Source organism: Globicephala melas, chromosome 8 (assembly GCF_963455315.2).
Source record: "Globicephala melas chromosome 8, mGloMel1.2, whole genome shotgun sequence".
Classification (NCBI taxonomy): domain Eukaryota; kingdom Metazoa; phylum Chordata; class Mammalia; order Artiodactyla; family Delphinidae; genus Globicephala; species Globicephala melas.
The window spans coordinates 37,597,885-37,653,123 of record NC_083321.1 but is presented as its reverse complement, the minus strand read 5'-3'; the positions used below and the strand labels follow the sequence as shown (position 1 = coordinate 37,653,123).

At 45.0% G+C, this 55,239-nt stretch overlaps 3 protein-coding genes across 5 annotated transcripts; 1 reads left to right on the top strand and 2 right to left on the bottom strand.

Moving 5' to 3' along the window:
- The first annotated feature begins 11,695 nt into the window (after nucleotides 1-11,695).
- Nucleotides 11,696-33,305, top strand: LOC115850810 (serum amyloid A-2 protein). Its single transcript, XM_060303444.1, has 5 exons — nucleotides 11,696-11,774; nucleotides 29,591-29,671; nucleotides 30,617-30,708; nucleotides 32,614-32,752; nucleotides 33,143-33,305. The coding sequence occupies exons 3-5, from the start codon at nucleotides 30,621-30,623 to the stop codon at nucleotides 33,303-33,305; spliced, it is 390 nt and encodes a 129-aa protein (XP_060159427.1). The 5' UTR covers nucleotides 11,696-11,774; nucleotides 29,591-29,671; nucleotides 30,617-30,620.
- On the bottom strand, nucleotides 15,964-18,666 carry LOC132597675 (serum amyloid A-2 protein-like). 3 transcript variants are annotated; one of them, XM_060303445.1, is made up of 3 exons: nucleotides 18,579-18,666; nucleotides 16,599-16,737; nucleotides 15,964-16,208 (listed from the first exon to the last, which is right to left on the bottom strand). In XM_060303445.1, the coding sequence occupies exons 1-3, from the start codon at nucleotides 18,664-18,666 to the stop codon at nucleotides 16,046-16,048; spliced, it is 390 nt and encodes a 129-aa protein (XP_060159428.1). In that variant the 3' UTR covers nucleotides 15,964-16,045. The 3 variants fall into 3 exon arrangements, with proteins under 3 accessions (XP_060159428.1, XP_060159429.1, XP_060159430.1); XM_060303446.1 differs by having other exon boundaries at nucleotides 15,964-16,199; XM_060303447.1 differs by having other exon boundaries at nucleotides 16,046-16,097.
- An 18,434-nt stretch (nucleotides 33,306-51,739) lies between the features above and the next one.
- LOC132597753 (serum amyloid A-2 protein-like) lies at nucleotides 51,740-54,850 on the bottom strand. The gene is made up of 4 exons (XM_060304427.1): nucleotides 54,774-54,850; nucleotides 54,355-54,446; nucleotides 52,375-52,513; nucleotides 51,740-51,984 (listed from the first exon to the last, which is right to left on the bottom strand). The coding sequence occupies exons 1-4, from the start codon at nucleotides 54,776-54,778 to the stop codon at nucleotides 51,822-51,824; spliced, it is 399 nt and encodes a 132-aa protein (XP_060160410.1). The 5' UTR covers nucleotides 54,779-54,850; the 3' UTR covers nucleotides 51,740-51,821.
- Between the last annotated feature and the right edge of the window lie 389 nt (nucleotides 54,851-55,239).

The window sequence follows — 55,239 nt, the reverse complement described above, 5'->3', positions numbered from 1 at the left end:
AGAATAAAGAAAAAAGAATGAAAAGAAATGAAGGCAGCCTAAGAGACCTCTGGGACAACATTGAACACAACAACATTTGCATTATAGGGGTCCCAGAAGGAGAAGAGAGAGAGAAAGGACCTGAGAAAATATTTGAAGAGATTATAGTCAAAAACTTCCCTAACATGGGAAAGGAAATAGCCACCTAAGTCCAGGAAGCGCAGTGAGTCCCATACAGGATAAACCCAAGGAGAAACACGCCGAGACACACAGTAATCAAATTGGCAAAATTAAAGACAAAGAAAAATTCTTGAAAGCAGCAAGGGAAAAACGACAAATAACATACAAGGGAACTCCCATAAGGTTAACAGCTGATTTCTCAGCAGAAATTCTACAAGCCAGAAGGGAGTGGCATGATATACTTAAAGTGATGAAAGGGAAGAACCTACAACCAAGATTACTCTACCCAGCAAGGATCTCATTCAGATTGGATGGAGAAATCAAAAGCTTTACAGACAAGCAAAAGCTGAGAGAATTCAGCACCACCAAACCAGCTCTACAACAAATGCTAAAGGAACTTCTCTAAGTGGGAAAGACAAGAGAAGAAAAGGATCTACAGAAACAAACCCAAAACAATTAATAAAATGGTCATAGGAACATACATATCCATAATTACCTTAAACGTGAATGGATTAAATGCTCCCACCAAAAGACACAGGCTTGCTGAATGGATACAAAAACAAGACCCATATATATGCTGTCTACAAGAGACCCACTTCAGACCTAGGGACACATACAGACTGAAAGTGAGGGGATGGAAAAAGATATTCCATGCAAATGGAAATCAAAACAAAGCTGGAGTAGCAATACTCATATCAGATAAAATAGACTTTAAATTAAAGAATGTGACAAGAGACAAGGAAGGACACTACATAATGATCAAGGGATCAATCAAAGAAGAAGATATAACAATTATAAATATATATGCACCCAACATAGGAGCACGTCAATACATAAGGCAACTGCTGACAGCTGTAAAAGAGGAAATCAACAGTAACACAATATAGTTGGGGACTTTAACACCTCACTTACACCAATGGACAGATCATCCAAAATGAAAATAAATAAGGAAACAGAAGCTTTAAATGACACAATAGACCAGATAGATTTAATTGATATTTATAGGACATTCCATCCCCAAACAGCAGATTACACTTTCTTCTCAAGTCCGCACGGAACACTCTCCAGGACTGATCACATCTTGAGTCACAAATCAAGCCTCAGTAAATTTAAGAAAATTGAAAAAACAAATACCACATGATCTCACTTATATGCTGAATCTAAAAAAAATCAAAAGCTGAACTCATGGATACAGAGAACAGATTAATGGTTGCCAGAGGCAGGGAGTGGGAGATGAGTAAAAGGAGTGAAGGGCGTCGAAAGGTACGGACTTCCAGTTATAAAATAATTAAGTCCTGGGGATGTAATGTACAGCATGGCGACTGTAGTTAATAATACTGTATTGTGTATTTGAAAGTTGCTAAGAGAATAAATCTTAAAAGTTCTCACCACAAGAAAAAAATTGTAACTATGTGTGGTGATGGATGTTATCTATACTTCTTGTGGTGATCATTTCACAATACAGTTGTCCCACAGTATCTGCAGAGGATCCATTCCAAGACCCCTGTGGATACCAAAATGCTCAGACGCTGAAGTCCCTTATATAAAATGGCATAGTATTCGCACACAACCTAAGCACTTCCTCCCGTGTACTTTAAATCATCTCTAGTTTACTTATAATATCTAATACAATGTAAATGCTATGTAAATAGCTGCCAGAGAACAACAAATTCAAGTTCTGCTTTTTGGAACTTTCTGGAAATTTTGGTTTTCAAATATTTTAGATCCAAGTTTGGTTAAGTCCTCCGATATGAAACTCATGGATATGGAGGGCCGACTCTATATACAAATATCGAATCATTATGTTGTACACATGAAACTAATATAATGTTCTATGTCAATTATATCCCAGCATTAATTAATTGAACATGTTACCTTACAGGGTACAGAAAGAATTCGGCACCATGGACCCTTTCTTTCTCCACTTATTGAGACTACACATCATACAACAACTTCAATTTGATGGGTGAGTATTGAAGAGTACACTGCTACCCCATATCAAATCATGGCACAGAAAGGGCATCACTTGACTAGTCTCAGCTGTGTCAGACAATACACACACCAACTAAAAAATCAACAAATTATTTGGAAATTACTAGAATGATTTAGGAAACAATGTGTGTATAACCAATTCACTTTGCTGTACACCTGAAACTAACACCACATTGTAAATCAACTATACTTCAATAAAAATTTAAAAAAAAAAACAATGTGTGCTATGACCATATCTTTTGTTGAGAAGTTTTAGAATTTATGAATTTTGTTCATTTGAAGGATCAGTGGCAGAATAATTAAACTTAATATATGACTTTACCATCTAAAACTTTTAAAGTATCCCCCCTCTGGAAGCCCCCCGCAAGCAACCCAGGAAACAGGATATTACTAATACCGCAGAAGCCCCTTGTGTCCCACTCTCTGCTGCATGCTTCTCCCTGCCCTTTCTCCAAAGGTAAACTCCTTCCCAAACTTTGTGTTATCATTCCCTTGCTTTTTTTAAAATTGTTTTTTTTAATCACATATGCATATCCATAAACAATATATTTTTAAGGTTTTTCCAGTTTTTGAACTTTCTGTAAATAGATTTCTATTGTATGGATTCACTAGTCATTTGCTTATTTTGGTCAACAATATGTTCTTTAGACATAGGCATGTTGATGACTGTTGCAGTAGTTCTTCCATTTTCAATGCTGAAGACTATTGCCAAGCATGAATGTAACACAGCGTATTTCAACATCTGGGTTTTTTCTGTTTCGCTATTACAGTGTTGCTTCTGGTAATCTTGTGCAAATACTCCAGTACAAGAGTTCAAATGGTAGAGACCTAGAAGTGAAATAGAATATGATTATGTTGAACCTTAGTTGGTAATACCAAATTATCTTTCCAAAATGGTTATATATATATATTTACAATACATATTTCTATATTTTATATATTTATATTCCCACAAGTAGTGGATACATGGCCCCCTTGCTCCACATCCTAGGCCATATTTGTTTTTTATGTCAAGTTGGTGAGTGATAAATAGTATCACATTGTAGTTTAAATTTGTGTTTTCCTGATTGTCGATGAGATTCCCCATTTTTACATATTGATGAGCCATTTGTACTCTTTCTTCTGTGAAATTTATATTTATTTCCTTTTCCTTTTTTATTGATTAGTAGGAGCTCTTTATATACTTCATATAAAGCCTTTTTGATTATGTATGTTACAAATATCTTCCCCCAGCTTGTGGCTTTTATTTTCATGTTTTCAGTCATTTTCATGGGAGTAATGTATTTGGTTTTATATTTAACAAACTTACGATTCAACAAAATTATAATGTACAGCTATGCACTAATTCTTTTAAAATGCTTTCTTTCCCTTTATTTATCAATGTTTAGAGTAATAAGTTTAATCCCAGCAACTGCAAAGTTGTCTAATAAATTTGCTTTTTTAAAAAGTTTCTTTATGGTATCTTTTGATGAACACTAATGCTTACCTTTGTTGTAGCTTTTTTTCAATTAAGAACCATGTTTTAAAGTGGAAAATTATCTTATTCATTCTCTGACAACCAACTTCTATAACTTATTAATGTATTTGCTCAAGGTACAGAATATATATAACCTATGACGTAGCTATCTTTGCAAGCACTGTGGGAAGTAAACTTTAATTTTTCTCTCAAGAGAGTTTTCTTAAAAAGCCAGTACTTTTTATTTTTTATTTATTTATTTATTTTTAGGCCATGCTGTGCGTCATGCAGGATGCTAGTTCCCCAACCAGGGATCAGACCCGTGCCCCCTGCATTGGGAGCTGAGAATCTTAACCACTGGACTGCCAGGGAAGTCCAAAGCCAGTGCTTTTTAAAGGAGTTTGGTTTGCTTCTTATTTTCACCTGGGAAATCTTTGAAACTTTCAACTTAGTTTCAAAGGTATAGCTAGTAGTCTCTACCCTTTGGAAGTGGATTACCTTCTGGTGTGCTGGAATCAGCTCATACTAGCTCAGGAGAGCTAGCTGTTACATTTTCAGGGATTTTGCAAGCCAACTGTTAAGTCTTCGTCCTTTGAAATTAGCCGTGGTGGCAGTATTTACACCATGGAAATTGACAAACACTTAAGTCAGGGTTTTTTTGTTTTGTTTGTTTGTTTTGCGGTACGCGGGCCTCTCACTGTTGTGGCCTCTCCTGTTGCGGAGCACAGGCTCCGGACGCGCAGGCTCAGCGGCCATGGCTCACGGGCCTAGCCGCTCCGCGGCATGTGGGATCTTCCCGGACCGGGGCACGAACCCGTGTCCCCTGAATGGGCAGGCGGACTCTCAACCACTGCGCCACTAGGGAAGCCCAAGTCAGTGTTTTTGTTTTTTCTTCCAGAGAGCCATCTCTTGATTCCCAGCACATGCCTGGGACTACTTCTAATTCCAAGTTCCACAGGTCCTTTCCTTTGTTCTTCTAGGCACTGACAAACCAATCCTTGAGGCAAGGGTAGCTTCTGCAGATACACAGCTTCAGCACCAGAAAGGCTGGATTCCCCATTCCCTATCCTTCAGTTCACTCAGGGAGATTAAAAGAGATATTACATTCAAACAACTTAAGAAATATGAAATTCTTGTGTACACTCTTCATTATATGACTGCATTTTCTCCCCAAGAAAACAAACATGGGGGGCAAATGCATACATCAGAAAAGGAAACATTTTTTACACAGCTGCTCTGAGCTTCCTGAGACCAGGACCTACACTTGCCTATATGTTTATCTGGTAGAGGGCAGCAGCTCCCTAATACTGAGGCGAGGCAACCTGCTAGGAGGTGGGTGGTTTCTGCTCTGGGGGGCTTCTCACTCTTCCCATGCTCCAAGAGTGCGGGAAAACACCCTCCACTGGACTGCAAGTGTCATAAAGAAATGACCGACTTCCTAGAATCACACACAAGTCTAACACAACTCACTATCAAACCTAGAAACAGCCATTTAAGAGAACAGATCTACCGTGTTTCTCCTCTCAGTCAACCACTGGTGGCTCACACGTAAGACTGCACCTGCATTCTTCTGGCAGAAGCCACAAGACAGCATTCAACAACAACAATGACTGGACTTCCCTGGTGGTCCGGTGGTTAAGACTCCATTTTTCCAATGCGGGGGACGTGGGTTTGATCCCTGGTGGGGGAATTGGGATCCTACATGTCACATGGCGCGGCAAGAAAACCCAACAACAATAACTGCAACACAACCAAACCCAATAATTATCCTACCTTTAAACGACTATAGCATTTCTCAGCATAAAAGCTCTTCAGCAGCATTATTCTGAGCTGGTTAGAACCAGTTCACAGAGACAGAGATTCCCTATATAGACCCAAATGAGATGAATCTGAGTTCCCCTTTCCTTGTTCAAATTTGGGCTTAATACAGAGTCACTGTTCTCAGATATTCATATAATCAACTTACTGGTGACACACCGTTTGTTAATTTAGATGAACCAACACCCTCAAGCGTTATTTGTTTAAGTAAGCATCCTTTTGATGCAAAGAGACATAGACATCTTTAGGAAAACAAATAAGTATTAGATAAGTAGAAGTGGTTGTCAAAGATCTCTCCTCCCAGTATCCTCCACTAAAGCCAGATGGTTTTTCAAGACAGTCTGCTAAAATCTCAGGGGACAGTTAATTCTAAGTTACACAGATAGTTGTAGAAAACCGATAAAGAATGAAGTTGGACAGCCATTTTAAAGAAGCTAGAGTAACTTGGTTCTAAAACAAGAGTGGACAGTACAAGAAAACAATAGTCCCATTTCAATTCCAAAGGTGCAAAAAATTCAAAACACAGCATAGTGTTGCCAAACCAAATATGAGTATTAAAGGTGCCTCGTAATTGAGTGCGGTTTATTCTTGGAATGCCAACATTACAGAATCAATGTAATTCACCACAATGATAGCTTAAAGGAGAAAATAATATTATCTCAACTGATTTTTAAAAAGCATTTGATAAAGCTGAAGGCATATTTATGGCTGCTTTTTTAAAATCCTTTAGAAAACTACGTATCAAAGTGAAATTTCTTCAGTTTATAAGGTTATTTGCCAAAAAGCTACAGCACATATTTTATTTAATGGAAAAACCTTTAATTCATTGCCGTTCAGGATCTGGAATGAGAAAAGGAATGCTACTATCACCACTGTTGTGTAACACAGCTCTGGAAGCCCTGGCCAATGCCACAGAAAATTTCGAAAGTAAGAGATACAAGGATTGGAAAGGCAGAGATGAAACCGTCATATTTGCAGTTAGTATAATCTTCAACCTCAAAAAGCACACAAAATCAACAAACTATAGAATTACTAAGGAAATTTAATAAGGTTGCCCAACACTTGATCCAAAAGCCTAATCATTTCTCCATAGCAGAAATAACAAAATGGAAAATATGATTAATAATAATAAACAATTCATGGTAACAACATAACTATAAAATTCCTAAGGACTGGTTTCACCAGTAATACACAGCACCACAATGGAGATTTCAAACCTCTAACAAACACCTTAAAAGATGATTCAAACAAATGGAGAGAAGTTGCTGGCTCACTGATGGGATGACTTAATATTGTAGACATGTTGATTCTACCACAAATTAATCCACAAATTTAATGCAATTCTAATGAAAATTCCAGTTGAATTTTCCCAGAACTGAAGAAAATTACTCCAAAATTCATATCAAGAAGTAAAGGTTCATGCATACAAAAGTCAATCCTAAAAAAGGAGAATATTAAGAAGAGGCACTTACCATATGAGGTGTTAAGATGTACAGAAGAGCACAGTAAAAAACAGTAGTATTTGCTCAACAAAAGATATATTGACCAATGGAATAGGATAGAGAGTACAGAGCTAGGGTCACACATATAGGACATTAGTATACGATCAAGGAGACATCACAAATCATTGAAGACAGGATGGGTTACTTAATAGTTTTGGAAAGAGAAAAATAAAACTGGATCCTTACCTAATACGTATACAAATGTTCACTCCAGAAGTATTAAATACATAAACATGAAGGTAAAACTATAAAGTTAATAGAAAAGAATATCAAATAATATATTTGTGATGTAGAGATGAGGAAAAAATTCTTAAACAAAACTTCAAAAGCGGGCTTCCCTGGTGGCGCAGTGGTTGAGAGTCCGCCTGCCGATGCAGGGGACACAGGTTCGTGCCCCGGTCTGGGAAGATCCCACATGCCGCGGAGCGGCTGGGCCCGTGAGCCATGGCTGCTGAGCCTGCGCGTCCGGAGCCTGTGCTCCGCAACGGGAGAGGCCACAACAGTGAGAGGCCCGCGTACCACAAAAAAAAAAAAAAAGAAAAGAAAAAGAAAAAAATAAAACTTCAAAAGCACAAAACACAAGACATAAAATGGTATTTCATTACATGAAAATTAAGAATTTATTTTCAGATAGAGAATGGGAAAAGACAACGTCTAAATTACGGCAAGGGATTAATATTTCAAATATACAAGGAACTTCTGTGAATCATTAAGAAAAAGACGGCAACCCCAATAGAAAAATGGGTGAAAGGTACACAAAAAATAGTTTACAGACAACACACTAGAAGTAATAAGCTCACAGAGGGATGCACAAATCATTAGTAACCAGAAAAATGCAAATGAAACAAGCAGACGTTACATGCATTAGACCAGAAAAAAGATGACATCCGCAATGTGCCATGTATATCAAAAGAGTGATATTGCTGGCGTGCACATCCTTGTTTTCACTGTGAAGTGTCACTCTGCTGTCCAGGAGGGCAGCCCGCCCATATGCCCTCCAACAGTTTTGAGGGTTTCTATAGCTCAGTGCCGTTGCCTTGGCATGATCCAGCTATCCACTTTTCCAGTCTAAAAGCTTCCATCAAAAAAGAATTTTGCTTCAAATACACAGATTAGTGTCTAAATAATAAATAAAGTATTACAGGGTTGCTCTCACAGGACACAGTGACAATCTCTGATGTCTCTTTTGTTGTTGTTGTTGTTTTAAAAAACTCCTCTGTTAGAAATAACTTTTCTGGATACAGTTTTTGTGATCCTATCTGCTGTTCTTGCAGCTCCAGGAGAGAGGGAACATTTTCTATTTCTTATCTTGAGGAGACTTCTTTTGCCAGAGACGAGTAGGGCCTATAGTTTTCAAGGTCAAGTGCTGGAAACACATGGTTTAACACTGAAAGAGATGCAGTCCTGAGAGAAAAAGAAATCATATGGAAAAGAAAAGGTCAGAATAGGATTATTAACAGATGGAATATGGCACATAAAGATTAGGGACATCTGGGCTTCCCTGGTGGCGCAGTGGTTGAGAGTCCGCCTGCCGATGCAGGGGACGCGGGTTCCTGCCCTGCTGAGGAAGGATCCCACATGCCGCGGAGCGGCTGGGCCCCTGAGCCATGGCTGCTGAGCATGCGCGTCGGGAGCCTGTGCTCGGCAACGGGAGAGGCCGCAGCAGAAACAAGATTAGGGACATCTTTTTTCCTCTTATCTTCCATTATAAATTTTTTATGTGACTCTGACAGGTTTATCGATTCTTATTTTATAATCGTTGTTCATTTCGGTGCGTTCTTTATGTGTATGTATGTGTTTGCACATTTAGTGGTGTTGTGGGGAGGTGTCTGTGTAAAGAGAGAGAGGCATATACAAGTCAACTATATTATAAATGGACATTTGCTGTTTTTCCTTATCTCATCCTTGGAATCCCGATCAGGACAGGAACTGGGTTGTTGGTTTTCTTCATCATCATACTCAGTACCTAGGAAAATGCCTAGACACAGGCACACTTAATGAATCTTATTGGACAAACATGTCCACTGAAGAAAATCGAAAAATTTAAAATAAGTATAAAAATGAAAATAAAAGCAATACGAATTTCATCAGCCTAGACGGGGCGGGCGCGGTGGTGGGGGTGGGGGACCGGTGTGCAGGAAGAACCTCTGTAGAAACGTCATGTTTCCAATCTGTTGTCTCAGTGCATGTAGACATATAAACCCATAAACAAAAACAGGGTGATATAACACTATCGTTTTATGTTCTGCTTTTTCACTCCACAGCTTATCATAATCATTTTTGCATGTTACTACCCTTACCTACCACAGTCAGTGGCAAAGCCGAAATTCAAATCCAGCCTGTGAAGCCTGGGCGTTTGGATTCTTAGCCGTAGGTTATAGAGTTGACACCTGAACTTGGCAGCCGTTATTAGCATATAAACAAGTAACTGGACAATATATTTTAATTCAATTTCATTAAATACTGATTAGCTTAATAATACCTCTCCAGTGGAATGTTACCCGCATGAGAGCACTGATCTTGTCTATCTCAGATTCCCAGCGCCCAGAACAGTTCCTGCCACATTCTGGGGGGATCATTAAACAGGTGTTGAATAGTGAATAAAAGGACGAATGAGTTCTGTAGGCATCTTTACTGGAAGGATAAATTGAGGTTTTTAGAGACTCTTTGTTAGACTATTTTGGACAGTCCCAAGTCCACCCTGCAGAGAATAAAGGATGATCTCAGTGCACTGGCTCCCTCCCAGGTCAGATCGTCCAGGAACTAGGCACGCTGGCCAGCCTGAGTTATTGCCCATTTGTCCAACTCTTTCAGGAAACGTATCAGTGGGTCATTGACGGGCGATTTTGCAACTATGGTTTAAACAGAGTGGTTTGACAGGACTCCCCAGGTAATAACTGTGTGTATAAACAAAGCACACTATCCTCAGAGAGGACCTGGGTCTTCTTTCCCATAATTACAGATTTCAAAAAGCAAACCTGGGAAACTAGAGAATGGTGAAAGGGCTCCCTATGCACCCGAGAGTGAAAAACAGGCTGTTGAGTGATGCTTCTTTTCTATCACCCACAGCTGAGGACACAGCGGCTCCAAGTACCCCACATCCTAGAGAGGGCATCCAGGAAGCAGGGCCAGACCTCAGTAAACTCCCAAGGCTGACAAAGAGGCAGCAGTGCCGGCCTCTGCAATCAACACCTCTCCAACCCATTCCACCTCTGGTCCACTTAGGAAACGCCAGAGGAAAGGGAGGGAGAGACGGCAGTGTCGTCAGTCTTGTGGGGAGTGCAGTATTTGTGGAGATAGGTGATTTCCTCAAATTGGTTCAGGGTGCCAAGAAGAATAGAAGAATGCCTGTTCAGTTCTCAGCTGGGTGCATGCTCACTGCAAACACTCCCAGCTCATTCTGGTGCCCCTATCAAAGCAGAAGGGAGTACGGTGAGGGAGTTCTTGAGAGAGTTGACATGTGTAGGAGCCGGTGACTGTTCTGGGGATTTCTAAAAGGTTGGAGCATCCATGCCAGCAGAGCTTAAAGAGGCAGTGGTGGAGTGTGACTAGGAAGGAGATGGGGTGAGCTCTTTCCCATCTGCCATCTCTGCAGGAAGAGAAGAGGCCCTCAGTCATTCTGGGGTTAGAATAAAGGCAGTGCTGCGCCAGGTGAGGTGACACCTCAGCTAAGGAGGGAGCTTGGAACATGGACCATCATCAGGACCAGTTGTGGATAACCTGCTCCTCTCTGGGGAGGTCCTCCATAGCTGAGGGGCTGGTATGAAGCTGAACCTCACCTCAGGAGCACCCCCATCACACCTGATGATTAATAATAGCTCAAAGCTTATTATTATTTCTTCTCAGTAAATATAGTGAGAGAGAGAGAACTTGCATAGGTTTACATTTATATCTCATATTTCATCATTTCTAGGACACACATTTCTTGATTATACATTTCTGAAATTAGGATGTGTCTTACATTCACTAATGACCAGGCAGCACTCATGAAATTGTTGTCATTGCTTTAGGATTAATTTTGTGTATGCTTTCCTTTTTGTTTATTCACGAGAGTGATGTAAGATTAAAATCTATGTCCAAGTTTAAAAGAACTCTCTCAGTACGTGTAAAGTAAAAATTCAGAGTGATAAGAAAACATTATGTCTGAATCTAAATGGTAGCATCTTTTTTCTTGGTGGTGTATAAATAGTAACACATCTTTCAGTCTAGGGGTCTTAGACTCAGAGAAATACAGTGTGTCCTTTTTCCCCTCCTCTAGTCTCACAGAGTGTTCTCTGCTAACTTGCCCCTCTGATAATCAGCACAGTACTTTGGAAATTCAAAATATTCCTTTATTTCTCCCAAGGCTTCTCATCAGCTACCACAACGACTAACAGTTTATTTGCACATGGCGTTCCTCATTTTCATTTCTATGAGGGAGTGGGCACAGTATCGTTGGAGAAAACTGAATATTTTCTATGATGAAGTAAAATTATATCCTTTCGGCTGGTGTGAGTATGATATTTGTACAGATTTAGCAGTCACCTCAAAGTGACTCATTACCACATTCTGCAGATCCAAACCACATCCATACTTTCTACAACTCCCAAACCCTCCCCCCAGTTCTGTCCACTTCTGAACAATACTCTTCTCAGACCTTATTCATTCATTTCAACAAATATGTATAAAGCAGCTACTATTTGTGAGGCCCTATGACAGGCACTGTGGATACAATGACAACACACAATAAAAGAGACAGGCCTTTGCCCTTGGGTTCCCTACCTACTGGCTCTAAAGACAGACAAGAAAACGGGCGAACGCACTGGAGTGTGACGAGTCCTGGGGACACTCACCTACAGCAAGAGCAGGTACAACCAGATTCCCGCAGGTCCCTGTCGTCCATCTCAAATGTGCTGCATCCCCTGACCCCACTCTCTTCACCCTCGTTCCTTTCTCAGAGCCAGAGAAGTTTCTGCTCCCCTTGGGGTTAACCATCCTTTGTGGGTTCGATCCCTCTGCCTCTTGCTTCCCCTTGACTCTGCTCTTATTCCTTCTTCTTTACCTTTCTTATCTCCCTCTTCCTTAGCTCCTTCCTGTTCCTTATAACTAGTCTGACCTTCTTTGAAAGAAAACCTTTCTTGTATTAGTAAAATAAAAGATTAGGTCAATTATTCATTTTCAATAAGCACTTGTTGAGATGCCATTATATGCCAGGTACTGGATATTAGGGGTGAACAAGGGAGAAATGGTCACTTCTCTCACTGATTTTATAATACAAGGGAGGAAGATGGACCAAAAGAAAACCCAAACAAAAATTAGAAGAATAAACCAAAAATTGAGTAAAAGAATCCCACATGTTAAAAATTGGTAAACTGTAAAGAATAACCAGAGTGAGCCAGCCAGGATGACCAGGAAGGCCTCTCTCAAGAAAGAGTGAATTCGGGAGAGCCCCACAGGTGAGACATTCCCATCCTTGTGAAAAGCGAGCAGAGGAGTATGTGGGCAGAGAAAATGTCACCTGCAAACGTCCTGTGCCAAAGAAAATCTTGGTTTGTTGGTGATACTGGAGAGTGGGGAGCTTGGGAAGGGGTGGCATGAGATGCTGCTGCAGGGTGGCCAGGGACAGATCACACTGGGCTTTGTAAGCCATGATAAGCACCTGGATTATATTTTAAGGGACATGGGAATCCATTGAAGGATTTTAAGCAGGGGAGAGACATGATCTGAGTATAGTTTGTATGCTAGACTGAGAGGTAGGGTAACTACATGCTCTCTTTTGCCCAGGACAGTTCCAGCTTATTCCTGTCATCCAGGTATAATTATCAATAATGTCCCTTTCACAATGGAAAGTGACTTGGCTTAGATGATAAACTATACAGTCACACTTAAGCAGAGGCGGAAGCCATGAAGATGGGGAGACTACTGAGACAGCTGTTGCAGGAACCCAGGTGAGAACAGGTGTGGCCAGGAGCGTGGAGGTACACGTGAGACCAAGCTGATGGGCTAGAGATGAATTTTGGAAGTAGAATCACAGGGCTTGCTAGTGGATTGGATGTGGAGGTAAAGGCAAGGGAAGCATCGAGCACATTCCCCAATATCTGGGGTGAGCCACAGAGGGAAGAGTCGTGTCATTTGCTGAATTGGAGTGGCCTGCGGGTGAAGAGTTCTGGACGGAGATGAGCGTTTCCTTTGGACAAGCAGAGTGTGAGATCTCTGGAAGCCATCCAATCAGAGGTTTCAGGAGGCCAATCAGATAAACAAGCATGGAGCTTGGAAACCAGGTTCTGAGGGGGAGATATAAGTTTCAGAGGCGTCAGCATGTAGATACTATTAGCTGCGCTTGTTGGGGAGAATACAGAGAAATAAAAAGTGCGAGCCCAGAACCAAGTCTGAGGGACACTTAGAGTTTGGGGAGATGAAAAGACCCAGCTAAGGAGATAAAGGAAAACTGAAGGGAAGCAAAAGGAGAGTGTGGTACTATGAAGCCAAGAGAGAACCTTCCAGGAAGGAGGGAGAGGACAACTGTGCTGAGCATGGCTCAGAGGCCTCCTGATAGGAGGAGAGAAACATGTCAGTTGTTTTGGCAACATGGAGGTCAGTGGTGACCAGAGCTGTTTTGCTGAGTGGTGGGGACAGAGGACAGGCTGGTGTGGGTTCAAGTGTGAGTCAGAAGCGAGGAATCAGAAAGTGCAGATGGGCAGGTTTTCAACAAGTCTGACTATAAAGAGGAAGAGGAAAACGTGCAAGAGTGAAGAGTGATGTGGATTGAACTCAGGGTTTTCAATGTGGTGCTTTATTGGGAAAGCTGTTACTGACTGTCTGGACTCTGCAAGGTTTTGCCCATGTGAGGAACAAGCACATTTTCCTCCCTGGTGTGAGTGTCACTGCGTGTCCTGTGCAAGAGAAGAGCACCACAGGAGCTGGGCAGAAGGAAAGCACAAACCAGGAAGTGTTTGTGTCCTACAACGTCCCTCCTGCGCCCTGAAAGGACAGAGATTAACACTGTGCCCAGCTGGCACAGGAGAAATGTTTACCAGTTCCAGTATCACAAGCGGGCAAAAGAAGGGTGGACGTGGAGCTCAGAGTAAATAAACTGATAACCGGCACACACTTCTACTCTGAAAGTGGGATTCACTCCTAAGGGGAGACGATTCATGATGAAATGATCCCTGTAGGGGAAAGACAAGTTTAACTTCCTTGTCAAGGAGGAAGAAAAAGTGTGTCTGTAAGGTAGTTAGTCACAGGAGAACTTTCTCATACAGTTCCCATCAGAAGGCACTGTCAGAGGTGTACGTAGAGGCTGTGTCTCAGAAAAGTGAGTCTGACAAAATAAAGCAGGAGCAGGGTAACCGGGATTAGGGAGAGTGTGGTGGCAGATTGACTGGCAAGAACAGGCTCAAAGCACTGCTGAGTTTAGGGCTCTAGTGGTAAAGTCTCAACAGACCCCAGGTTGTAAGGAGACTCCTATTATGAGAATGTTCACTATTAGATTTCTATCCCAGGAACTGAAGGTATAGAATTTGCAAAATGAGGGGAAAGAAAGGAAAAGTAGGAGAAATGATGACTTGAAAGTTTAGATAAAGCAAGTTCTCCAAATTATTGTAAATAGGAAAAATTTAATAATCAGCCTTTTTATTACTTGAAATAAAAGTTGGATACAGAAGTCTATTCACCATTCTTTTTTCTTTTTTTTTTGGGGCTGCTTTGGGTCTTCGTTGTTGCACGCGGGCTTTCTCTAGTTGCAGCGAGCGGGGGCTACTCTTCGTTGCGGTGCGTGGGCTTCTCATTGCGGTGGCTTCTCTTGCTGCGGAGCACGGGCTCTAGGCGCGCGGGCTTCTGTAGTTGTGGCGTGTGGGATCAGTAGTTGTGGCTCGCGGGCTCTAGAGCGCAGGCTCGGTAGTTGTGGTGCACAGGCTTAGTTGCTTTGCGGCATGTGGGATCTTCCCGGACTAGGGCTCGAACCCGTGTCCCCTGCATTGGCAGGTGGATTCTTAACCACTGTGCCACCACAGAAGCCCCTGTTCCCCACTCTTTAAAGTGTTAGATCATTTTACTTCTTGGAATCTGTAATCTGAAAAAACCAAACACCAAAACCAAATTTTTATCCAAGGAAGAAGGTTATTGGTTTCTCTAGGAATTTGTGATTTATAGAGTCACTCATAATTCCTGTGCTCTAACAGGCCCAAACCCCTTTTATTAGACACTGTTTTCCTCAGTAAGAAGTAACATGCTGGGACTTCCGTGGCAGTCCAGTGGTTAAGACTTGGAGCTCTCACTGCCGTGGGCCTGGGTTCAATCCCTGGGGGGAGAACTAAGATCCCGCAAGCCATGCGGCATGACTGGAAAAAGAGTAACATGCTGCTGGCTTTCCTCTGTTGGGAAGGGTCCAGGGAGGGAAAATGACTTCTTCTCAAGGACCTGATACATATCCAATGCAATACAAAACCTCCTGATACTTAATCTTGATGGCGTCCCTATGCCTCCGTTTCTGGACATGTTTATTCCTGGACACTTGCATCAGGCAAGGAATATAGAGTGAAGGGAGACAGCGTTGGAGGCACTTCTGGATGGCACAGACAGAAATTGGTTCATAGATGGATTTGTAGGTGTTGCTGAGAGATGAACAGAAGATCAAGGTGCAGCTGCTGGAGCAGGATTCCACGATCCAGTCGTCCCGAGGCTGTGTCCCCTGCCCGCACACAGACACCACTGAGGACGCACTAAGGGCACTAGACCCCAGGGCAGAGAAGCTGACAGGACCCAACTGCCAGGGAGTGAAGAGGCCTGAATACAGAAGGGCCTAGAAAGAGCACCACTGTAACCAGAGGGGCCTGGAGGGGAGCGGGTCTGATTAGGGGAAGGGGTGGAGCAGGGTGTCTGCCCTGTATGATGCTGAGATTGTGGCCCCGACTCCCAAGACACAGGCACAGACTCGGTCTTCATGTGGGTGTCCAGCCATCACCCCTTGGGAACAAACAGGCTGTCCTTATATCAAAGAATAATACACGGTTTTCAACATTCAATCTCTTAAGCATTTATTAGATCTGCTGGCTTCCGTGGACAGAGAACTCACAAGCTCAGCGTCCCTGCCCTTGGGGGCTCACAGCCCCGTCGTCTCCTGAGCAGAGTGAGAGGCAGCTCAGTACTTGTCGGGCAGGCCAGGAGGTCGGAAGTAATTGGGGTCTTTGCCGCTCCGGCCCCATCTATTGGCAAACTGGTCGGCCTCCGAGTCCTCCCGTCCGTGGCCACTGTCTCCAGGCTTAAAAAGGTCTGTGATTCTCTGACTATTCTCCCTGGCATCGCTGGAATGGAGGAGGGCAGGTAGGGGATTACTCCAGGGCTGACGAGCAACAGCCCACCCTCCCCATCTCTCCTCTTTCCAAGGAATCGAGGACTCTGACAGGAGCTAGGAAAGAGGGAATGAAGCCTGAGGCTGCCCGGGCTCAGCCCACCTCAGCCCTGCGGGTCCCCTTATGCTGGGTGAACAGCACCCATGGGGGAGGCTTGGGAATCGTCTGTCCCACCAGCCTTGCTCTGCTCTTCAGCCACTCAGACCCCACACAGGACACAGAGGGTGAGGGTGGATAAGAGGAGGAGAGGCCACAGCCCTACAGGAAGTTCTCCAGGGCTTGGCCCCTCCTGGCTGTCCGAGGCTCTCACACCCATCCCTGCATCCTCAGGGCCCCTGGTACCTGATCACTTCAGCAGCCCAGACGCCCCCAGGTCCCCTTTGGGCAGCGTCATAGTTGCCCCGGGCGTGAAAGTACTTGTCTGCATCTTTGTACCTGGCTTCTCTCATGTCAGAGTACGCTCGCCACATGTCTTTAGCCCCTGGGAGGAAAGCACATAGAGAAAGGATTATCAGGTGGACAGAAAACTGTGACACACCTTAGGGAAGAATCAAGGAATGAAAAATCTTCCACTGACTCAGTTTCATCCTGTGGCTATAGCACCATGAGTGCCATAGAGTGAGCAGAGCATTCTTTGTGTCTAGTTTCCTGCTCCTGGTAACTCGAATGAGAGTCGTTATGGGGGGAGGGGCACAGCTGCGTTGGACCTGGTTGTCGGGCCCCTACGATGCTGTCTCTGGACTGCATCTCACTTAGGGCTCTATGTGATACGTTTAAGGAGAGAAGGGAGCTATCTTTATAGGGCAGGATTCCTCAGCTTCATACTATTGACATTTTAAGCCAGATAATTCTTTGCTGTTCAGGGCTGTCCTGGGTATTGTAACACGTTTAACAGCATCCCTCACTTTTACCCACTAACGGGCAACCTATTCCCCAAGTGGGACAACCAAAAGTGTTTCCAAACATTGCCAGATATCTCCAGGACACAAAATTGCCCTTGGCCCCGAACCACTGTTATAAAAGGAAGCCGCATAGGATGAGATCCAGGGGATTTGGGTGAGTGAGGAGGTGACGTGGAGGACAGATTCTGAGAAAGGGGCAGACATGCAGCACCTCTGCCCTGACGCCTAAGAAATGTATCCCTGCTGCGCGAATGCGCTCAATGTGACTTGATTCCCCTGCCTGTTAGGCACGTGAATGGCATCCTGAGGACTTTCTAGTGGACGGTATTGATGACGTGGGCTGCCTGAGGAAGCAAGCCCTCGAGCAGTGGGTCTTGCCTCAGCCTGGTTACACCTTCCAATCAGCTGGGGAGGTACTGAAAGTCCCCTGAGACCTACCTCACAGCCCAGGCCAGTTACCTCACACTCTCTGGGGTGGGTCTCAGGCATCAATAGTTTTCACTGCTCCCCAGGTGAATCCAACATGCAGCTGAGATTGATAAGCCCCCAGCTTGAGGGAGTGGCACTGGGACAAGTCTGCCCAGCAGGAGCTGTGGCCTCGTGCACAGCTGGGTTCAAACTTCTGTCCTGCCACCTGCTGACTGGCACTTAGTCCCTGGGCAGCAGACTCGGCTGCTCTCAGCCTCGGTTTTCTCCCCTTCAGATGGGGGGAGATGCCTCCCTCACGGAGGTATTCTGCAGGTAAGTAGGTGACCACCTGTCCCAGCCTAACCAGAACTGCACCTGTTTTCCTGGAACTGCCCCAGTTAGCGTTGAAAGTGTCCTGGAAAAGTCCTCAGACCTGGGCAAAGCAGGAGAGTTGGTCACCCTGAAGTGCATATAAGGGCCGAGTTCCTACCGGAAGCTTGAGATATGTTATTAGGTTCCCCACCCCGGTCGCACACGGGTTTTTTTGTCAGTTAAAAGGCTATAAAAGGGTAGGAAACAGACTGAACCAGGGACAGTGTCACTGAGTATAGGAAGCAGGAGCAAGAGCTAAGCTGAAGGTCCCTGAATTATCCAATTAGGAAATGGAAGGTAAGAAGGAAGAGAAGAAGAAGAGAGGAAGGAAGGAAGGAAGAGGGAAAGGGAGGGAGGAAGGGAGAAATTGGTCTGAGGGAAATGCTGTACCATTTCAAGACTTATTTTATGTCTTCCATTCAAACTTCCATTTCAGCTGGGAATGATGACTGTTCTTTCTCTAGTGACTGATCGACATAAATCCTGTGGTTTTCAATCTGTCTGGAAAAAAGCTCCCCAAACACCTGGCACATTCTACCACATAGGGCAGCACCGCCTAAGACAGTAGCTCCAACCCTTAAGAGCGCTCATGGTGAATCCCAGAGGCCCATGGGTGTCATCCCCCCTCCACCAGCCTTACCTTCATAAGCCTCGCCAAGGAAGGAAAACCATCGGCTGTGGACTCCCAGCACCAAGGAGCAGAGAATGAGGCCTGTGAAAAGCTTCATTGTGCTGAAATGAAAGGAGAGGGTCAGGGAGACACGGACAAGCCTTGTACACCCACTTGGGGATTTGTATGTCGAGGAGAGCCCGGCTGTTCTTTCCACTTGTTCTCATTAGACTCTCAGTGGTCCACCTAGGCAATATTGCAGTAGGACCTCACTCGGAGCCACTAGCCCTCAGCTCTGAACCCACCAACCCTGAACCCAAGCCTGTCTAAGAGGTCACCAAGGTGTCTATGGTGGAAGAAGAGAGCAGCTGGGACGTAGCTGTGTCTTGCTAAAGCAGCCTATAATTAATCAAAAAGCATTTCCCATGCGCCACGCTGCCAGCACTGACCTCATTCAGCACAAATACAAAAGAGAAGAATTAAAGTAAGTGTTTTCAAAGAAATCACTCCTTGGAGAACTTTCTCACCTGAACCCGGTGGAGCAGACCTGCTGGGGACACGTGGCTGCATTTATACTGAGCCATCCCTGCTGGGGTCATGGGGTGAGAAGGAAAGCTGGACTGGTGCCTGGGGGAGAGTCCCTGCAGGTCATTTCTCCTACAAAACTGCAAAGGGTAACTTACTGGAGACCAGTGGCTGTCCTCATCCACAGGTCATATTCCGCATTGTGCAACCCTGAGAAAACAGCAAGGCCTGTTCTGCCTGGTGGCCACTGTCAGGGGTGGAGGGGCTGAGGCCTGGGCCACCTGGGCTGTGGAGAAGAGGGTGTGGAGCTCCAGGAAGGAGGCCCCCAGGCTGCTGGCTGGTGTGTGGTTAGAGGATACTCCTCCAGCCTGGACCTTGCTTTCCTGGTCGTTTCCTCAGGAAGGTCCCTTCTGGACCAGACAGCCGATGTGTCAGAAATAAAATCCTTTGAACTCACATGTAAAGCCCTTGAGCTTCAAAATTGACAGGCCACCCCACCGAATGTCGTGGGTGCCCCGAGCACTTTCCACCACGCTGTGTACCTGTGCTGAGCTCTCCGCTCCAGGGCAGAGAAAGCCCTCTCAGCCTCTCAGGCATGCCTTTCATATGGGTCAGCACCTATCATGACGACAAAAAAGGGAGGTATTATAAAATAATGAGAGGCTTTTTGACTTGATAAAGGTTAAATACCAATAATCTATAGCAGCAGTTCTCACAGTGTGTTCTAGGGAAACCTGAGGGTCTCTTAAGACCCTTTCAGGGGAGTCTGTGGGATCAAACTATTTTCACAGTAGCACTAAGAAATTCTTTTCCTTTTTCATTCTCATTTTTTTCATGAGTGTACTGGGTATGAAATGTTCATTGATATGGTTTGAGATTTCTACATTGCAACTGACCTTTAAGAAACTACCACTTGTCAAGTTTTGGTATCATATCAAAGAATTGCCTGAATTATCATAAAATGCTATTAAAATGCTCTCCTGTTTTCTACCTATATGTTATATCTGTGTGATGTTGAATTTTTTTGTATACTTCAACCCAAATAATGTATTGTGACAGATTGAGTGCAGGATCAGACGTGAGAATCCAGCTATCTTCTATTAAGCTAGATATTTAAAACTTTTCAAAAATGTAAAGCTACTATTTTTGTTATTAATCTTTTTGTTTTGGAAAAAGATTATTTTCATTAAAATATATTATTTATGTTAACATAATGGATTTATTATTGTGTTTTTATTTATTCATTTATTTATTTGACCATTTTTTAGATACTCTGCAAAGGGTTTTTCATAAATTAACTCAGTCCTCATAAAACTTCATAACAGCACAATATATTATTGTGTTTTTAAATGCTCAAACATTTTTTCTTTCCAGTGTGTTAAATCCTGATAGAGTCAGGATAAATTAAATTTCTTTGAGGTCCTCAATAATGTTTCAGAGTATAATGGGACCCTGAGACACAAAAGCTTGAGAATCATTGCTCTATAGCAAATCTTATGTATAAAGAAGACACTTTAGGTGCATTCTCAAGAAGGCCAAGAAGGAGACATGGGTGTTCTCTTCTGATCACCTCAGTTTCACATTCTCCTGGAGGACCAGCCCGTTGCTAAGACAAGAAACATGAGGAGGATAAGAACTGGAAGAGAAGAAATGAAACTATCATTATTTCTAAGTGATGCAAGCTTTTACGAAGAGAGCCCATCAGAATCAAATGGCACACTAATGAAGCCATTAAGAGAATTCAGTGAGATTGCCATGTTTCACATAAAAATTCAATTGTGTTTCTCTACACCAATTCTTTTTGTGTTGTTTTTTTGGCTGCGTTGGGTCTTCGTTGCTCCCCGCGGGCTTTCTCTAGTTGCAGTGAACGGGGGATGCTCTTCAACACGGTGCACAGGCTTCTCACTGCGGTGGCTTCTCTTGTTGCGGAGCACAGGCTCTAGGTGTGCAGGCTTCAGTAGCTGTGGCTTGCGGGCTCAGTAGTTGTAGCTCGAGGGCTCTAGAGCACAGGCTCAGTAGTTGTGGCACACGGGCTTAGTTGCTCCACAGCATGTGGGATCTTCCCGGACCAGGGCTCAAACCCGTGTCTCCTGCATTGGCAGGCGGATTACTGACCACTGCGCCACCAGGGAAGTCCCAACACCAATCCTTAACAGTTAAAAAAATACAATACAAAATAGTACCAAAAACATTAACTATCTAGGGAAAACTTTAAAAATACACAAATATTTACAGAGAAAATTTAAGTTTGTTAAAGGATAAAAAGTGGGGGATGTATGTCATGTTCATGGAGAGGATGTTTTGACTTAGTAAAGATATCAGTTCTCCTTGGAGTAATTTATAAATTCAGTGCAATGCTAATCAAAATTCCCCGTGGAATTCCTTTAGGGACACAACAGATTTATTTTCTATAGATGAATAAAAGTCCATGAATAAGTAAATTAAAAAAAATAAGCACCAAGAGGAGACATGCGCTGGTCTCTAACATGCGTGATCTTGGGATTTACCCCAAGGGGGGAGACAACTGTGACTGCTGTCTGTGTCTTTGGGCCAGAGGGCATCCCCAGGGACCAAGAGAACTGAGAGATGTTTGCAGCACCAGTTATGTCCAGAATAGGCACCAGAGAAGTAGAGCCACACAGCTTTGAAGATCGTCCTTAACCCAGATGTGCATGAAACAATTTCACATCAAGCAATGGGTACCCATGGAGAAGTGTGTGTACCATCCTCCGTCTCACCATCCTACAGGCAGTGTTAAAATGGTGTTGGACTGCACCCGGGAACGGTTCATGAGAGATGTGGCAGAGATGGTGAGGACCCAGTGGGCGCCCGATCTCATCCTCCCTGCACAGGCACAAGTAGTGCAGCCAGTGCTCTGTGGCATCAAGGTGACTGGATTGTTCCTTGAGGTGTGGTGCAGACCGGGGAAAGAAGAGTGTGAACAGTGGATGGAACACACTGGGGATGTAGGAATGGAAGCTTCCGTGGGATGGATGCAGGCAGGTGGCGGAGGACAGAGAGAGTGCACTTTTTGGGTTGTGATTGTGGAGTGGCAGGCTGGGGACAAAAATGTGTAAAAGCCGAGAAGAGGAGGCACTTGCACTCTGACTGACAAGAACTCTAGAACATAGTTGAACCTGCCGTTGAGGAGTTCACTAGGTCCTTGACCATTCTGCAGAGGAGGAAGAGTGGACCGCTGGGTGTGGATTGAGACCGGAGACATTTAGGTAGAAGAGTAGAGATTACAGGGATTTACAACAAGATAAAGCAAGCCAGGCAAGGATCCCACATCCACTGACAAGAGCTTCATACAGCCTGGCTCATCTGACAGCAGCGAGATGCCCGAGCCACTCCAAGGATGCCTCAGAAGTTGTGTTAAACATGTTTTTCCATTCTGTATCTGTGTTTTTGATGCTTTCACATCCTGGGGCCTCCCTGCCCCTGGAGGGACTGCTTCTCCCAGAGGCAGCCAATTCTTACAGATTAGTAAACTAACCTGTGATAGTAAAGTAACCTGTGAGTGAGCCTTTCAAATACAAACCAGCCAATCCAGAGCTCACACTTCCACCACCTCCTTCATTGCACCCTCACGCTCTGGGCCACTATCCACCTGCCCTGACCACAGCAGAGCCAGGCACCAGACAACTAGGAACCAGCCCCTATGCCGAGCGAGAGCTGAAAGTATTCACATGAGCCAGTCCTTAACCCGCTCACTGTGCCTCACTGGTCCTCCCACAGAAACCACAATAAAGGCGTTTGTCACGTTTTCTGCCCCTCTCTCTGTCCCCTGGCCCACCCTGGGTACTTCCTCGTGTGGCCACCCCTTGGTGTGATGTGCCCCCTTCTTTGGGGATCTGTGAGTAACAAACTTCTTTTTCATGGCAGTTGTCTCCCGATCTGTTGGCCTTACCATCACAGTTGTCTCCCCCCTTGGGCTAAATCCCAAGATCACGCATCTTAGAGACCAGCGTATGTCTCCCCTAGGCCCTTATTTTTTTTAACTTACTTATTGATGGACATTTATTCATCCATAAAATATAAATCTGTTGTGTCCCTAAAAGAATTCCACAGGGAATTTTTGATTAGCATTGCACTGAATTTATAAATTAATCCAAGGAGAACTGATATCTTTACTAAGTCAAAACATCCTCTCCATGAACATGACATACATCCCCCACTTTTTATCCTTTAACAAACTTAAATTTTCTCTGTAAATATTTGTGTAGTTTTAAACTTTTCCCTAGATAGTTAATGTTTTTGGTACTATTTTGTATTGTATTTTTTTAACTGTTAAGAATTGGTGTTGGGACTTCCCTGGTGGCGCAGTGGTCAGTAATCCGCCTGCCAATGCAGGAGACACGGGTTTGAGCCCTGGTCCGGGAAGATCCCATATGCTGTGGAGCAACTAAGCCCGTGTGCCACAACTACTGAGCCTGTGCTCTAGAGCCCGCGAGATACAATTACTGAGCCCGCGAGCCACAGCTACTGAAGCCTGCACACCTAGAGCCTGTGCTCTGCAACAAGAGAAGCCACCGCAGTGAGAAGCCTATGCACCGCATTGAAGAGTAGCCTCAGCTCGCTGCAACTAGAGGAAGCCCGCGGGCAGCAACAAAGACCCAACGCAGCCAAAAAAACAACACAAAAAGAATTGGTGTAGAGACACACAATTGAATTTTTATGCGAAACATGGCAATCTCACTGAATTCTCTTAATGGCTTCATTAGTGTACCATTTGATCCTGATGGGTTTTCTACGTAAAAGCTTGCATCACTTAGAAATAATGATAGTTTCATTTCTTCTCTTCCATTTCTTATCCTCCTCATGTTTCTTGTCTTAGCAACGGGCAGGTCCTCCAGGAGAATGTGAAACTGAGGTGATCAGAAGAGGACATCCATGTCTCCCTCTTGGCCTTCTTGAGAATGCACCTAAAGTGTCTTCTTTACACATAAATTTGCTGTAGAGCAATGATTCTCAAGCTTTTGTGTCTCAGGGTCCCATTATACTCTGAAACATTATTGAGGACCTCAAAGAAATTTAATTTATCCTGACTCTATCAGGATTTAACTCACTGGAAAGAAAAAATGTTTGAGCATTTAAAAACACAATAATATATTTTGCTGTTACGAAGTTTTATGAGGACTGAGTTAATTTATAAAAAACCCTTTGCAGAGTATCTAAAAAATGGTCAAATAAATAAATGAATAAATAAAAACACAATAATAAATCCATTATGTTAACATAAATAATATATTTTAATGAAAATAATCTTTTTCCAAAACAAAAAGATTAATAACAAAAATAGTAGCTTTACATTTTTGAAAAGTTTTAAATATCTAGCTTAATAGAAGATAGCTGGATTCTCACGTCTGATCCTGCACTCAATCTGTCACAGTACATCATTTGGGTTGAAGTATACAAAAAAATTCAACATCACACAGATATAACATATAGGTAGAAAACAGGAGAGCATTTTAATAGCATTTTAAGATAATTCAGGCAATTCTTTGATACGATACCAAAACTTGACAAGTGGTAGTTTCTTAAAGGTCAGTTGCAATGTAGAAATCTCAAACCATATCAATGAACATTTCATACCCAGTACACTCATGAAAAAAATGAGAATGAAAAAGGAAAAGAATATCTTAGTGCTACTGTGAAAATAGTTTTGATCCCACAGACTCCCCTGAAAGGGTCTTAAGAGACCCTCAGGTTTCCCTAGAACACACTGTGAGAACTGCTGCTATAGATTATTGGTATTTAACCTTTATCAAGTCAAAAAGCCTCTCATTATTTTATAATACCTCCCTTTTTTGTTGTCATGATAAGTGCTGACCCATATGAAAGGCATGGCTGAGAGGCTGAGAGGGCTTTCTCTGCCCTGGAGCGGAGAGCTCAGCACAGGTACACAGCGTGGTGGAAAGTGCTCGGGGCACCCACGACATTCGGTGGGGTGGCCTGTCAGTTTTGAAGCTCAAGGGCTTTACACGTGAGTTCAAAGGATTTAATTTCTGACACATCGGCTGTCGGGTCCAGAAAGGACCATCCTGAGGAAACGACCAGGAAAGCAAGGTCCAGGCTGGAGGAGTATCCTCTAACCACACACCTGCCAGCAGCCTGGGGGCCTCCTTCCTGGAGCTCCACACCCTCTTCTCCACAGCCCAGGTGGCCCAGGCCTCAGCCCCTCCACCCCTGACAGTGGCCACCAGGCAGAACTGGCCTTGCTGTTTTCTCAGGGTTGCACAATGAGGAATATGACCTGTGGATGAGGACAGCCACTGGTCTCCAGTAAGTTACCCTTTGCAGTTTTGTAGGAGAAATGACCTGCAGGGACTCTCCCTCAGGCACCAGTCCAGCTTTCCTTCTCACCCAATGACCCCAGCAGGGATGGCTCAGTACAATTACAGCCACGTGTCCCCAGCAGGTCTGCTCCACCGGGTTTTATGTGAAACATTACCATGTTTCACATAAAAAATCAATTGTGTTTCTCTACACCAATTCTTTTTTTGTCGTGTTTTTGGCTGCGTTGGGTCTTCGTTGCTGCCCGCGGGCTTTCTCTAGTTGCAGCGAACGGGGGATGCTCTTCAACGCGGTGCACAGGCTTCTCACTGCGGTGGCTTCTCTTGTTGCGGAGCACAGGCTCTAGGTGTGCAGGCTTCAGTAGCTGTGGCTTGCGGGCTCAGTAGTTGTAGCTCGAGGGCTCTAGAGCACAGGCTCAGTAGTTGTGGCACATGGGCTTAGTTGCTCCACAGCATGTGGGATCTTCCCGGACCAGGGCTCAAACCCGTGTCTCCTGCATTGGCAGGCGGATTACTGACCACTGCACCACCAGGGAAGTCCCAACACCAATTCCTAACAGTTAAAAAAATACAATACAAAATACTACCAAAAACATTAACTATCTAGGGAAAACTTTAAAAATACTCAAATATTTACAGAGAAAATTTAAGTTTGTTAAAGGATAAAAAGTGGGGGATGTTTGTCATGTTCATGGAGAGGATGTTTTGACTTAGTAAAGATATCAGTTCTCCTTGGAGTAATTTATAAATTCAGTGCAATGCTAATCAAAATTCCCCGTGGAATTCAATTAGGGACACAACAGATTTGTTTTCTATAGATGAATAAAAGTCCATGAATAAGTAAATTAAAAAAAATAAGGACCAAGAGGAGACATGCGCTGGTCTCTAAGATGCGTGATCTTGGGATTTACCCCAAGGGGGGAGACAACTGTGACTGCTGTCTCTGTCTTTGGGCCAGAGGGCATCCCCAGGGACCAAGAGAACTGAGAGATGTTTGCAGCACCAGTTATGTCCAGAATAGGCACCAGAGAAGTAGAGCCACACAGCTTTGAAGATCGTCCTTAACCCAGATGTGCATGAAACAATTTCACATCAAGCAATGGGTACCCATGGAGAAGTGTGTGTACCATCCTCCGTCTCACCATCCTACAGGCAATGTTAAAATGGTGTTGGACTGCACCCGGGAACGGTTCATGAGAGATGTGGCAGAGATGGTGAGGACCCAGTGGGCGCCCGATCTCATCCTCCCTGCACAGGCACAAGTAGTGCAGCCAGTGCTCTGTGGCATCAAGGTGACCGGATTGTTCCTTGAGGTGTGGTGCAGACCGGGGAAAGAAGAGTGTGAACAGTGGATGGAACACACTGGGGATGTAGGAATGGAAGCTTCCGTGGGATGGATGCAGGCCGGTGGCGGAGGACAGAGAGAGTGCACTTTTTGGGTTGTGATTGTGGAGTGGCAGGCTGGGGACAAAAATGTGTAAAAGCCGAGAAGAGGAGGCACTTGCACTCTGACTGACAAGAACTCTAGAACATAGTTGAACCTGCCGTTGAGGAGTTCACTAGGTCCTTGACCATTCTGCAGAGGAGGAAGAGTGGACCGCTGGGTGTGGATTGAGACCGGAGACATTTAGGTAGAAGAATAGAGATTACAGGGATTTACAACAAGATAAAGCAAGCCAGGCAAGGATCCCACATCCACTGACAAGAGCTTCATACAGCCTGGCTCATCTGACAGCAGCGAGATGCCCGAGCCCCTCCAAGGATGCCTCAGAAGTTGTGTTAAACATGTTTTTCCATTCTGTATCTGTGTTTTTGATGCTTTCACATCCTGGGGCCTCCCTGCCCCTGGAGGGACTGCTTCTCCCAGAGGTAGCCAATTCTTACAGATTAGTAAACTAACCTGTGATAGTAAAGTAACCTGTGAGTGAGCCTTTCAAATACAAACCAGCCAATCCAGAGCTCACACTTCAACCTCCTCCTTCATTGCGCCCTCACGCTCTGGGCCACTATCCACCTGCCCTGACCACAGCAGAGCCAGGCACCAGACAACTAGGAACCAGCCCCTATGCCGAGCGAGAGCTGAAAGTATTCACATGAGCCAGTCCTTAACCCGCTCACTGTGCCTCACTGGTCCTCCCACAGAAACCACAATAAAGGCGTTTGTCACGTTTTCTGCCCCTCTCTCTGTCCCCTGGCCCACACTGGGTGCTTCCTCGTGTGGCCACCCCTTGGTGTGATGTGCCCCCTTCTTTGGGGATCTGTGAGTAACAAACTTCTTTTTCATGGCAGTTGTCTCCCGATCTGTTGGCCTTACCATCACAGTTGTCTCCCCCCTTGGGCTAAATCCCAAGATCGCACATCTTAGAGACCAGCGTATGTCTCCCCTAGGCCCTTATTTTTTTTAACTTACTTATTCATGGACCTTTATTCATCCATAAAACATAAATCTGTTGTGTCCCTAAAAGAATTCCACGGGGAATTTTGATTAGCATTGCACTGAATTTATAAATTAATCCAAGGAGAACTGATATCTTTACTAAGTCAAAACATCCTCTCCATGAACATGACATACATCCCCCACTTTTTATCCTTTAACAAACTTAAATTTTCTCTGTAAATATTTGTGTATTTTTAAAGTTTTCCCTAGATAGTTAATGTTTTTGGTAGTATTTTGTATTGTATTTTTTTAACTGTTAGGAATTGGTGTTGGGACTTCCCTGGTGGTGCAGTGGTCAGTAATCCGCCTGCCAATGCAGGAGACATGGGTTTGAGCCCTGGTCCGGGAAGATCCCACATGCTGTGGAGCAGCTAAGCCCGTGCGCCACAACTACTGAGCCTGTGCTCTAGAGCCCGCGAGATACAATTACTGAGCCCGCGAGCCACAGCTACTGAAGCCTGCACACCTGGAGCCTGTGCTCTGCAACAAGAGAAGCCACCGCAGTGAGAAGCCTATGCACCGCATTGAAGAGTAGCCTCAGCTTGCTGCAACTAGAGAAAGCCCGCGGGCAGCAACGAAGACCCAACGCAGCCAAAAAAACAACACAAAAAGAATTGGTGTAGAGACACACAATTGAATTTTTATGCGAAACATGGCAATCTCACTGAATTCTCTTAATGGCTTCATTAGTGTGCCATTTGATTCTGATGGGTTTTCTACGTAAAAGCTTGCATCATTTAGAAATAATGATAGTTTCATTTCTTCTCTTCCATTTCTTATCGTCCTCATGTTTCTTGTCTTAGCTACGGGCAGGTCCTCCAGGAGAATGTGAAACTGAGGTGATCAGAAGAGGACACCCATGTCTCCTTCTTGGCCTTCTTGAGAATGCACCTAAAGTGTCTTCTTTATACATAAGATTTGCTATAGAGCAATGATTCTCAAGCTTTTGTGTCTCAGGGTCCCATTATACTCTGAAACATTATTGAGGACCTCAAAGAAATTTAATTTATCCTGACTCTATCAGGATTTAACACACTGGAAAGAAAAAATGTTTGAGCATTTAAAAACACAATAATATATTGTGCTGTTATGAAGTTTTATGAGGACTGAGTTAATTTATGAAAAACCCTTTGCAGAGTATCTAAAAAATGGTCAAATAAATAAATGAATAAATAAAAACACAATAATAAATCCATTATGTTAACATAAATAATATATTTTAATGATAATAATCTTTTTCCAAAACAAAAAGATTAATAACAAAAATAGTAGCTTTACATTTTTGAAAAGTTTTAAATATCTAGCTTAATAGAAGATAGCTGGATTCTCATGTCTGATCCTGCACTCAATCTGTCACAATACATTATTTGGGTTGAAGTATACAAAAAAATTCAACATCACACAGATATAACATATAGGTAGAAAACAGGAGAGCATTTTAATACCATTTTAAGATAATTCAGGCAGTTCTTTGATACGATACCAAAACTTGACAAGTGGTAGTTTCTTAAAGGTCAGTTGCAATGTAGAAATCTCAAACCATATCAATGAACATTTCATACCCAGTACACTCATGAAAAAAATGGGAATGAAAAAGGAAAAGAATATCTTAGTGCTACTGTGAAAATAGTTTTGATCCCACAGACTCCCCTGAAAGGGTCTTAAGAGACCCTCAGGTTTCCCTAGAACACACTGTGAGAACTGCTGGTATAGATTATTGGTATTTAACCTTTATCAAGTCAAAAAGCCTCTCATTTTATAATACCTCTCTTTTTTGTTGTCAGGATAGGTGCTGACCCATATGAAAGGCATGGCTGAGAGGCTGAGAGGGCTTTCTCTGCCCTGGAGCGGAGAGCTCAGCACAGGTACACAGCGTGGTGGAAAGTGCTCGGGGCACCCACGACATTCGGTGGGGTGGCCTGTCAGTTTTGAAGCTCAAGGGCTTTACACGTGAGTTCAAAGGATTTAATTTCTGACACATGGGCTGTCTGGTCCAGAAGGGACCATCCTGAGGAAACGACCAGGAAAGCAAGGTCCAGGCTGGAGGAGTATCCTCTAACCACACACCTGCCAGCAGCCTGGGGGCCTCCTTCCTGGAGCTCCACACCCTCTTCTCCACAGCCCAGGTGGCCCAGGCCTCAGCCCCTCCACCCCTGACAGTGGCCACCAGGCAGAACAGGCCTTGCTGTTTTCTCAGGGTTGCACAATGCAGAATATGACCTGTGGATGAGGACAGCCACTGGTCTCCAGTAAGTTACCCTTTGCAGTTTTGTAGGAGAAATGACCTGCAGGGACTCTCCCCCAGGCACCAGTCCAGCTTTCCTTCTCACCCCATGACCCCAGCAGGGATGGCTCAGTATAAATGCAGCCACCTGTCCCCAGCAGGTCTGCTCCACCGGGTTCAGGTGAGAAAGTTCTCCAAGGAGTGATTTCTTTGAAAACACTTACATTAATTCTTCTCTTTTGTATTTGTCCTGAATGAGGTCAGTGCTGGCAGCGTGGTGTATGAGAAATCCTTTTTGATTAATTACAGGCTGCTTTAGCAAGACACAGCTACGTCCCAGCTGCTCTCTTCTTCCACCATAGACACCTTGGTGACCTCTTAGACAGGCTTGGGTTCAGGGTTGGTGGGTTCAGAGCTGAGGGCTAGTGGCTCCGAGTGAGGTCCTACTGCAATATTGCCTAGGTGGACCACTGAGAGTCTAATGAGAACAAGTGGAAAGAACAGCCGGGCTCTCCTCGACATACAAATCCCCAAGTGGGTGTACAAGGCTTGTCCGTGTCTCCCTGACCCTCTCCTTTCATTTCAGCACAATGAAGCTTTTCACAGGCCTCATTCTCTGCTCCTTGGTGCTGGGAGTCCACAGCCGATGGTTTTCCTTCCTTGGCGAGGCTTATGAAGGTAAGGCTGGTGGAGGGGGGATGACACCCATGGGCCTCTGGGATTCACCATGAGCGCTCTTAAGGGTTGGAGCTACTGTCTTAGGCAGTGCTGCCCTATGTGGTAGAATGTGCCAGGTGTTTGGGGAGCTTTTTTTCAGACAGATTGAAAACCACAGGATTTATGTCGATCAGTCACTAGAGAAAGAACAGTCATCATTCCCAGCTGAAATGGAAGTTTGAATGGAAGACATAAAATAAGTCTTGAAATGGTACAGCATTTCCCTCAGACCAATTGCATGAAGGAGGATGAAAGCTATCCATCTATTTCTCCTCTCTTCTTCTCTCCCTCCACTCATTTCTCCCTTCCTCCCTCCCTTTCCCTCTTCCTTCCTTCCTTCCTCTCTTCTTCTTCTCTTCCTTCTTACCTTCCATTTCCTAATTGGATAATTCAGGGACCTTCAGCTTAGCTCTTGCTCCTGCTTCCTATACTCAGTGACACTGTCCCTGGTTCAGTCTGTTTCCTACCCTTTTATAGCCTTTTAACTGACAAAAAAACCCGTGTGCGACCGGGGTGGGGAACCTAATAACATATCTCAAGCTTCCGGTAGGAACTCGGCCCTTATATGCACTTCAGGGTGACCAACTCTCCTGCTTTGCCCAGGTCTGAGGACTTTTCCAGGACACTTTCAACGCTAACTGGGGCAGTTCCAGGAAAACAGGTGCAGTTCTGGTTAGGCTGGGACAGGTGGTCACCTACTTACCTGCAGAATACCTCCGTGAGGGAGGCATCTCCCCCCATCTGAAGGGGAGAAAACCGAGGCTGAGAGCAGCCGAGTCTGCTGCCCAGGGACTAAGTGCCAGTCAGCAGGTGGCAGGACAGAAGTTTGAACCCAGCTGTGCACGAGGCCACAGCTCTTGCTGGGCAGACTTGTCCCAGTGCCACTCCCTCAAGCTGGGGGCTTATCAATCTCAGCTGCATGTTGGATTCACCTGGGGAGCAGTGAAAACTATTGATGCCTGAGACCCACCCCAGAGAGTGTGAGGTAACTGGCCTGGGCTGTGAGGTAGGTCTCAGGGGACTTTCAGTACCTCCCCAGCTGATTGGAAGGTGTAACCAGGCTGAGGCAAGACCCACTGCTCGAGGGCTTGCTTCCTCAGGCAGCCCACGTCATCAATACCGTCCACTAGAAAGTCCTCAGGATGCCATTCACGTGCCTAACAGGCAGGGGAATCAAGTCACATTGAGCGCATTCGCGCAGCAGGGATACATTTCTTAGGCGTCAGGGCAGAGGTGCTGCATGTCTGCCCCTTTCTCAGAATCTGTCCTCCACGTCACCTCCTCACTCACCCAAATCCCCTGGATCTCATCCTATGCGGCTTCCTTTTATAACAGTGGTTCGGGGCCAAGGGCAATTTTGTGTCCTGGAGATATCTGGCAATGTTTGGAAACACTTTTGGTTGTCCCACTTGGGGAATAGGTTGCCCGTTAGTGGGTAAAAGTGAGGGATGCTGTTAAACGTGTTACAATACCCAGGACAGCCCTGAACAGCAAAGAATTATCTGGCTTAAAATGTCAATAGTATGAAGCTGAGGAATCCTGCCCTATAAAGATAGCTCCCTTCTCTCCTTTAAACATGTCACATGGAGCCCTAAGTGAGATGCAGTCCAGAGACGGCATCGTAGGGGCCCGACAGCCAGGTCCAACGCAGCTGTGCCCCTCCCCCCCATAACGACTCTCATTGGAGTTACCAGGAGCAGGAAACTAGACACAAGAATGCTCTGCTCAATCTATGGCACTCACGGTGCTATAGCCACAGGATGAAACTGAGTCAGTGGAAGATTTTTCATTCCTTGATTCTTCCCTAAGGTGTGTCACAGTTTTCTGTCCACCTGATAATCCTTTCTCTATGTGCTTTCCTCCCAGGGGCTAAAGACATGTGGCGAGCGTACTCTGACATGAAAGAAGCCAATTACAAAAATTCCGATAAGTACTTCCACGCCCGGGGCAACTATGACGCTGCCCAAAGGGGACCTGGGGGCGTCTGGGCTGCTGAAGTGATCAGGTACCAGGGGCCCTGAGGATGCAGGGATGGGTGTGAGAGCCTCGGACAGCCAGGAGGGGCCAAGCCCTGGAGAACTTCCTGTAGGGCTGTGGCCTCTCCTCCTCTTATCCACCCTCACCCTCTGTGTCCTGTGTGGGGTCTGAGTGGCTGAAGAGCAGAGCAAGGCTGGTGGGACAGACGATTCCCAAGCCTCCCCCATGGGTGCTGTTCACCCAGCATAAGGGGACCCGCAGGGTTGAGGTGGGCTGAGCCCGGGCAGCCTCAGGCTTCATTCCCTCTTTCCTAGCTCCTGTCAGAGTCCTCGATTCCTTGGAAAGAGGAGAGATGGGGAGGGTGGGCTGTTGCTCGTCAGCCCTGGAGTAATCCCCTACCTGCCCTCCTCCATTCCAGCGATGCCAGGGAGAATGTTCAGAGAGTCACAGACCTTTTTAAGCATGGAGACAGTGGCCACGGACGGGAGGACTCGGAGGCCGACCAGGTGGCCAATAGAATGGGCCGGAGCGGCGTAGACCCCAATTACTTCCGACCTCCTGGCCTGCCCGACAAGTACTGAGCTGCCTCTCACTCTGCTCAGGAGACGACGGGGCTGTGAGCCCCCAAGGGCAGGGACGCTGAGCTAGTGAGTTCTCTGTCCACGGAAGCCAGCAGATCTAATAAATGCTTAAGAGATTGAATGTTGAAAACCGTGTATTATTCTTTGATATAAGGACAGCCTGTTTGTTCCCAAGGGGTGATGGCTGGACACCCACGTGAAGGCCGAGTCTGTGCCTGTGTCTTGGGTGTCGGGGCCACAATCTCAGCATCATACAGGGCAGACACCCTGCTCCACCCCTTCCCCTAATCAGACCCGCTCCCCTCCAGGCCCCTCTGGTTACTGTGGTGCTCTTTCTAGGCCCTTCTGTATTCAGCCCTCTTCACTCCCTGGCAGTTGGGTCCTGTCAGCTTCTCTGCCCTGGGGTCTAGTGCCCTTAGTGCGTCCTCAGTGGTGTCTGTGTGCGGGCAGGGGACACAGCCTCGGGACGACTGGATCGTGGAATCCTGCTCCAGCAGCTGCACCTTGATCTTCTGTTCATCTCTCAGCAACACCTACAAATCCATCTATGAACCAATTTCTGTCTGTGCCATCCAGAAGTGCCTCCAACGCTGTCTCCCTTCACTCTATATTCCTTGCCTGATGCAAGTGTCCAGGAATAAACATGTCCAGAAACGGAGGCATAGGGACGCCATCAAGATTAAGTATCAGGAGGTTTTGTATTGCATTGGATATGTATCAGGTCCTTGAGAAGAAGTCATTTTCCCTCCCTGGACCCTTCCCAACAGAGGAAAGCCAGCAGCATGTTACTCTTTTTCCAGTCATGCCGCATGGCTTGTGGGATCTTAGTTCTCCCCCCAGGGATTGAACCCAGGCCCACGGCAGTGAGAGCTCCAAGTCTTAACCACTGGACTGCCACGGAAGTCCCAGCATGTTACTTCTTACTGAGGAAAACAGTGTCTAATAAAAGGGGTTTGGGCCTGTTAGAGCACAGGAATTATGAGTGACTCTATAAATCACAAATTCCTAGAGAAACCAATAACCTTCTTCCTTGGATAAAAATTTGGTTTTGGTGTTTGGTTTTTTCAGATTACAGATTCCAAGAAGTAAAATGATCTAACACTTTAAAGAGTGGGGAACAGGGGCTTCTGTGGTGGCACAGTGGTTAAGAATCCACCTGCCAATGCAGGGGACACGGGTTCGAGCCCTAGTCCGGGAAGATCCCACATGCCGCAAAGCAACTAAGCCTGTGCACCACAACTACCGAGCCTGCGCTCTAGAGCCCGCGAGCCACAACTACTGATCCCACACGCCATCCCACACGCCAACTACAGAAGCCCGCGCGCCTAGAGCCCGTGCTCCACAGCAAGAGAAGCCACCGCAATGAGAAGCCCATGCACCGCAACGAAGAGTAGCCCCCGCTCGCCGCAACTAGAGAAAGCCCGCGTGCAACAACGAAGACCCAATGCAGCCCAAAAAAAAAAAAAAAAAAAGAATGGTGAATAGACTTCTGTATCCAACTTTTATTTCAAGTAATAAAAAGGCTGATTATTAAATTTTTCCTATTTACAATAATTTGGAGAACTTGCTTTATTTAAACTTTCAAGTCATCCTTTCTCCTACTTTTCCTTTCTTTCCCCTCATTTTGCAAATTCTATACCTTCAGTACCTGGGATAGAAATCTAATAGTGAACATTCTCATAACAGGAGTCTCCTTACAACCTGGGGTCTGTTGAGACTTTACCACTAGAGCCCTAAACTCAGCAGTGCTTTGAGCCTGTTCTTGCCAGCCAATCTGCCACCACACTCTCCCTAATCCCGGTTACCCTGCTCCTGCTTTATTTTGTCAGACTCACTTTTCTGAGACACAGCCTCTACGTACACCTCTGACAGTGCCTTCTGATGGGAACTGTATGAGAAAGTTCTCCTGTGACTAACTACCTTACAGACACACTTTTTCTTCCTCCTTGACAAGGAAGTTAAACTTGTCTTTCCCCTACAGGGATCATTTCATCATGAATCGTCTCCCCTTAGGAGTGCTCCTGAATCCCACTTTCAGAGTAGAAGTGTGTGCCGGTTATCAGTTTATTTACTCTGAGCTCCACGTCCACCCTTCTTTGCCCCACTTGTGATACTGGAACTGGTAAACATTTCTCCCGTGCCAGCTGGGCACAGTGTTAATCTCTGTCCTTTCAGGGCGCAGGAGGGACGTGATAGGACACAAAAACTTCCTGGTTTGTGCTTTCCTTCTGCCCAGCTCCTGTGGTGCTCTTCTCTTGCACAGGACACCCAGTGACACTCACGCCAGGGAGGAAAATGTGCTTGTTCCTCACATGGGCAAAACCTTGCAGAGTCCAGACAGTCAGTAACAGCTTTCCCAATAAAGCACCACATTGAAAACCCTGAGTTCAATCCACATCACTCTTCACTCTTGCACGTTTTCCTCTTCCTCTTTATAGTCAGACTTGTTGAAAACCTGCCCATCTGCACTTTCTGATTCCTCGCTTCTGACTCACACTTGAACCCACACCAGCCTGTCCTCTGTCCCCACCACTCAGCAAAACAGCTCTGGTCACCACTGACCTCCATGTTGCCAAAACAACTGACATGTTTCTCTCCTCCTATCAGGAGGCCTCTGAGCCATGCTCAGCACAGTTGTCCTCTCCCTCCTTCCTGGAAGGTTCTCTCTTGGCTTCATAGTACCACACTCTCCTTTTGCTTCCCTTCAGTTTTCCTTTATCTCCTTAGCTGGGTCTTTTCATCTCCCCAAACTCTAAGTGTCCCTCAGACTTGGTTCTGGGCTCGCACTTTTTATTTCTCTGTATTCTCCCCAACAAGCGCAGCTAATAGTATCTACATGCTGACGCCTCTGAAACTTATATCTCCCCCTCAGAACCTGGTTTCCAAGCTCCATGCTTGTTTATCTGATTGGCCTCCTGAAACCTCTGATTGGATGGCTTCCAGAGATCTCACACTCTGCTTGTCCAAAGGAAACGCTCATCTCCGTCCAGAACTCTTCACCCGCAGGCCACTCCAATTCAGCAAATGACACGACTCTTCCCTCTGTGGCTCACCCCAGATATTGGGGAATGTGCTCGATGCTTCCCTTGCCTTTACCTCCACATCCAATCCACTAGCAAGCCCTGTGATTCTACTTCCAAAATTCATCTCTAGCCCATCAGCTTGGTCTCACGTGCACCTCCACGCTCCTGGCCACACCTGTTCTCACCTGGGTTCGTGCAACAGCTGTCTCAGTAGTCTCCCCATCTTCATGGCTTCCGCCTCTGCTTAAGTGTGACTGTATAGTTTATCATCTAAGCCAAGTCACTTTCCATTGTGAAAGGGACATTATTGATAATTATACCTGGGTGACAGGAATAAGCTGGAACTGTCCTGGGCAAAAGAGAGCATGTAGTTACCCTACCTCTCAGTCTAGCATACAAACTATACTCAGATCATGTCTCTCCCCTGCTTAAAATCCTTCAATGGATTCCCATGTCCCTTAAAATACAATCCAGGTGCTTATCACGGCTTACAAAGCCCAGTGTGATCTGTCCCTGGCCACCCTGCAGCAGCATCTCATGCCACCCCTTCCTAAGCTCCCCACTCTCCAGTATCACCAACAAACCAAGATTTTCTTTGGCACAGGACGTTTGCAGGTGACATTTTCTCTGCCCACATACTCCTCTGCTCGCTTTTCACAAGGATGGGAATGTCGCACCTGTAGGGCTCTCCCGAATTCACTCTTTCTTGAGAGAGGCCTTCCTGGTCATCCTGGCTGACTCACTCTGGTTATTCTTTACAGTTTACCAATTTTTAACATGTGGGATTCTTTTACTCAATTTTTGGTTTATTCTTCTAATTTTTGTTTGGGTTTTCTTTTGGTCCATCTTCCTCCCTTGTATTATAAAATCAGTGAGAGAAGTGACCATTTCTCTCTTGTTCACCCCTAATATCCAGTACCTGGCATATAATGGCATCTCAACAAATGCTTATTGAAAATGAATAATTGACCTAATCTTTTATTTTACTAATACAAGAAAGGTTTTCTTTCAAAGAAGGTCAGACTAGTTATAAGGAACAGGAAGGAGCTAAGGAAGAGGGAGATAAGAAAGGTAAAGAAGAAGGAATAAGAGCAGAGTCAAGGGGAAGCAAGAGGCAGAGGGATCGAACCCACAAAGGATGGTTAACCCCAAGGGGAGCAGAAACTTCTCTGGCTCTGAGAAAGGAACGAGGGTGAAGAGAGTGGGGTCAGGGGATGCAGCACATTTGAGATGGACGACAGGGACCTGCGGGAATCTGGTTGTACCTGCTCTTGCTGTAGGTGAGTGTCCCCAGGACTCGTCACACTCCAGTGCGTTCGCCCGTTTTCTTGTCTGTCTTTAGAGCCAGTAGGTAGGGAACCCAAGGGCAAAGGCCTGTCTCTTTTATTGTGTGTTGTCATTGTATCCACAGTGCCTGTCATAGGGCCTCACAAATAGTAGCTGCTTTATACATATTTGTTGAAATGAATGAATAAGGTCTGAGAAGAGTATTGTTCAGAAGTGGACAGAACTGGGGGGAGGGTTTGGGAGTTGTAGAAAGTATGGATGTGGTTTGGATCTGCAGAATGTGGTAATGAGTCACTTTGAGGTGACTGCTAAATCTGTACAAATATCATACTCACACCAGCCGAAAGGATATAATTTTACTTCATCATAGAAAATATTCAGTTTTCTCCAACGATACTGTGCACACTCCCTCATAGAAATGAAAATGAGGAACGCCATGTGCAAATAAACTGTTAGTCGTTGTGGTAGCTGATGAGAAGCCTTGGGAGAAATAAAGGAATATTTTGAATTTCCAAAGTACTGTGCTGATTATCAGAGGGGCAAGTTAGCAGAGAACACTCTGTGAGACTAGAGGAGGGGAAAAAGGACACACTGTATTTCTCTGAGTCTAAGACCCCTAGACTGAAAGATGTGTTACTATTTATACACCACCAAGAAAAAAGATGCTACCATTTAGATTCAGACATAATGTTTTCTTATCACTCTGAATTTTTACTTTACACGTACTGAGAGAGTTCTTTTAAACTTAGACATAGATTTTAATCTTACATCACTCTTGTGTATAAACAAAAAGGAAAGCATACACAAAATTAATATATTTTATATTAATAATATAATAATAATATATTAATATATTTTTAAGGTTTTTCCAGTTTTTGAACTTTCTGTAAATAGATTTCTATTGTATGGATTCACTAGTCATTTGCTTATTTTGGTCAACAATATGTTCTTTAGACATAGGCATGTTGATGACTGTTGCAGTAGTTCTTCCATTTTCAATGCTGAAGACTATTGCCAAGCATGAATGTAACACAGCGTATTTCAACATCTGGGTTTTTTCTGTTTCGCTATTACAGTGTTGCTTCTGGTAATCTTGTGCAAATACTCCAGTACAAGAGTTCAAATGGTAGAGACCTCGAAGTGAAATAGAATATGATTATGTTGAACCTTAGTTGGTAATACCAAATTATCTTTCCAAAATGGTTATATATATATATTTACAATACATATTTCTATATTTTATATATTTATATTCCCACAAGTAGTGGATACATGGCCCCCTTGCTCCACATCCTAGGCCATATTTGTTTTTTATGTCAAGTTGGTGAGTGATAAATAGTATCACATTGTAGTTTAAATTTGTGTTTTCCTGATTGTCGATGAGATTGCCCATTTTTACATATTGATGAGCCATTTGTACTCTTTCTTCTGTGAAATTTATATTTATTTCCTTTTCCTTTTTTATTGATTAGTAGGAGCTCTTTATATACTTCATATAAAGCCTTTTCGATTATGTATGTTACAAATATCTTCCCCCAGCTTGTGGCTTTTATTTTCATGTTTTCAGTCATTTTCATGGGAGTAATGTATTTGGTTTTATATTTAACAAACTTACGATTCAACAAAATTATAATGTACAGCTATGCACTAATTCTTTTAAAATGCTTTCTTTCCCTTTATTTATCAATGTTTAGAGTAATAAGTTTAATCCCAGCAACTGCAAAGTTGTCTAATAAATTTGCTTTTTTAAAAAGTTTCTTTATGGTATCTTTTGATGAACACTAATGCTTACCTTTGTTGTAGCTTTTTTTCAATTAAGAACCATCTTTTAAAGTGGAAAATTATCTTATTCATTCTCTGACAACCAACTTCTATAACTTATTAATGTATTTGCTCAAGGTACAGAATATATATAACCTATGACGTAGCTATCTTTGCAAGCACTGTGGGAAGTAAACTTTAATTTTTCTCTCAAGAGAGTTTTCTTAAAAAGCCAGTACTTTTTATTTTTTATTTATTTATTTATTTTTAGGCCATGCTGTGCGTCATGCAGGATGCTAGTTCCCCAACCAGGGATCAGACCCGTGCCCCCTGCATTGGGAGCTGAGAATCTTAACCACTGGACTGCCAGGGAAGTCCAAAGCCAGTGCTTTTTAAAAGAGTTTGGTTTGCTTCTTATTTTCACCTGGGAAATCTTTGAAACTTTCAACTTAGTTTCAAAGGTATAGCTGGTAGTCTCTACCCTTTGGAAGTGGATTACCTTCTGGTGTGCTGGAATCAGCTCATACTAGCTCAGGAGAGCTAACTGTTACATTTTCAGGGATTTTGCAAGCCAACTGTTAAGTCTTCGTCCTTTGAAATTAGCCGTGGTGGCAGTATTTACACCATGGAAATTGACAAACACTTAAGTCAGGGTTTTTTTGTTTTGTTTTTTTGTTTTGCGGTACGCGGGCCTCTCACTGTTGTGGCCTCTCCTGTTGCGGAGCACAGGCTCCGGACGCGCAGGCTCAGCGGCCATGGCTCACGGGCCTAGCCGCTCCGCGGCATGTGGGATCTTCCCGGACCGGGGCACGAACCCGTGTCCCCTGAATGGGCAGGCGGACTCTCAACCACTGCGCCACTAGGGAAGCCCAAGTCAGTGTTTTTGTTTTTTCTTCCAGAGAGCCATCTCTTGATTCCCAGCACATGCCTGGGACTACTTCTAATTCCAAGTTCCACAGGTCCTTTCCTTTGTTCTTCTAGGCACTGACAAACCAATCCTTGAGGCAAGGGCAGCTTCTGCAGATACACAGCTTCAGCACCAGAAAGGCTGGATTCCCCATTCCCTATCCTTCAGTTCACTCAGGGAGATTAAAAGAGATATTACATTCAAACAACTTAAGAAATATGAAATTCTTGTGTACACTCTTGATTATATGACTGCATTTTCTCCCCAAGAAAACAAACATGGGGGGCAAATGCATACATCAGAAAAGGAAACATTTTTTACACAGCTGCTCTGAGCTTCCTGAGACCAGGACCTACACTTGCCTATATGTTTATCTGGTAGAGGGCAGCAGCTCCCTAATACTGAGGCGAGGCAACCTGCTAGGAGGTGGGTGGTTTCTGCTCTGGGGGGCTTCTCACTCTTCCCATGCTCCAAGAGTGCGGGAAAACACCCTCCACTGGACTGCAAGTGTCATAAAGAAATGACCGACTTCCTAGAATCACACACAAGTCTAACACAACTCACTATCAAACCTAGAAACAGCCATTTAAGAGAACAGATCTACCGTGTTTCTCCTCTCAGTCAACCACTGGTGGCTCACACGTAAGACTGCACCTGCATTCTTCTGGCAGAAGCCACAAGACAGCATTCAACAACAACAATGACTGGACTTCCCTGGTGGTCCAGTGGTTAAGACTCCATTTTTCCAATGCGGGGGACGTGGGTTTGATCCCTGGTGGGGGAATTGGGATCCTACATGTCACATGGCGCGGCAAGAAAACCCAACAACAATAACTGCAACACAACCAAACCCAATAATTATCCTACCTTTAAACGACTATAGCATTTCTCAGCATAAAAGCTCTTCAGCAGCATTATTCTGAGCTGGTTAGAACCAGTTCACAGAGACAGAGATTCCCTATATAGACCCAAATGAGATTAATCTGAGTTCCCCTTTCCTTGTTCAAATTTGGGCTTAATACAGAGTCACTGTTCTCAGATATTCATATAATCAACTTACTGGTGACACACCGTTTGTTAATTTAGATGAACCAACACCCTCAAGCGTTATTTGTTTAAGTAAGCATCCTTTTGATGCAAAGAGACATAGACATCTTTAGGAAAACAAATAAGTATTAGATAAGTAGAAGTGGTTGTCAAAGATCTCTCCTCCCAGTATCCTCCACTAAAGCCAGATGGTTTTTCAAGACAGTCTACTAAAATCTCAGGGGACAGTTAATTCTAAGTTACACAGATAGTTGTAGAAAACCGATAAAGAATGAAGTTGGACAGCCATTTTAAAGAAGCTAGAGTAACTTGGTTCTAAAACAAGAGTGGACAGTACAAGAAAACAATAGTCCCATTTCAATTCCAAAGGTGCAAAAAATTCAAAACACAGCATAGTGTTGCCAAACCAAATATGAGTATTAAAGGTGCCTCGTAATTGAGTGCGGTTTATTCTTGGAATGCCAACATTACAGAATCAATGTAATTCACCACAATGATAGCTTAAAGGAGAAAATAATATTATCTCAACTGATTTTTAAAAAGCATTTGATAAAGCTGAAGGCATATTTATGGCTGCTTTTTTAAAATCCTTTAGAAAACTACGTATCAAAGTGAAATTTCTTCAGTTTATAAGGTTATTTGCCAAAAAGCTACAGCACATATTTTATTTAATGGAAAAACCTTTAATTCATTGCCGTTCAGGATCTGGAATGAGAAAAGGAATGCTACTATCACCACTGTTGTGTAACACAGCTCTGGAAGCCCTGGCCAATGCCACAGAAAATTTCGAAAGTAAGAGATACAAGGATTGGAAAGGCAGAGATGAAACCGTCATATTTGCAGTTAGTATAATCTTCAACCTCAAAAAGCACACAAAATCAACAAACTATAGAATTACTAAGGAAATTTAATAAGGTTGCCCAACACTTGATCCAAAAGCCTAATCATTTCTCCATAGCAGAAATAACAAAATGGAAAATATGATTAATAATAATAAACAATTCATGGTAACAACATAACTATAAAATTCCTAAGGACTGGTTTCACCAGTAATACACAGCACCACAATGGAGATTTCAAACCTCTAACAAACACCTTAAAAGATGATTCAAACAAATGGAGAGAAGTTCCTGGCTCACTGATGGGATGACTTAATATTGTAGACATGTTGATTCTACCACAAATTAATCCACAAATTTAATGCAATTCTAATGAAAATTCCAGTTGAATTTTCCCAGAACTGAAGAAAATTACTCCAAAATTCATATCAAGAAGTAAAGGTTCATGCATACAAAAGTCAATCCTAAAAAAGGAGACTATTAAGAAGAGGCACTTACCATATGAGGTGTTAAGATGTACAGAAGAGCACAGTAAAAAACAGTAGTATTTGCTCAACAAAAGATATATTGACCAATGGAATAGGATAGAGAGTACAGAGCTAGGGTCACACATATAGGACATTAGTATACGATCAAGGAGACATCACAAATCATTGAAGACAGGATGGGTTACTTAATAGTTTTGGAAAGAGAAAAATAAAACTGGATCCTCACCTAATACGTATACAAATGTTCACTCCAGAAGTATTAAATACATAAACATGAAGGTAAAACTATAAAGTTAATAGAAAAGAATATCAAATAATATATTTGTGATGTAGAGATGAGGAAAAAATTCTTAAACAAAACTTCAAAAGCGGGCTTCCCTGGTGGCGCAGTGGTTGAGAGTCCGCCTGCCGATGCAGGGGACACAGGTTCGTGCCCCGGTCTGGGAAGATCCCACATGCCGCGGAGCGGCTGGGCCCGTGAGCCATGGCCGCTGAGCCTGCGCGTCCGGAGCCTGTGCTCCGCAACGGGAGAGGCCACAACAGTGAGAGGCCCGCGTACCACAAAAAAAAAAAAAAAGAAAAGAAAAAGAAAAAAATAAAACTTCAAAAGCACAAAACACAAGACATAAAATGGTATTTCATTACATGAAAATTAAGAATTTATTTTCAGATAGAGAATGGGAAAAGACAACGTCTAAATTACGGCAAGGGATTAATATTTCAAATATACAAGGAACTTCTGTGAATCATTAAGAAAAAGACGGCAACCCCAATAGAAAAATGGGTGAAAGGTACACAAAAAATAGTTTACAGACAACACACTAGAAGTAATAAGCTCACAGAGGGATGCACAAATCATTAGTAACCAGAAAAATGCAAATGAAACAAGCAGACGTTACATGCATTAGACCAGAAAAAAGATGACATCCGCAATGTGCCATGTATATCAAAAGAGTGATATTGCTGGCGTGCACATCCTTGTTTTCACTGTGAAGTGTCACTCTGCTGTCCAGGAGGGCAGCCCGCCCATATGCCCTCCAACAGTTTTGAGGGTTTCTATAGCTCAGTGCCGTTGCCTTGGCATGACCCAGCTATCCACTTTTCCAGTCTAAAAGCTTCCATCAAAAAAGAATTTTGCTTCAAATACACAGATTAGTGTCTAAATAATAAATAAAGTATTACAGGGTTGCTCTCACAGGACACAGTGACAATCTCTGATGTCTCTTTTGTTGTTGTTGTTGTTTTAAAAAACTCCTCTGTTAGAAATAACTTTTCTGGATACAGTTTTTGTGATCCTATCTGCTGTTCTTGCAGCTCCAGGAGAGAGGGAACATTTTCTATTTCTTATCTTGAGGAGACTTCTTTTGCCAGAGACGAGTAGGGCCTATAGTTTTCAAGGTCAAGTGCTGGAAACACATGGTTTAACACTGAAAGAGATGCAGTCCTGAGAGAAAAAGAAATCATATGGAAAAGAAAAGGTCAGAATAGGATTATTAACAGATGGAATATGGCACATAAAGATTAGGGACATCTGGGCTTCCCTGGTGGCGCAGTGGTTGAGAGTCCGCCTGCCGATGCAGGGGACGCGGGTTCCTGCCCTGCTCAGGGAGGATCCCACATGCCGCGGTAGCGGCTGGGCCCGTGAGCCATGGCTGCTGAGCATGCGCGTCGGGAGCCTGTGCTCGGCAACGGGAGAGGCCGCAGCAGAAAAAGATTAGGGACATCTTTTTTCCTCTTATCTTCCATTATAAATTTTTTATGTGACTCTGACAGGTTTATCGATTCTTATTTTATAATCGTTGTTCATTTCGGTGCGTTATTTATGTGTACGTATGTGTTTGCACATTTAGTGGTGTTGTGGGGAGGTGTGTGTGTAAAGAGAGAGAGGCATATACAAGTCAACTATATTATAAATGGACATTTGCTGTTTTTCCTTATCTCATCCTTGGAATCCCGATCAGGACAGGAACTGGGTTGTTGGTTTTCTTCATCATCATACTCAGTACCTAGGAAAATGCCTAGACACAGGCAGACTTAATGAATCTTATTGGACAAACATGTCCACTGAAGAAAATCGAAAAATTTAAAATAAGTATAAAAATGAAAATAAAAGCAATACGAATTTCATCAGCCTAGACGGGGCGGGCGCGGTGGTGGGGGTGGGGGACCGGTGTGCAGGAAGAACCTCTGTAGAAACGTCATGTTTCCAATCTGTTGTCTCAGTGCATGTAGACATATAAACCCATAAACAAAAACAGGGTGATATAACACTATCGTTTTATGTTCTGCTTTTTCACTCCACAGCTTATCATAATCATTTTTGCATGTTACTACCCTTACCTACCACAGTCAGTGGCAAAGCCGAAATTCAAATCCAGCCTGTGAAGCCTGGGCGTTTAGATTCTTAGCCGTAGGTTATAGAGTTGACACCTGAACTTGGCAGCCGTTATTAGCATATAAACAAGTAACTGGACAATATATTTTAATTCAATTTCATTAAATACTGATTAGCTTAATAATACCTCTCCAGTGGAATGTTACCCGCATGAGAGCACTGATCTTGTCTATCTCAGATTCCCAGCGCCCAGAACAGTTCCTGCCACATTCTGGGGGGATCATTAAACAGGTGTTGAATAGTGAATAAAAGGACGAATGAGTTCTGTAGGCATCTTTACTGGAAGGATAAATTGAGGTTTTTAGAGACTCTTTGTTAGACTATTTTGGACAGTCCCAAGTCCACCCTGCAGAGAATAAAGGATGATCTCAGTGCACTGGCTCCCTCCCAGGTCAGATCGTCCAGGAACTAGGCACGCTGGCCAGCCTGAGTTATTGCCCATTTGTCCAACTCTTTCAGGAAACGTATCAGTGGGTCATTGACGGGCGATTTTGCAACTATGGTTTAAACAGAGTGGTTTGACAGGACTCCCCAGGTAATAACTGTGTGTATAAACAAAGCACACTATCCTCAGAGAGGACCTGGGTCTTCTTTCCCATAATTACAGATTTCAAAAAGCAAACCTGGGAAACTAGAGAATGGTGAAAGGGCTCCCTATGCACCCGAGAGTGAAAAACAGGCTGTTGAGTGATGCTTCTTTTCTATCACCCACAGCTGAGGACACAGCGGCTCCAAGTACCCCACATCCTAGAGAGGGCATCCAGGAAGCAGGGCCAGACCTCAGTAAACTCCCAAGGCTGACAAAGAGGCAGCAGTGCCGGCCTCTGCAATCAACACCTCTCCAACCCATTCCACCTCTGGTCCACTTAGGAAACGCCAGAGGAAAGGGAGGGAGAGACGGCAGTGTCGTCAGTCTTGTGGGGAGTGCAGTATTTGTGGAGATAGGTGATTTCCTCAAATTGGTTCAGGGTGCCAAGAAGAATAGAAGAATGCCTGTTCAGTTCTCAGCTGGGTGCATGCTCACTGCAAACACTCCCAGCTCATTCTGGTGCCCCTATCAAAGCAGAAGGGAGTACGGTGAGGGAGTTCTTGAGAGAGTTGACATGTGTAGGAGCCGGTGACTGTTCTGGGGATTTCTAAAAGGTTGGAGCATCCATGCCAGCAGAGCTTAAAGAGGCAGTGGTGGAGTGTGACTAGGAAGGAGATGGGGTGAGCTCTTTCCCATCTGCCATCTCTGCAGGAAGAGAAGAGGCCCTCAGTCATTCTGGGGTTAGAATAAAGGCAGTGCTGCGCCAGGTGAGGTGACACCTCAGCTAAGGAGGGAGCTTGGAACATGGACCATCATCAGGACCAGTTGTGGATAACCTGCTCCTCTCTGGGGAGGCCCTCCATAGCTGAGGGGCTGGTATGAAGCTGAACCTCACCTCAGGAGCACCCCCATCACACCTGATGATTAATAATAGCTCAAAGCTTATTATTATTTCTTCTCAGTAAATATAGTGAGAGAGAGAGAACTTGCATAGGTTTACATTTATATCTCATATTTCATCATTTCTAGGACACACATTTCTTGATTATACATTTCTGAAATTAGGATGTGTCTTACATTCACTAATGACCAGGCAGCACTCATGAAATTGTTGTCATTGCTTTAGGATTAATTTTGTGTATGCTTTCCTTTTTGTTTATTCACGAGAGTGATGTAAGATGAAAATCTATGTCTAAGTTTAAAAGAACTCTCTCAGTACGTGTAAAGTAAAAATTCAGAGTGATGAGAAAACATTATGTCTGAATCTAAATGGTAGCATCTTTTTTCTTGGTGGTGTATAAATAGTAACACATCTTTCAGTCTAGGGGTCTTAGACTCAGAGAAATACAGTGTGTCCTTTTTCCCCTCCTCTAGTCTCACAGAGTGTTCTCTGCTAACTTGCCCCTCTGATAATCAGCACAGTACTTTGGAAATTCAAAATATTCCTTTATTTCTCCCAAGGCTTCTCATCAGCTACCACAACGACTAACAGTTTATTTGCACATGGCGTTCCTCATTTTCATTTCTATGAGGGAGTGTGCACAGTATCGTTGGAGAAAACTGAATATTTTCTATGATGAAGTAAAATTATATCCTTTCGGCTGGTGTGAGTATGATATTTGTACAGATTTAGCAGTCACCTCAAAGTGACTCATTACCACATTCTGCAGATCCAAACCACATCCATACTTTCTACAACTCCCAAACCCTCCCCCCAGTTCTGTCCACTTCTGAACAATACTCTTCTCAGACCTTATTCATTCATTTCAACAAATATGTATAAAGCAGCTACTATTTGTGAGGCCCTATGACAGGCACTGTGGATACAATGACAACACACAATAAAAGAGACAGGCCTTTGCCCTTGGGTTCCCTACCTACTGGCTCTAAAGACAGACAAGAAAACGGGCGAACGCACTGGAGTGTGACGAGTCCTGGGGACACTCACCTACAGCAAGAGCAGGTACAACCAGATTCCCGCAGGTCCCTGTCGTCCATCTCAAATGTGCTGCATCCCCTGACCCCACTCTCTTCACCCTCGTTCCTTTCTCAGAGCCAGAGAAGTTTCTGCTCCCCTTGGGGTTAACCATCCTTTGTGGGTTCGATCCCTCTGCCTCTTGCTTCCCCTTGACTCTGCTCTTATTCCTTCTTCTTTACCTTTCTTATCTCCCTCTTCCTTAGCTCCTTCCTGTTCCTTATAACTAGTCTGACCTTCTTTGAAAGAAAACCTTTCTTGTATTAGTAAAATAAAAGATTAGGTCAATTATTCATTTTCAATAAGCACTTGTTGAGATGCCATTATATGCCAGGTACTGGATATTAGGGGTGAACAAGGGAGAAATGGTCACTTCTCTCACTGATTTTATAATACAAGGGAGGAAGATGGACCAAAAGAAAACCCAAACAAAAATTAGAAGAATAAACCAAAAATTGAGTAAAAGAATCCCACATGTTAAAAATTGGTAAACTGTAAAGAATAACCAGAGTGAGTCAGCCAGGATGACCAGGAAGGCCTCTCTCAAGAAAGAGTGAATTCGGGAGAGCCCCACAGGTGAGACATTCCCATCCTTGTGAAAAGCGAGCAGAGGAGTATGTGGGCAGAGAAAATGTCACCTGCAAACGTCCTGTGCCAAAGAAAATCTTGGTTTGTTGGTGATACTGGAGAGTGGGGAGCTTAGGAAGGGGTGGCATGAGATGCTGCTGCAGGGTGGCCAGGGACAGATCACACTGGGCTTTGTAAGCCGTGATAAGCACCTGGATTGTATTTTAAGGGACATGGGAATCCATTGAAGGATTTTAAGCAGGGGAGAGACATGATCTGAGTATAGTTTGTATGCTAGACTGAGAGGTAGGGTAACTACATGCTCTCTTTTGCCCAGGACAGTTCCAGCTTATTCCTGTCATCCAGGTATAATTATCAATAATGTCCCTTTCACAATGGAAAGTGACTTGGCTTAGATGATAAACTATACAGTCACACTTAAGCAGAGGCGGAAGCCATGAAGATGGGGAGACTACTGAGACAGCTGTTGCAGGATCCCAGGTGAGAACAGGTGTGGCCAGGAGCGTGGAGGTGCACGTGAGACCAAGCTGATGGGCTAGAGATGAATTTTGGAAGTAGAATCACAGGGCTTGCTAGTGGATTGGATGTGGAGGTAAAGGCAAGGGAAGCATCGAGCACATTCCCCAATATCTGGGGTGAGCCACAGAGGGAAGAGTCGTGTCATTTGCTGAATTGGAGTGGCCTGGGGGTGAAGAGTTCTGGACGGAGATGAGCGTTTCCTTTGGACAAGCAGAGTGTGAGACCTCTGGAAGCCATCCAATCAGAGGTTTCAGGAGGCCAATCAGATAAACAAGCATGGAGCTTGGAAACCAGGTTCTGAGGGGGAGATATAAGTTTCAGAGGCGTCAGCATGTAGATACTATTAGCTGCGCTTGTTGGGGAGAATACAGAGAAATAAAAAGTGCGAGCCCAGAACCAAGTCTGAGGGACACTTAGAGTTTGGGGAGATGAAAAGACCCAGCTAAGGAGATAAAGGAAAACTGAAGGGAAGCAAAAGGAGAGTGTGGTACTATGAAGCCAAGAGAGAACCTTCCAGGAAGGAGGGAGAGGACAACTGTGCTGAGCATGGCTCAGAGGCCTCCTGATAGGAGGAGAGAAACATGTCAGTTGTTTTGGCAACATGGAGGTCAGTGGTGACCAGAGCTGTTTTGCTGAGTGGTGGGGACAGAGGACAGGCTGGTGTGGGTTCAAGTGTGAGTCAGAAGCGAGGAATCAGAAAGTGCAGATGGGCAGGTTTCCAACAAGTCTGACTATAAAGAGGAAGAGGAAAACGTGCAAGAGTGAAGAGTGATGTGGATTGAACTCAGGGTTTTCAATGTGGTGCTTTATTGGGAAAGCTGTTACTGACTGTCTGGACTCTGCAAGGTTTTGCCCATGTGAGGAACAAGCACATTTTCCTCCCTGGTGTGAGTGTCACTGGGTGTCCTGTGCAAGAGAAGAGCACCACAGGAGCTGGGCAGAAGGAAAGCACAAACCAGGAAGTGTTTGTGTCCTACAACGTCCCTCCTGCGCCCTGAAAGGACAGAGATTAACACCGTGCCCAGCTGGCACGAGAGAAATGTTTACCAGTTCCAGTATCACAAGCGGGCAAAAGAAGGGTGGACGTGGAGCTCAGAGTAAATAAACTGATAACCGGCACACACTTCTACTCTGAAAGTGGGATTCAGGAGCACTCCTAAGGGGAGACGATTCATGATGAAATGATCCCTGTAGGGGAAAGACAAGTTTAACTTCCTTGTCAAGGAGGAAGAAAAAGTGTGTCTGTAAGGTAGTTAGTCACAGGAGAACTTTCTCATACAGTTCCCATCAGAAGGCACTGTCAGAGGTGTACGTAGAGGCTGTGTCTCAGAAAAGTGAGTCTGACAAAATAAAGCAGGAGCAGGGTAGCCGGGATTAGGGAGAGTGTGGTGGCAGATTGGCTGGCAAGAACAGGCTCAAAGCACTGCTGAGTTTAGGGCTCTAGTGGTAAAGTCTCAACAGACCCCAGGTTGTAAGGAGACTCCTATTATGAGAATGTTCACTATTAGATTTCTATCCCAGGAACTGAAGGTATAGAATTTGCAAAATGAGGGGAAAGAAAGGAAAAGTAGGAGAAAGGATGACTTGAAAGTTTAGATAAAGCAAGTTCTCCAAATTATTGTAAATAGGAAAAATTTAATAATCAGCCTTTTTATTACTTGAAATAAAAGTTGGATACAGAAGTCTATTCACCATTCTTTTTTCTTTTTTTGGGGGGGCTGCTTTGGGTCTTCGTTGTTGCACGTGGGCTTTCTCTAGTTGCGGCGAGCGGGGGCTACTCTTCGTTGCGGTGCGTGGGCTTCTCATTGCGGTGGCTTCTCTTGCTGCGGAGCATGGGCTCTAGGCACGCGGGCTTCTGTAGTTGTGGCGTGTGGGATCAGTAGTTGTGGCTCGCGGGCTCTAGAGCGCAGGCTCGGTAGTTGTGGTGCACAGGCTTAGTTGCTTTGCGGCATGTGGGATCTTCCCGGACTAGGGCTCGAACCCGTGTCCCCTGCATTGGCAGGTGGATTCTTAACCACTGTGCCACCACAGAAGCCCCTGTTCCCCACTCTTTAAAGTGTTAGATCATTTTACTTCTTGGAATCTGTAATCTGAAAAAAACAAACACCCAAACCAAATTTTTATCCAAGGAAGAAGGCTATTGGTTTCTCTAGGAATTTGTGATTTATAGAGTCACTCATAATTCCTGTACTCTAACAGGCCCAAACCCCTTTTATTAGACACTGTTTTCCTCAGTAAGAAGTAACATGCTGGGACTTCCGTGGCAGTCCAGTGGTTAAGACTTGGAGCTCTCACTGCCGTGGGCCTGGGTTCAATCCCTGGGGGGAGAACTAAGATCCCGCAAGCCATGCGGCATGACTGGAAAAAGAGTAACATGCTGCTGGCTTTCCTCTGTTGGGAAGGGTCCAGGGAGGGAAAATGACTTCTTCTCAAGGACCTGATACATATCCAATGCAATACAAAACCTCCTGATACTTAATCTTGATGGCGTCCCTATGCCTCCGTTTCTGGACATGTTTATTCCTGGACACTTGCATCAGGCAAGGAATATAGAGTGAAGGGAGACAGCGTTGGAGGCACTTCTGGATGGCACAGACAGAAATTGGTTCATAGATGGATTTGTAGGTGTTGCTGAGAGATGAACAGAAGATCAAGGTGCAGCTGCTGGAGCAGGATTCCACGATCCAGTCGTCCCGAGGCTGTGTCCCCTGCCCGCACACAGACACCACTGAGGACGCACTAAGGGCACTAGACCCCAGGGCAGAGAAGCTGACAGGACCCAACTGCCAGGGAGTGAAGAGGCCTGAATACAGAAGGGCCTAGAAAGAGCACCACTGTAACCAGAGGGGCCTGGAGGGGAGCGGGTCTGATTAGGGGAAGGGGTGGAGCAGGGTGTCTGCCCTGTATGATGCTGAGATTGTGGCCCCGACTCCCAAGACACAGGCACAGACTCGGTCTTCATGTGGGTGTCCAGCCATCACCCCTTGGGAACAAACAGGCTGTCCTTATATCAAAGAATAATACACGGTTTTCAACATTCAATCTCTTAAGCATTTATTAGATCTGCTGGCTTCCGTGGACAGAGAACTCACAAGCTCAGCGTCCCTGCCCTTGGGGGCTCACAGCCCCGTCGTCTCCTGAGCAGAGTGAGAGGCAGCTCAGTACTTGTCGGGCAGGCCAGGAGGTCGGAAGTAATTGGGGTCTTTGCCGCTCCGGCCCCATCTATTGGCAAACTGGTCGGCCTCCGAGTCCTCCCGTCCGTGGCCACTGTCTCCAGGCTTAAAAAGGTCTGTGATTCTCTGACTATTCTCCCTGGCATCGCTGGAATGGAGGAGGGCAGGTAGGGGATTACTCCAGGGCTGACGAGCAACAGCCCACCCTCCCCATCTCTCCTCTTTCCAAGGAATCGAGGACTCTGACAGGAGCTAGGAAAGAGGGAATGAAGCCTGAGGCTGCCCGGGCTCAGCCCACCTCAGCCCTGCGGGTCCCCTTATGCTGGGTGAACAGCACCCATGGGGGAGGCTTGGGAATCGTCTGTCCCACCAGCCTTGCTCTGCTCTTCAGCCACTCAGACCCCACACAGGACACAGAGGGTGAGGGTGGATAAGAGGAGGAGAGGCCACAGCCCTACAGGAAGTTCTCCAGGGCTTGGCCCCTCCTGGCTGTCCGAGGCTCTCACACCCATCCCTGCATCCTCAGGGCCCCTGGTACCTGATCACTTCAGCAGCCCAGACGCCCCCAGGTCCCCTTTGGGCAGCGTCATAGTTGCCCCGGGCGTGAAAGTACTTGTCTGCATCTTTGTACCCGGCTTCTTTCATGTCAGAGTACGCTCGCCACATGTCTTTAGCCCCTGGGAGGAAAGCACATAGAGAAAGGATTATCAGGTGGACAGAAAACTGTGACACACCTTAGGGAAGAATCAAGGAATGAAAAATCTTCCACTGACTCAGTTTCATCCTGTGGCTATAGCACCATGAGTGCCATAGAGTGAGCAGAGCATTCTTTGTGTCTAGTTTCCTGCTCCTGGTAACTCGAATGAGAGTCGTTATGGGGGGAGGGGCACAGCTGCGTTGGACCTGGTTGTCGGGCCCCTACGATGCTGTCTCTGGACTGCATCTCACTTAGGGCTCCATGTGATACGTTTAAGGAGAGAAGGGAGCTATCTTTATAGGGCAGGATTCCTCAGCTTCATACTATTGACATTTTAAACCAGATAATTCTTTGCTGTTCAGGGCTGTCCTGGGTATTGTAACACGTTTAACAGCATCCCTCACTTTTACCCACTAACGGGCAACCTATTCCCCAAGTGGGACAACCAAAAGTGTTTCCAAACATTGCCAGATATCTCCAGGACACAAAATTGCCCTTGGCCCCGAACCACTGTTAGAAAAGGAAGCCGCATAGGATGAGATCCAGGGGATTTGGGTGAGTGAGGAGGTGACGTGGAGGACAGATTCTGAGAAAGGGGCAGACATGCAGCACCTCTGCCCTGACGCCTAAGAAATGTATCCCTGCTGCGCGAATGCGCTCAATGTGACTTGATTCCCCTGCCTGTTAGGCACGTGAATGGCATCCTGAGGACTTTCTAGTGGACGGTATTGGTGACGTGGGCTGCCTGAGGAAGCAAGCCCTCGAGCAGTGGGTCTTGCCTCAGCCTGGTTACACCTTCCAATCAGCTGGGGAGGTACTGAAAGTCCCCTGAGACCTACCTCACAGCCCAGGCCAGTTACCTCACACTCTCTGGGGTGGGTCTCAGGCATCAATAGTTTTCACTGCTCCCCAGGTGAATCCAACATGCAGCTGAGATTGATAAGCCCCCAGCTTGAGGGAGTGGCACTGGGACAAGTCTGCCCAGCAAGAGCTGTGGCCTCGTGCACAGCTGGGTTCAAACTTCTGTCCTGCCACCTGCTGACTGGCACTTAGTCCCTGGGCAGCAGACTCGGCTGCTCTCAGCCTCGGTTTTCTCCCCTTCAGATGGGGGGAGATGCCTCCCTCACGGAGGTATTCTGCAGGTAAGTAGGTGACCACCTGTCCCAGCCTAACCAGAACTGCACCTGTTTTCCTGGAACTGCCCCAGTTAGCGTTGAAAGTGTCCTGGAAAAGTCCTCAGACCTGGGCAAAGCAGGAGAGTTGGTCACCCTGAAGTGCATGTAAGGGCCGAGTTCCTACCGGAAGCTTGAGATATGTTATTAGGTTCCCCACCCCGGTCGCACACGGGTTTTTTTGTCAGTTAAAAGGCTATAAAAGGGTAGGAAACAGACTGAACCAGGGACAGTGTCACTGAGTATAGGAAGCAGGAGCAAGAGCTAAGCTGAAGGTCCCTGAATTATCCAATTAGGAAATGGAAGGTAAGAAGGAAGAGAAGAAGAAGAGAGGAAGGAAGGAAGGAAGAGGGAAAGGGAGGGAGGAAGGGAGAAATTGGTCTGAGGGAAATGCTGTACCATTTCAAGACTTATTTTATGTCTTCCATTCAAACTTCCATTTCAGCTGGGAATGATGACTGTTCTTTCTCTAGTGACTGATCGACATAAATCCTGTGGTTTTCAATCTGTCTGAAAAAAAGCTCCCCAAACACCTGGCACATTCTACCACATAGGGCAGCACCGCCTAAGACAGTAGCTCCAACCCTTAAGAGCGCTCATGGTGAATCCCAGAGGCCCATGGGTGTCATCCCCCCTCCACCAGCCTTACCTTCATAAGCCTCGCCAAGGAAGGAAAACCATCGGCTGTGGACTCCCAGCACCAAGGAGCAGAGAATGAGGCCTGTGAAAAGCTTCATTGTGCTGAAATGAAAGGAGAGGGTCAGGGAGACACGGACAAGCCTTGTACACCCACTTGGGGATTTGTATGTCGAGGAGAGCCCGGCTGTTCTTTCCACTTGTTCTCATTAGACTCTCAGTGGTCCACCTAGGCAATATTGCAGTAGGACCTCACTCGGAGCCACTAGCCCTCAGCTCTGAACCCACCAACCCTGAACCCAAGCCTGTCTAAGAGGTCACCAAGGTGTCTATGGTGGAAGAAGAGAGCAGCTGGGACGTAGCTGTGTCTTGCTAAAGCAGCCTGTAATTAATCAAAAAGCATTTCCCATGCACCACGCTGCCAGCACTGACCTCATTCAGCACAAATACAGAAGAGAGGATTTAAAGTTAAGTGTTTTCAAAGAAATCACTCCGTGGAGAACTTTCTCACCTGAACCCGGTGGAGCAGACCTGCTGGGGACACGTGGCTGCATTTATACTGAGCCATCCCTGCTGGGGTCATGGGGTGAGAAGGAAAGCTGGACTGGTGCCTGGGGGAGAGTCCCTGCAGGTCATTTCTCCTACAAAACTGCAAAGGGTAACTTACTGGAGACCAGTGGCTGTCCTCATCCACAGGTCATATTCCTCATTGTGCAACCCTGAGAAAACAGCAAGGCCTGTTCTGCCTGGTGGCCACTGTCAGGGGTGGAGGGGCTGAGGCCTGGGCCACCTGGGCTGTGGAGAAGAGGGTGTGGAGCTCCAGGAAGGAGGCCCCCAGGCTGCTGGCTGGTGTGTGGTTAGAGGATACTCCTCCAGCCTGGACCTTGCTTTCCTGGTC

Bases quoted from the DNA above. Each gene is read 5' to 3' on its own strand.
- LOC132597675 (XM_060303445.1), bottom strand. From the start codon at position 18,666: ATGAAGCTTTTCACAGGCCTCATTCTCTGCTCCTTGGTGCTGGGAGTC. The intron at 16,738-18,578 runs GTAAGGCTGGTG...CTTTCCTCCCAG, and splicing joins CCTTGGCGAGGCTTATGAAG to GGGCTAAAGACATGTGGCGA. The intron at 16,209-16,598 runs GTACCAGGGGCC...CCTCCATTCCAG, and splicing joins TGGGCTGCTGAAGTGATCAG to CGATGCCAGGGAGAATAGTC.
- LOC115850810 (XM_060303444.1), top strand. From the start codon at position 30,621: ATGAAGCTTTTCACAGGCCTCATTCTCTGCTCCTTGGTGCTGGGAGTC. The intron at 30,709-32,613 runs GTAAGGCTGGTG...CTTTCCTCCCAG, and splicing joins CCTTGGCGAGGCTTATGAAG to GGGCTAAAGACATGTGGCGA. The intron at 32,753-33,142 runs GTACCAGGGGCC...CCTCCATTCCAG, and splicing joins TGGGCTGCTGAAGTGATCAG to CGATGCCAGGGAGAATGTTC.
- LOC132597753 (XM_060304427.1), bottom strand. The intron at 52,514-54,354 runs GTAAGGCTGGTG...CTTTCCTCCCAG, and splicing joins CCTTGGCGAGGCTTATGAAG to GGGCTAAAGACATGTGGCGA. The intron at 51,985-52,374 runs GTACCAGGGGCC...CCTCCATTCCAG, and splicing joins TGGGCTGCTGAAGTGATCAG to CGATGCCAGGGAGAATAGTC.